The sequence below is a fragment of the Ptychodera flava genome, chromosome 8 (genome assembly GCF_041260155.1).
Source record: "Ptychodera flava strain L36383 chromosome 8, AS_Pfla_20210202, whole genome shotgun sequence".
Lineage (NCBI taxonomy): Eukaryota > Metazoa > Hemichordata > Enteropneusta > Ptychoderidae > Ptychodera > Ptychodera flava.
The window spans coordinates 16,837,548-16,895,983 of record NC_091935.1 but is presented as its reverse complement, the minus strand read 5'-3'; the positions used below and the strand labels follow the sequence as shown (position 1 = coordinate 16,895,983).

Genomic DNA, 58,436 nt, shown 5'->3' with positions numbered 1-58,436 from the left:
TAACGAAGCAAAAACTAGGAAAAGACTTGTTCCGGACAAAATTGACGTCATAGGATTGACTCAGTCTCTCGATGACGTATTCATTGCCTCAAAAGGTTTGCCGGGGCAGCTGTCTAGCTATAGGTACAGAATCTAAGCTCAATAAGCAAAATTTCTTCGTGATTGTTAAATATCTAAAACTTTCCAAAACAAAACAAAATTCGAACAGTTTTCGTCATTCCATGATACTAATGCATATTTTTTATAACTGCCTTTAGTGCAGGATCTGACCCGTATCAATGACGATTACAAAGTCTGGCGAGAAAAGATCTATAACTACGGTACAACTGCAAAAAGTGTCAGGTTCTATGGTCTGCCCATATGCCTTTGTATGAGGTATGTGAGTATGCCGATGAACGCTTGTATATAACGATTATTTAAAAGAAATTTTAGTGACTAGAAATTATGTAATCGTATGGAATAAATAATCATGTGTCGAGACGTGGTTTTAACAATCCAAGTTTAAAATATTTATTTGTGACTTTCCATCATTCCTACACCAGTCAGATATCTCTCTGTAGACTGATAAACAGCAAAAACCAATAATACCAACAATGGAAGATGGGTTTACGAGACTAACGTGCACGTAATCCAGTAACATACGTTGGAATTGCATTTATCTCAAAATTGTACGGTTTGATTTCTTACTTAACAACCCACCTGATTAGGAAGGACAGTAAGTGATATATACGACTTGTTCGGTCAATTGCCCGTAGTGATAGACACCCTGAACCCGAGAGGTCGCTCTTTGGTTGTCATTTTATAATTGGTGATATTCAGCGAATGGAGTCGCATTGTGTCATTACATATCATTACAGGGAGAACATATCAGTTACAATGCTTCTGCTACAACTTATTGCATGATTGTACTTTGCTGCACTCCTATACACAACTACCATATTCCAAACTGCAATGGTGTTCGCGTCTGAGAAAAGTTATAACGCCTGAATCAATGACTTCACCTTACGGTGCAAGTGCAAAAACGCTACGTTCAATTTTTCAGGGCGTATCATCTCTGTTGAAATGACTGTCTATAGAGAGATAGTATTGGCACCGAAATACTGCATGACTGCTTTGTGCGCAATGGTGATTTAGACTTAAGGTAGGATGCGCCTCAGGGACAGATATTTGGACTCACAAATTTTTCCAACTCTCCTCTAATATACCACTTGTGAGGGTTCATTTTAAAGCTTTTGGTATAAGAAAAATTTTCATCGTCTTAGTTTTCCGAAAATCCAAAATTTTATTTTTGTCCATAGAGTTAGCACAAGGATGGCGGCCACTTTGAATTTCAAATATCGGTAAATCTTTAGTAATTTGTTTCTGTAGTACAAAACTTTGCACTGTGACTTCCGATCTTTATTTTTGATTTTGAAAGAGATTTACTGCAACATCCCTGAGAAAAGTTTGAGCAAAAGATTAAGTCTTTCACTTTCGAGGCGCATACTACCTTAAAAACATGATGCTGTTGTGCGCACGTGTAAAATCTGATGCACAAAGATAATTCCGATGATAGAATTCTGTGTCAGCCCACCCAGCCTCCGTTTAACATCGTTAGTTTGTCAATGTTTCACAGCAAATGACCTTTTTCCTTGCCCTTGCAAATAAACAAGTTACTGTTCAGCGGATTTTTCATTGTTCAATTATTAAACTAAATGGCTCATCCTCGTCGTAGTTATCTTGTCCGGTCGTTGTTTTGCAACTGCGACCTTCGTTCGGGGCAAATCACACTCATGGTTTTGACATAATTTACTGCGTCATATTTCGCTGTCGCTGGCGTCGCGGGTTTCTCACGGACAGGTTGGACGTCTTTTGTAACATATCACCGGAGGGAGTTACATAGATTTCACTGAAAATGTCGAAGGCGAAAGAGTACGAGGAGATAACAGGTAATACGAGAATGCCTATCAAATAACGCCGATCGAAAATGATGTCGAGGTCAGTGTGCGTTATCTCCCAGTGTCGCAAAGTACATGTATGGCCGGGCATAAACGTCATGTGGCAGTACTTGTCAATGTTCACCATCTTTGAACTTGAACTAGTCAGTTGACTGAGCCGAGGTGACGTCAGTGGCTGTAGTGCGACCTTAAATGTGTCTTATTATAAAGAGTGATCAAATAAACTGCATGTACTATGTCAGCTATGTTTGGCCTAGATAACATGTAAGTGCGTGGCCATATCATTGGTAAATCACTTATTGCTATATATTTGGTTGATTTTTAAATGTCGAGAATAAATTTGAGGGAGAAACATCCATTTCACTGTGCGGATCAAGTGAACAGTGACTGTAGAAAGAAACGCACAACATTTGCATAAAGTAAAACTCAAAATATGAATAATTCATCACAATTGTCTAAGACATTAGTTGCATATCATTTACAATGTTATGATGTCTATCATCAAAACTCAAATAGTTTTTTTTTCATGTGATTGGTGGATTAAGTGTGTTACGTACATTTGCTCAACCAATTTTCATTTCTATTTATGATAATCATCAGAAAAGGATTTCATGTGTTTTCAGTTAATTTCAGTACTTCGACTGCCAAATAACAATTGTCGTTACTATTGTTGTTTTTTTGTTTTTGTTAGCATTAGTATTATTCATAGGTATTATATCGTTCTTGCCATATTTTAGGTTCTTATTGATATTGCTAATGTTATAATGCCTATGTTATACCGTTTAGACGAATAACAATGTGTCTAAAAAGACGTGACGGATATCACTAATGTTTCTGAAAACATAGGTTTAAATCAAGCCCCATCATACGACGTAAACACATCCATGCCGGCGTCGTCGCACACTACCCTAGCCGCAACACCGACCCAGTCGTTGTCACCTTTGCTGCCACCTTACGAAGACCCAGAGAAGCTCAGCTATGATCAACAGCTACCAACGTCAAATGTCTCAACATCACAACAACCATACTATATTCCACCCCACTATCAACAGTACCCAGGAGAAAATTACCTGACAGAGGTATGGTGTGTAATACATTTTAAAACGTGCCCCTCTCTCTCTCTCTCTCTCTCTCTCTCTCTCTCTCTCTCTCTCTCTCTCTCTCTCTCTCTCTCTCTCTCTCTCTCTCTCTCTCTTCCCCCATTTCTGCCTCTTTTATACTCCTTATACTTTTTTTTGGGGGGGGGGCTACTGTAATTTTTTTCCTTCTTGCATCTCTCAATATCTCAGAACGACTCCCTGTTAATTATATTAAATTTCCCTCTGTTACCTGCATGTTTCTGTGTCGAAACGCTTATGCACGCGAAAGTCAACAGGATGGCCATATCTCGTTTGTGATAAGTCACACAAGGTCGTGTGAGGCTTGAATGTTTCTGAAGAGAAATTCTTACCATTCTTAACACTGTTAAGATCTACCTCTAGTTATGTTATATATGTATATATATATATATATATATATATATATATATATATATATATATATATATATATATATATATATATATATCAATGTCAGTTCTAAGTTTCACTTAATAATATGATTCCTTGAACTACCATTGTTCTGTGGTGTTTTCCGATCAAAAAATGAACTTGATGTGAACATCATTTTAATCGATATTGCGAGACATAATTGTTTCTGGTTCAGTGTGATATTTTGTCGAGAAGTCATTACACGACATAACTTTCCGAATACCTCCTTTCCGTTGTTGTTTTTTTGTCCTTTTTCACACAGATGGTCCAGGGAACAGGGCCCGAAAACATGCATATAACGGTGGTCGAGCGTGCCGACCTTGAAGTGAGCACATCACCTACCAACAAGGACATCGGCGGGATGGTTTTCGCTATTATTGCCTGTCTCATTTTCTTCTGGCCACTCGCAATCGCTTCAATCGTACTCTCTGGCTTGGTGAGTTGTCAGCAAAACTGATTTCTGTCGGATTGAAGTTTAGACACACCGTGGTTTATGAATGAGGAATGACTTTGATCAATACGATCAATACAGTTATTGAAGAAAAATGACAGTTACTGTTTTGTATGCGCAGAGACTCAGTCAGCTTGCAAATTAATGATGTGACAGGCAGAAAGAGAACGCCAGCTATAGTCCTGGTTGAGAAGAACACATCACGGCTAAATGGTTTATCAGTCAGATCGGAGAATGTTAGCTTGCCACCACACGAAAAAATCACAGCAATCATACAGACAGACAGACAGACGGGCAGACAGACAGGTAAACAGATAGACAGAAAGACAGACAGACAGACAGAAAGACAGACAGACAGACAGATAGATGTACACTTTAAACACTTTAAGACTGGCTCTGTCAAAAATAATGGTTGTAGTGGAAAGTTGATCAAAATTAAAAGTAATCCTATAGCTGGCTAGTGCCGTTGCTTTTTTGAACGTCATTTTCATTTATTTTATTTACGAAAACTTAGACATGTTCGCGACTTTTTATCTTACTGCATTTATTGATGACTTGACATGACTTATGAATCTATGCTAGTCATCTCGGAAACAGTGACTCTAAAGTCATAGCCTATACTTTTCATGTAGCTTGTATAGAACGTGACTTGTGTCGCAAACATGATCAATCAACAGCTGTGTGAGAAATATCGTGACGTTTTTGGGAAGTCAAGACATTTTTTCAAGGGCAGTGAATTTTTAGTTCATCTTGCATAACATTCTCCACATTAAGTTTGTTAGCCACAGGCTAGTTGAGTCCGTAATCATCCCATGATAGACAACGGTTACTTACACCAGGACGACTTTTTAAATAATGGCATTCTTTATTTGCTCTTGCAGGCTCTATCATACCGGAAGAGACCCGAGCTGAGACACAAAGCCAACACGTACACTTCTTACTCTATCAGAATTTCATTCTTGTCAACTATCATCGGGGCCATCATCTTAACAGTCTTTTTTATAGTAATATTATTGTAATAAACAAAAATTTAAATTTAAAATCTGTAAAACCATCATGAATCATATCGCAAATACAATCTACTGCATCGGAAATGAAAAAAATCCAAATTCTATATATAACTATTTCATTTGAGAGGTTTTACCTCACATGTCACAATTTACACTATGGTATTCTTCGAACATGGCAACAAACTTCTTTTAAACAAAGGTTATTCTATGGGTGCCATAATTTATCTCTTCTCGACGCGAAAAGTAATTTGCCTTGAATTCTAACTTCTTTGTTTTCAATTTGCCAGTCGAGCACCAAGATTTCTGTCTCTGTATAGTCGGTGCGATTTCAAGCGACAAACGGACACTCCACACGTTATAAGTCAAAATGTACAGTGTAGTCAATTTCAGAACTTGCATATATTAGTAGAGGGTTAGTGGGTCAATGATGGATTTACCTCTCTGAGAGATGTTAATTTCAAGATTCAGTAATCCATTTCCATTAGATAGTAAAGATTGTAACGATCACAGCATGTTGTATATAGTAAAACTTATATGTCAATTAATTTGTATGAAATATTTAATATATAACTAAAGTAGACCACTCTCAATAATGTTTACGAATAATTACCTATAATTATTGGATTCTCGATGGGTATGATTGTGATTATTTCACAATACACTGCGAGCATCTTCCAAGAAAAAAATCAGGAAAAGCTGACGGACATAACACTTTTCATAAATCCAGAAACGTCAACGATAAACGACATAAATACTGTATAGAACGTACACTTATCAATGATACAAAACATTTATCCAATCAATCATGGAGTGGTAAATTGATACAAGAAGTTAAAGTGTACAAGCATTGTAAATAGGGTCTTGACTTCTTATTCACCTCATATTTTGATAAAATAAATATCACATGATAAAACACACAATGACGCAGGGAGTCATGACGTATCACATACTGTGCACCGTTAATCAAACTTTTCTGACATCGCTGATGACTCTCCGGTAAACATTTTAACCGTCAGAGAGGGCCTGAGTTTATTTTGTACAAAAAATACCAGCAATGTTTTGTAAAGGAAGCATGGATCAGCTATCAAAGTCCATCTGGTGACCTAGTAGAGACACAGCCAAGCCTCTTCGATGGCCGACGGCCATACGTGCCAGCCAACATATTTCTACATTGCAGGGATATCTCTTCGCCCACCATGCTACTCACCTTTATGGGCGACTCCATTATGGACCACAGTAGAGGTGGGGCCGAGTGATAGCGGTCCAGATTCCAATTGGAAACTTCAATTGTAAATCAAAGATGTGTTCAAAATCATAACATGATTGTGTTAGATCTGAGACATTAAATCGCTAATCCATACCAAATATTCATCTGTTCTATGGGGTATTGTTTAACCTTCGCATAGACCCTACGATTTTTATCCCTGCTTTCGTAAAATGGCAGCAAGGCGAATAGGACAATGCTGGTAACTGTTTAAATACAATAATGTCGATCATTAATCAAGCACTACCATGACCTGATCTAACAAGGGTCGTGCAGGATTTTGAAGTCGATTTCGGGAAAAAAATAGTTGTAAATATGGCCGAGGGGCATCGAGGTAAGTGTGACTGCTGAGATAGTGGATGAAAACACAGGCAGTAGAGGGGAAATGCTGCCCATGTTGAAAATCATCTACGTTCTACACGAATTCTATTCAAACGGAAATCGTGTAGAATGGAACCCGCGTTGACACCTTTATGATAATTAGGTTACAACAACTTCATACTTGTTTCTTTTTTCAATATGAGTGAGGGGTGCTTTTGCGTCGTCACTTGGTGAAAATGCCAGTACATTCAAAGTAAAGTTTGGGTACCACTGCAATGGTGCACATGTAGTTAAGTGCAAATGTGTATCGGTAGTCGACAAAACTGTGGTAAGATTTACGACCCTTTACCTGTACTTTTTTACCGCCATAGTTCATCATTTCATATCGTAAAAACATGTTGCTATTCAGACACTGCTCTGATCTGAGTCGTTATGTACAAAAGGTGATCAAATTTTTAAATTGTTCAGACAGTGTGCTAAGAGGTAGATGATGTTCAGACAGCGTGCTATAAACTAAATTATGCTTTCAAGTTTCCTGTGGAAAATAAGTACAGTTAGCAAGATGTGTCAGAGTCGGCAAGCACGGGCTTGTGTTATCACTTTGGAGTAATCAACTCCGGTCGTGTAAAATTCCATGGTTGCTACATTCGAAATAGAAAGACTAACAATGATTCATTGACGTTACTGCCAGAAAATCATTAAATCGAACCATAAACCTTAGACTGCAAGGTCTGTAATATTTTTCTATCGGTCATATTTGCAACTATTCTTTTCGAAATCGTCTTCAAAGAGCATAGGCAAAAGTCAATAAATGTGGACAAAAATAGCGGTAGATATATAGGTGTATCTCCATCTGGAAGAAAGTATTCATTTCCATAGATACGTACGACACCCAATGGTCAATCTTCAAATTGATTTAGATGTTTTCGCAAAGATCCTGTATTCGTAGATGCTGAAACTTAGTGTACATCTGTATTCAGTGGTTCTTGTAACTATCGAGGAACTATCAGAACTACTGCTGTACACGCCTATATTCGGTTCCGCAATATTTGGAAGAGACTGTTTGCCAGGTACTGTTTGTAAGGGAAATTGAATAAAATGACCATTTTGGAAAACTGTCGTTCACATTTTTCACTCCCTTTGGTGCCCTATTACATTATGTTATGCCATGCGTCCATTTGTTGTGACATTATTGTTCGATATTTTGTCGATGACATCATAGTCATACATCGATGTGAAAACACATCAGAGGTAAACGCACTGTACTGTCACGTGACTTGCGCACATTAGATACCATGGTAGAGCTCTACGTCATCGGTTTACAGTCTCTATATTAAGGCTGTAAATGCTACAACGGCATAGCCGCTAAGAATTAAACTGCCACCCACCGTGACGTGTTCACCGTATTATAACGAACTGGAAATTACAAGGGTGAATTAACAGGGAATCAACACATCTTAGCAAAACCTGATCGTTTGATTTTACCATTTGATGACCATCCTTCGACGAACTGAATCTGACTGTCGTCACTTAATGTCTGTCATGTTAAATATGTACCAATTAAACCATTATCTCGTTAGCTATTGCTCACTGTATCAATCCATTCACAAAAGATTCATATAATTGCATAACTGAACTACATTATTTCAACAAAGTAGATGATTCGTAGTTAAGTAAACAACTACATAATAATTTTCTTACAAATATTTCAAAAACAAACTTTGGGATTGCAATTTATGCAACAAGCGAAACCGATAAATGCTAGGCGAATATACACGAACTGCGTGAGTAAAATATCTATCTGGTCGACGAAAATATCAAAATCTATAACAGTTCGTGAAAAATCAAAGAAACGAATTTGCTTCACCTACCAATACCAGACAAAACAAGTCAGAACATTGATAGATAAACCTTGCTTTCGTTTCCAGAACTTCACTACGCATCCTCCACGATTGCAAGGTCGACCTCGGTGGCAGAAGACACACCATCCACACATGAATACCACGAATTAGAACGCGATGATGACTCGGAAAATTTGTCGTCTGGAGAGCAGGAAAATGTTCGCTCGGATCTCGAATACTTCGAGCCGATACCTGATACGCTACCACGCACGGACTCTAAACACCAGGTGACAGGGCTAGAAAGTCGACATTCCGTACCATCAGACGAACATACGTCAACAAAAGTTCCAGATGAAAGCACAGAGAATGCCAAGCTTGACGAGAGGTCGCCCGAAGACGAAAGAGCCGAGGATGAGGATGAGGATACATACAGCCTCCTCGAACCCGAGGAAGGAGCACACAAAACCGAAGACCGGTCACCAACGGGGGTAGTGTATAGTGAACCTTTCGACGGGGACGAGGCTGAAAACCACGACCAAGAAGTCGACAACGACGAGACCGAGATGAAAAAGCTGCTAGGAGAGAGCGAACAACAGCCCGCCTCAGGACACACAGACATTCCCGCCAATGGAAACGACCCGAAACAGAAGCGCGAACCTCCAAAGAAGCCACCTCGCAGCTCCACCATCGACCTGCAGGATGAACCAGTCGACGAGAAGGTAAAGTATGGCAAACTGTGGCTGTGATGTTTCGAAATCTGAATAGCCAAATCACTAGACCACATTGTACATATAGCTGAACAAGACCGCGGAATTATCACAAGTGCGGGGAGGGGGGGGGGGGCAAACTACCTGATATTGGAATGCATTAAATAGTTGACGTCTCACCACAGCAAGAGTTTGAGATTGTGATATCATAAATATTTTTAACACAAAAACACGATTTGGACTAATTTTGGATAATTGGATAGTGTGGTAGTGATGGTTTAATCTGTAAATGTCGTGACATCTGCTTTTCTGTTTCTGCAATACATTTGCTTTTATGGGTAATTTGTAATATTGCAATTTTCAGCTATAGGACACCTAAATTTGATAAATTTGAACATATCCAATTCTCCCAAACTAGTTCCTATCGTGTTCAAATGTAATCACTGTCACAGCAAAAAGCTCTGTTTATTCGTGAAACTAAATTCATTCATCTTTTCATCATTTTAGGCAGTTCTGGCATTAAATTCCTGTATACCCTAAAACTTCACTTTTGCTTCTGTAACCTTATGTATTTTACCTGTAGATATCCACCATATTGAAAATATAGTCCACCGCGTAAGACTTTCAAGGTGGCAAATTATCCGTATTCAAGTTATATATCCAGAATTGAACTTTCAACATTTTGCGCAATAAAAGTTCATCCAGTCTTCTCCATTATACAACATGTGCATGGTGGATGAAATCACAAAGAGTAAATATATTTCATTTTTGTAAGCTGTATGGTAAATTGTTGCAGTACCTTGACTGTGTAGACAGTGGGCTATTTCACATTGAATCGAGTAGTTTAAATCTGAAATCACTGCAACAACAAGATATGGCGTAGTGATGATACAATTCTATCTGATAATTTTTTTACAGATTCCAAGGAGACCGATAAAGAGAGAATTGTCAAATTTGACTCGAAAGCCCCCAACCAGGACGAATAAAGACATCGTTGTGTTAGTATTAGCAATATTGTCAACTATATTTTGCTTTATACCGTTTGGAGTCGTCGCCATTGTACTCTCAAGCTTGGTAAGTATAACATTGTTTATTTCTACTAATATGGCCGTCGATCATCAAAGTTGACGTACTAGAAACGTAATTCCTTAGTTATTGAGGAAGGGTAAGACCCAAAATCGTTTTGTAGGCCTCAAAATTGCAATAATGATTCTGCTGTAACAAAAGAAAACCAAATCAGACTATAAAACAATGGCAGAGGAGAAAGAATGACAATACAGACAAAGAACACGTATTTGTGTGCGACAATAAATGTATGGACTCAAGTATATGCGATGATACGGCCCCGTCTAAGTAGCAGCTTCACGTTCATCGGGAAAAAATGGGAAACAGTAAAAAATGATTTGAACTCTGGTAGAAGAGTACTAACTAATTGGAACGTTGAAAAAGTGTAAACTTAAAGTTTGTTTACTGTGTACATGTGCTGATGTTGCACGACGTGTCCGTGAAAGACAGGTATTCTTCATACACAATGAAAAACACAGTTTTCCTGAAACCAATTTCAAGGAGTTTTCGTTTGAGAGGGGGGGGGGGTGTTGACACCAAAAATAAGGAATTGTGTTTCTAGTGCATCAGCTTTTATGATCAACAACCCCTTACCACCGTGTGTGAAATGTGTACGACATTGAGTATGCATCTTCGTCATAACAGTATGCAGGTGTTTATGCCATCGACAACCAGTGTTGTCCCAATCCCAAAAGTTAACACGACAACTAATCAGGTCATCTCTGACTACTAGAAGGATAGAATTGGTCTCATGACAAGCAGGGATATTTGACCAACACTTAGGAAAGCATACATCACTACATTACGCTAACTCTAATGAAAGCTCATTCGAAGATGAAACTGATTATATTATGTTGGCCGATTAAAAGTTCGAAATCCGAAAATCAGAATCAACAAATGAATAGCTATGTCCCAAAATTGTTTCAATCAGTAGAAATCTCAAGCATATTTCATGAGCGTCTGGCATCACTTCTATAAGAATGACGTATTAGTTCTCGCGTGATTCGCGCGATTTGTCATAGTTCTCGCGTGATTTCATGCGTTTCACGTTTTTTCATATCGTTATTTTACTTCCGGGTTTACGAGGCTCTAAAAAGTCTAGGGTCGGGGGGTTAAAATTGGGGTAGGTTGGGTAATCGGAACAGCACATTTTTTTTTTTTGCCCTAATGGACGTTGCTGTTTCTTCCAGGCACTATCAAATCATAACAAGTACGGAGGCGAGGATAAAGGGAAGAGATACACCAAGTACTCCTGTATCTTTTCCGTTGCATCGTTGGTCGCTGGTGCCGTGGTCCTGACAGTGGTGATTGTCATGCTTGTCATCGATACATAATGTCGCAAAGGCGTCCGTATTGTGTAAATGTCAATTGGAACCACGTACGAAGATCGGGACCAGAAAATGCTCTAGGGGGATGCAACTGAAATATTACTCAGAGAATGTATTTCAAAGTGAAACACTTCGTCATTGTCCTCTTTCTAAGCAGAAAGTACTCTCTAACTGGGCCACGAAGACCTCCTCCCTAAATAAACATGCGCTGTTACAAAAAGTTAACTCCTCAGAGACACAGAGAACTTTAGCAAATAAAATAGTGTAGTATAATTAGCGAAGAGGATATTCTCATTGAGCAATTTCAGCGAAGTTGTAAGATATCTTTAGCTTCTCACATATGCAAAGTCTTGTGATGGCTTGTATTAATCTCTCATTTGTCAGTTGAATTTTGACTTTGACACTATCAAAAATTGTAATATAAGCATTGCTACGGCGACAAAGAGTGCCTCGTAAATAGAAGGCCTTAAATTTGTGTAAAGTCACTGTTTTATACATGATATATATCACTTGGAAAATTTCAATGCCGACTTCATACACTATGCTTCTATTTTTATATATTTTTTTCAAAGCGAAAGGAAGTTGCACTTTTTATTTTTCTTATGCGTGCTCTCAAAAGACAGATTACGTACCTTTTCCAGGTTTTTCAGTAATCTACCGAATGATGTTAAGACTAACGTTCGTAACTGAGCTGCGTGTAGGTATGTTCTTGCAATTTAAACTTTTTACATTTTATTATAAAACTAACACTCTTCGTCTATCTCCAAGAATTGGAAATTCAAATCTTTTTTTAAAGTATAAGACTACAACGGCGATGCTTTTACGTTTATTTTGTATTAACACGATTGGAACTAATTTGGGATTCATTAAGGAGTGAATGTCAATGTCACATTTTTCTTGAAATATCAAACAAGCACAAACGCAATATTCTATACAAACGTAAACCACATTATCACTCATGTTTCCGATGATATCAATCCTTATGTCTTTATCGTTATTGTGTCATTATCTCAGCGTGATTAACTAACAACATAGGTTAACAAGACCACAGGCCAACTATCAACCGTTATTTATCCTCGTTTACTGTGCCCTTACACTCGGGGGCTTCCGGGTTCCTATAACAATTAATGATGACATTTGGATCTTTGTGGGAATTACAAAATACCAGTTTATATATTCCCGTACTAGATTCTCACCAGTGACGCTTATAAAAAAATATTCTGTTTTCAATATCCCGCATTTCTGTACTCAAATGGCATACTCAATGTGTGTAAAACCCCGAATGGTACCATTGTGAACTTTATTCAGAAGGAAAAATAAATGTCTTTTTTACAAAAATAGAAATAACCCCTAGCTAGTTTTCATCTGTCCGTGTGTTCGTGATTTGGGTCCTGTAAAATACTAGATTCCTGTGACATAACGTAATTCATTAAAATGTATTTATTTATTTATTTATTTATTTATTTATTTATTTATTTATTTATTTATTTATTTATAGTTTTTCTTATTTAAGAATAATTACACCAACAACACTGAAGCCCTTAAAATATTGCAAGATATTTAAGCTCATTGAGGTCGAATCTCTCCTCTCTAAAGCGATTGAAGAAGCCAAAAGTTTCTTCATTTCAATTTAGAAAAGCTATCTCCTATATTACGGTGTCGAACAGCACAATGCGTACTGTGCAGCATACTGCGGCTGTTACCGTTACCGGTTCATCTCCAGCCCGGGTTTGTCCAGTATTGGTGAAGGTCAAAGGTGATGTCTCAAAATGTTAAACATTTATCAGGCAATTTCAATTTTTCTTCTCCTGTTTATTTGTCAGTGCTTCACAGTAACTAGTGAACTCTATCCTGCAACTTTGCTAGCAGTATTATTTAATTGAATGGAAATGTTGAATGTCTTAACTCTGTCGTTGTATATATATTTTGTTGACTCACAGTCTCTGCATTGGGTGTTCTGCGGTTGACAGTAGACGGTAGATCGGAAGGGTTTACTTAGCACAGTCATTATCAATGAAGCATCACGATTAACGGCTGATAGTGCAAACAGACTGATGAGTCTCGTGTCAAATCCGTCTGTTTGTGACACGATTTGGTGATAGCAGTAGATAATGTGATAGATAATGACGGGGCGGTAAAAAGTCTCCGAAAGACAACATCCGGGTATCGGTAGAACGTCGGTTTGTATACTACTTTATACACACGTGATTGTCGAGGAGCAGTAAATAATATTGTAAATCTTTATCAGGGATAACGTGCGAAATACATAAGTTCTGATATATGTGTTATTGATTGAATCTTGTCAGCTTGGCAATCTTGACTGGCTCAGATAGACCTTTGAAGGACGACTTATTAAGGATCCGGTTTCCTATATTTGTATACGCACTCGGGTAAACTTGCTGGTGTTTCCCCTTGCAAACCCACTTTGCATCGAGATCGATGGTGACATTGGCCCGACAAAGGTCACATTGCATTGTATTGCCCAACAGTGTCAGCAGCTATTTCATTATTTATCAAAACAAAGATGTTTGCCGACAAAACTAGTAATGTGGATATTGAGAACTATCGGCGAACCTCCTGTCTTGCCAATGATTCCATGAACCAATTGCATCCCCTCTTCCGCTGAGGGAGAGAAAGGCCCTTTGCATGTTATACATTTTCAGAAGAATCGAAGTTCTGAAAATCTTACATTTCTTTCTTACAAAGACATTCAATTGTTACATAGACATTCAATTTCTCGTAGAGTTAACACGAGGAAGCGTCGCCATTTTATTTAAATCGAACTATTGGATTGCTGTTGGTGTTTGGTTTTACATTACTAAAATAGTGAATAATAATACCGAATACTAATTTTGCAATGAGAAAGATATTGCTGTGATGCGAAGTTTGCTCGAGCTCAGGGAAGAAGAAGTATACGAGCACATGACAAACTCAATGGCAGTAAGTAGATCTCATCATACCAATAGGGGAAATATAACAAAAAGTACGCCGTCTTTAACTAATCAGTCGAGAGTATCGAGTTAAGAACGTCATCATAGCGATACGTTTTCCTCTACTTGGATGTCACTTTTAGTAATTACAGTTTTGTTCAGTAATCACTTGACATAAAGCTTGTGTTCAGAGTATAAACAGAAACTGACTCATCGAAAAAATTATCCTATGTTTTCGGACGTTTTGCATACCTGCATGAATCCTTTATTCAGTTGAACATTCTTACGCAATTTCTACTGAAGTGTTTGTTTTAACATACTTTGCTGTCGCTGGTTACTCTTGGTCAGCGCAAATAATGTTCTCCTAGATCCCGGAAACTTTTTCTATTGGCATCCTTGATTGTAATCATCAACGTTCAAAGTCATATCAATCTAACAGATCCATTGTCTAAGCATTCCCGACAATCATGAACTTTGATTTTATTCAGTTCCTCTTCTCGCGAATCGGGCCAAACCATTATCCTTTGTGGGTTTGTGGGCATCGAGAACACAGATACTGCATTGTTTCTACAACGGATGAACGAAACTCTAAACCCCGGTGCGAGCTGCTTAACCCACCCTCAATTCAATTGAACTGTTCCAAAACAGGTCTAATTTAAGCAACTGCGATTAACTCACAGAGCTAGATCTCTTGAAAGCTCACTGATCAGGTATCCTGCTTCATTGGAGCATCGGCAGCCGGGCCGATTCAGTAACTTATCGTGTATGCCAATACATTGAAGAAGCAAATTGAAGCCATGGCTGAGGGCAGGACAAACAACGGTAAGTCAAAGAACATTAATTTTTCAGTCAAATAAACAGGGGGCTGGTGGTGTTAGTGAGAGCAAATCTAAGTCATCTGTCTGTATCAGGGAAATTTCTCTCAGAGTTGTTACCATTCGATGGAACGTGCTTCACTTTAGCTGGAATAGCAACAATTATCTCCAAACGAGCTACGTGTTGCCTACGTTGGATTCCTAGGCCTAACCATCGGAGTCTCCGTCCTATCCGTTGATACGAAACGAACGCACGAAATCATTGCGGATTATTTAAGGAAATGATACCTCATACGATGTGACCGTTTACAATTTACACTAAAGACCCTGCTTGCCTTCACACTTGCACGAAAGAACAAAAATTGACCTGCTCAACTGCTCTTTGAAATTATATTGGACGTGGCACAAACATCGATTTCCTCAACCTGAAGTGATATTCAACATTATAAATAATCGAGGCATAATGCTCTCACTAACTCAGCCAGCCCCCTTTGCATATTCATTTGATTGACAACTTTATCTACAATTAACTATGTAAATTTGATAAGAACAAGAGGTAAATCCGGCTGCTCTAGGATGTGCTTTTCTAGATCCGTGATGGTGAAATATTAACTCTATAGTTGAATGACAGGGGAACACCTGTTATGATCAACGACAAAACTACAAACTTCAAATTCAAATTACGGGCCTATGCTATGGAACAGCGTCTTGTTGAGCAAGAGTAACCAGGGCCACAAGATGCTCTGTGTTCGAAGATGAAGGATTATGAGTCAGTAAACTGGCAAATTTACTGGGCAAAATGGCTCAGTACATCCAAAACCTTGTCACATAAATGTGATATAGGGGTCTTACCAACACGTTGTTCTATTTTTGTCGTAGTAAAAAAATCGTGATTTTTTGTTTTTATGCTAGTTTAGCCAAACATAAAATAGACCAAGGGATACACATCGCATATTTATGTAATTCTAGCAGCTGGAACGATGCCAATAGAAGTCGAAAACAGTCCGGAGTATCGCATATTAAATTTGTCATTCGATGAATGATTTATGGGCATGTTGAATGTAATCATTGTGTTTGTGTTTTGATATTTTAAGCCAAGCGCTCCGACTTATTCGACTTTTTCGCGTCGTCTTGATATGTGTAGGGCCCAACAATGGTACGTGAATAGTCATTGGGGAATATATTTCCTGCCTTGGCTGTGCGGAGTGATCCCTATATAAGACTGTCTACTTCGTTAAAATAGTGCTGTCGTCATATATTTAAAATGTTCGGTGGAAGAAATGATATGTCAAAGATATCTTTTTAATTTGTTTGACAGCCTATATACTTGACGATGGGGACCAGCAAGAGGCTTACCCTCCCCCGCCATCATACCCGGGAACTCCCAAGAATTTCACCCGTAAAGTCCAACCACAGGACGAACGAACGGGACACCAGCAGCAGGATCTACAGGCGGCGACGGTGAACGAGAAGACTGGTCCTCCGCCGACATACGTCGAAGTTCCCGTATCCGGTTCCCAAGGGTCTGTGCCTTACAATGTAGGTTGTTAGAACGAAATCTCACTGTTGTCTGTTTGACGACGTGACGTTATTGAGTTCGAGACATTGTCAAGAACCTGTGGTATTCGCTTACACTGTCAAGGCAAAAAACTTGGAACAGCTTGCTCGCACGTGCGATAGTCCCTGTGTCAGTATTTACTTGGGCCTCGTAGACAAATATATTGCCGCTACCATATTAAACATAAGATCAACTGCCTTTCAGGTACAGCCAGAATGACGCATGATCAAGAGCTATCATTTCTGTACTCACATTTCAGTGGAATCTTTTAATTAACACTGCCCCTTCTGTAAGAAACAGAAGAAAATAGGAGCAGTGAACTTATTCCGACATGACATGCAAACTATATATACCGTAATGAATATGGCACATATTTTTAAATACCGTAACCGTACTATCACTAACTTTCCTTGGTCAAGCTTGACCAACGATTTAAATGACAACAATATAATGGTCACTCCTAACAAAACAGACTTTAGTTTGCCTTAGTGCGTTTTACCTACAAGGTAATTTCTGGTTTCATAAAAGACTATTTTGAACACTCGCTGAGTTTTTTGACGACAATTTACTGATGTCTTTTCAGTTTTAATTGGTTTCATAATTAAATGGTTTCCTTGTTTCAAACCCTAACAGAATCAGTTGCCTTCCGACCAACAGTTCACGATCATCGAAAACGGTTATAAACAACCGTCAGCTCCGCCTAAGAAGGGTAAAGTAACATGCCGTGACGTCACTGGTATCTTACTGGCAATCCTCACCTGCGTTTTGTTCTTTCCTCTCGGAATCCCAGCCTTCGTTTTGTCATGTCTGGTAAGAATTCCTTGTCTTTACGTATGTCTGTATACGTCTGTCTGTTTGTTTGTTAGTCGGTCTGTCTGTCTGACATGCCTGTCTGCTTGTCTTCCTGCCCGTAAGTGTATTTGTCTGTCTTGTGTATGTATGTATGTATGTATGTATGTATGTATGTATGTATGTATGTATGTATGTATGTATGTATGTATGTATGTATGTATGTATGTATGTATGTCTGCCTTCTGTATCCCACTTAGTATGTGTATGGTCGTACTTAAGTACATCTATGTGTTACCGTGCAATGCATTTGTTGCTTATTGAAAATCGAAGTATAACTTTATTCTTAGAGTGAGGATTTGTCCTGGCGGTTTCGTCTGTTGCTTCTCCGCAAGGTGACTTGGTGTCGTACGTTGTGAGATCGAACCCGATCGAAAATTTACCGTATTTTCTTTACATTTTTTAATTCACAAGGCTATCCATCACAGGAGAAATCAAAAAGCTCTGAAGGCCGGAAAGTACACCAAGATTTCTATCATCCTGTCGATCATTGGAATCTGTCTATTTGTGGCTGTCTTCGCTACCTGTGCTATCATAGATGACGACGACGACGACGATGAAAATGGCGAGCCTTACAAAGGCGTCACGGAAGAACCGGGATCTAACAGTGGCAGCTTGGAGGCGACGACGGACGGTAGCGACTCCAGACCGTTTGAAGACCCTGTGGATCCTGTAGACCCCGAAGACAGCCACGGCGACCGAACGACGCCGACGTCTTCATCCGATCCCGAAGAAGGCGGGAAGTCCAAACCCTTCAACAGGACAAGGAAGCCAAGCAGCAGTGAAAGTGACGGTGACAGATCGGGTGACAGAGACAGAGATAAATTTAGAGACAGGGTTAGTGGCGACGATGCTCACGAAATCAACGATGGCGATGACGAAGGCGGGATATAGAAATAATTAGAAATACGCAAGTAATTTGTAAAACAGACATTTTCAAAATGAAAGTTGATATCCGAGATATGAAATGAAGATACGAAGATCAATGGAAGCAATCGATTTCAAAATCGGTCTTTGCTTTCCGAGCAAAGCATAAGCACTGATCAGTTTGATTCACAAAACGTGACATCTACAAAGGGTTAGAGTATTTCAATGGTTATAAAACAACAACTCTCATCATGTTGTATGAAACCACTTTTGATTTAGACTGTCATTGTATTTTGTCAGCAAGTGTATACGTATTTGGTATGAATTGATTGCTACATTCTGCTCATGTTAATCGACATTGTTTTCAACATATATCACAATATTCATGTTGTATTAATCAGATGTACAATCCGTTGAAGGGAAAACGTTGATTTCGTCATATTTTGATCAAGACAGAGCATCAAAGAAAAATATCGCTTAAGTCGTTTTATCCCTTTATTACTGTCGACTTCGAACATTTCCTTGTTAAATATAAAAATCAGCGGACATATCGTGACGTTCACAAAGTCATCGATCATCAATCTGAGATGTAAGGATGTATACGATAGCTTACGCTCCCATATTATTCCGACAATTTTGCTTTCTTAACCACTCTTCAATTAAAATGCATGCTCCCAAAAGTAATAGCGCTAGGCATGTATTGCTTTAAGGTCATATAGAAAAGGCTTGAAATTAAGAAGACATGATACATTTCACGAAACTCGATGATGACATCATTTTACTATATGCTGCAGGTCATTGACCGAAATGAACACGGAACCTCTCTAAATTCAAAGACAGTTTCGACTTACATTATGTGTTAACTATACCTTGTTTTACAAAGTTGTAAAAAGTCTTCCAGCGTCTACTGAATAAAAGATGCACTTCAATAAATATTTGTCTGAAACAGCGCCACCATCCCCGTGGTAATTCACATGAAGGAACACATAATTTATACACTCTTGACTACATTTCCCAATTTGCATCTGATATAGCATTTAAGTAAGATCCAAGTTCTTAACCCCAATAGGTGATAGACCAAAGGTTTGCCAACCTGGGGTCGATCTCCAAAGTTTATACATATATTCATATGATGTGCAATGTTACAATGCAAGACTGACACAAATCTAACCCCGGCTAATAAGTACAACGACAAGAATGACATGTAATGCTGTTCATATCCGAGTTACATTACTCGTGCAGAACCATGTGTTTAAGTCATCTGAAGTTCCTAGGTACTTCGCTTTGTACAGTTAAAAGGCAATATGGATCCATTATCAATTTGTAAACACGCAGACACTTCAAGTTATGGTCTTGAGTTCCCCATTTTATCTTTTCGCTATCAGAGTTTATGAGATTACGATTAGTTTTGACTTACTAAGGAGGATATTTTTATCGATCGCTCACTGTTCACTTCTCGTGTGATATCACAACAATGTCAAATTACAATAAAAACTTTACACAGTCTCGTATAATATTGTTATTAAAAAAACGTTTGTATTATTCGGTTTTCAGCGTGTGTCCATTTAACCAAATAAATACAATCCAATAACATTTAAAATTTCCAAAAATACTTGGCTAATCAAATTGAGTAGTGGTTTGTTCTTACTGTATAGAAATTAGGAATTCACATAAAGCTAATCCACTTTAAATGAACACTTTGAGTATACTGTACACAAACACTCGATTACAGAGATTGGGTTCCCTCAACAGTCTAGTCTCCCTCGAGGGTTCTCTTTCGGTCGTGCAGTTATTCGTAATCAACTGTCACTCGTTGCCAACGATGAATTGTGGAAAATATCATTGCATTAGCTAGTATTTCTGTGTCCCGCCACTTCAATGAATGTAAAGTTACCAATGAAATTAACACTTGTGTGCTTCTTACATCAGAAAGATTAATTAAAGAGCTGCAAATATCAGTACATCCTGCATTGGCAGGTGAGCAGAAGTATTTGCCCCATAGTATTCAGGAGGTTATATTTGTAGTGCTAGACCTGTACATCGGCCATCTCAAAAACATGACGAACGAATGGCCAATATACCCGTACACCTGCAGAACACTCGGTCAATGTTCTTTGTGGAAATAATTCGGTTTTCTTAGGAAGCCCTCCCATACATACTAAATAAAAGGGCCCCTAGGATTGTGTTGATTTGAAAAATTTGGCAGCATCTACGAGAAATACCGTTTGAGAATGACATGCCGAAAACTACGAAAACTTTGAAATACCGCCGAAATTGATTCATCCTAGACGTTTCAATTCATGGTGCAATGCTTGTTAAGAAAGAAGCTATAAATTGGCATTGACAAATCCTTTGACGACTAAAATTTTCAATCCAATTTATGTTTATTAATAGTAAGCAAAGTTTAATAGTCTGAACATTTTACTTCCATAGTCTGAGAGACCTATTGACCTGTGACCTGACACGAATGGTTGAATCACACCCTATCTTTCCGTGACTCATTTACTCGTGGTATAATTGAATGACGTCTGTGTGAGATTTTGTCTGTCCAGCTGATGTGAAGAACGTGACAGCTTGACTGAAATTGGAAATAGGAATATATTCGAGTCTTACGAAAAAGAGAGAAGACAATTTTGCTCTAGGATTTTAAGACTTCAAGACTACAGCGGGTATCCTAGGAAGAGTTTGCCCACGTCATGGGAAGTTATGCTGGACAAATTATGTCGATATGTCATTTACCATGTTCTCTGACTTCAAACATGATCTTTTGTATTTTAACTTTCTTTCGTTTCCAATTTTAAGTCATAACTAATAAACAATATAATGGTAAACGACCACTACATGCCTATGAAAACACGAGAGGCTTTTAATGAAGAAAACACAAATCGAAAATTGTCTGACCGTTGTACTAAAATCGTGCTCATGATACCCTACGATCGTTTAAAACGACTACCGATAGCTACTGGTGTACAATCGACGACTACAAAATTGCAAACAAGGTTTTAATTTCTTTTCCCTTGCGATTGACTCTTAAATTCAGTATTCCAAGTCTACCAGAGCACAACTCATGTGTGTATACTAAATAATATGACACGTTACGCAGCTTCTTAAGATAAACAAAAGGTTGAAAACTCAAGGAATCCTTTTGTGCTCTGCGTTCAGCGCCACGTACTCCATGCGGACAAAAAAGGCTCCACAATTTTGCTTCTAAACTTTTCCTTTTCTCGCAAAAAAAAATACGAACAAAAGTTAATCATCTGATACTTATACTATGCGTGACAACAACGCCTGCAGTTAAACTTTAAGAGAACAAATCTTTAGTACATCGATGTCCAAAGTAAAATGACACTCTCAATAAGCTCGTGATGATGAACTATGTGATATCAATCTCCTCTGACACAAGACTGGACTGAATAAAACAAAATGAACAAGAACGCTATCCGAACGAGCATATTTCTTAATCGAAGTCCTTCAAACTTTTGCAAGCCTTATCCATTGCCTATTTTGAGTTTCGGTGTTTGTCGTCTGGGCGCGCTTATTAAATCGAATCTTCGCTTCAAAAATAAATTACTCGAATCAAAGGTGGGTAAAATTGGTAAATTGCCAAAGTTTGATCGTTGTAAATGCGTAAAGCGATGTATTTATTGCGCTGATAAAGTTTGTTGTGTGCGATGTGTGATAGCGAGTATGTGAGTGCGAGTGCTTCATGAACTCTACAGCGTGTGAAGGGGACGGCAGAAAAATTGTACCAGTAACAACTTAGTTCGGTTATTGAACCACTCTTTTTAGGGTAAGGATTTGGCCGAGCGGCTTTGACTGTAATGTCTTCGCTAGGTGACTGGTCGCCGTACATTGTGAGTTCGAATCCGATCGAAAATCTACTGAATTTTACACTTCAATATCAATATACATCATGCACACTAACTTCGTGGACAAAGCGATAACGCCCTTCTCAGCTAGTATGAGCTAAAATATATAGGAACTGACATATTCGTAACTTTGCAGTCATTCGCATAGCTAACGTACCAGACTCCTCTAAATGTTACATGTAAACGGGATAGTACAAGTAATTCGCGACAAGATCAGTCCGTCTGGTTATAGTGTTAATAACACTCATAATTATGATTTAATAAAAGAAAAGGAATAAAATATTTGATTTGAGAAATGTTACCTGTAAAATGTCATCAGCTGTTGTACCTGCCTGTCTAACTAGATGGACAATATTTTCCCCACGTGATCTCTAATGCGCGACATGACAATCGCTGATTTACTTTTATCAGTTAATTTTTCTCCACGATTGACGTCATCATGTCACCCATGGAGTTGTCCAAAGTGATTAAATGCCCAGGTATGTAAGAGCAGTTGTTCATAGGTGAGCAAGATCGCTTGAGGATAGACTTGTTGCATTAACAGTCAACGCTGTACGTAGAAAAGTCTTCTTTGGCCTGAAAGTTTATTACATATCGGCTGACAAGAGACGTTAAGACGTCAATAGTACAACCATGACGGAGCACGGTAGGGTTCACAATGGTAAGTTGGTAATTATTCAATGTCAAATATAAATCGCGATGAAAAGTATTTTTTGTGTGTTGTGTAGCTAAATTTTCTATCAGAAAACGGGACTCTCTCTCTCTCTCTCTCTCTCTCTCTCTCTCTCTCTCTCTTCTCTCCTCTCTCTCTCTCTCTCTCTCTCTCTCTCTCTCTCTCTCTCTCTCTCTCTCTCTCTCACACACGCACACACATTTATTAATCTTGTTGCCTCGTTTACTTTCCTTATATTACGTTGTTGTTGTTGTTTTTTTTTGGGGGGGGGGTGTTGGGTCCGGGTTCGGGTTGGGCTGCTGTCATTTTCCCTTCTTCTATATTAGTGCATCTTTCAATAGCTGAGAACGACTCCCTGTTCATTGAGTTAAATTTTCCTCTGTAATGTGTTTCTGTGCCGGAACGCTCATGCACCATACATACTTACGTCAACAGGCCGGCCATATCTGGTTAGTGATAACTCGCACAAGGTCACGGTTTGAGGCTTGAATGTTTCTGCAGAGAAATCCTGGCCATTCTGATTACTACTCTGATCTACCTTCATAAAAAGTGTTGACACAAGTCAAGGGGAGTGTGCAACCATAGAGCATCATTTTTCTCGTGGGTCTGTGGTGCAATCAACGAGATGTTTTAACATCAAACCGGATATTAAGGATAAAGAAACGAGAAGCAGCGCGATGTCGCTTTGTTCTTGGTGTCCTTATCCTCAACTATATCCGGTTCATTGCCCTCTTACACTAGGGCAGTGCTTTGACTCCTATCAAGGTGTTTTTATTCTGTGATGTTTTGATATCAGCCTGCGTCATACCGATAAAAATATCCATACCTTGTTTTCTTTTTCGCTATCTGAATGCAAAATGTCCTCTACCGATAGTTTATCAATTACACCAAGCTCTGTATTTGAAATAACTTTAAAGGGGCAATTCTCAATCCCTTGTTCTCGCATAAGTGGTTGTTGACATTGACTATTTATGTGGCTTTAGTCCTTTGTTCTCCTTTGAAAGTTGTGCACAGTTAATCAATGTGCTCAGAGACAAAGCTGATAAACAACCTGCCTCTTTAAACATCGTCACTCAAGCGTCATTTAATGTTGCACCACAGTGCACGTTTAAATCTACGCACACAGTCTTATCTAATTGATTTTGGCGCAACTTAAGTCGTCACCCCAGTGACGTTTAGCCAACAAATCAATATTTTGGGCAGTATCAAGAGTATTTTCCATTGAGCACAGCCAAGCGGATTTCTCGATTACCCTGTCAACAACATTCAGGTTAAAGGTATACTGTCACCTGTTCCAATTTTCCCCCAGTTACCATGGAAAGAGAAATCTAACCAATCACAGCGGGTGGCCGCTTTTTAAAAACAGCGCCCTCACATTGGCATTTTGAATACCAAGGAACGCCCCTTTGACCATATATGGTCAGATTTAGATTACAGGTGACTATATACCTTTAATAGGAACCATCTGTGCAAGAATAGAAAACGGAAGATGCTGATCGAAGGGAGGGTAGGGAAAAGCCCCCTAAAACATAAACTGCAACACACAAGTGACAGTAACAAAAAGGTACACATTCTAAATGAGGTGGGGAGAGGTCAAAGCTGATTGGTCGAAAGTAGTCTCACGTGATCATCTTAGAAAGAAGGATTTAATCACAGTTCGAAAAGATGTCGTTATGTTATTTCTTAAAATCGATCACCGAGACGTAGATGCGCTAGGCACACCCAATTTTTCATTGATTTTTTTTGCACAGTATATTTTTTAATATTCACCATTTTCGAATTCCACCACTTCTTACTTGATTATTATTCATAGTGTATCAATCAGACATCGGGGATCTGAACAATGTCTACGACAACATACCATCAGATCCGGAAACTCCTAAATTTCATCAAGAAAACCGAGAGACGGAAAAGCAACGTCAGCATTTACAGACAGCAGTGGTCTATGACAACGCAGGATTCGAACCACCACCACCATATACTGACGTTCTCAGTTCAGACATAAACCAAACGGTGATGTACGATGTACCTGGGGCGGTAGGGTTTGTTTTGTTATTTTATTATATTTTATCTATCTATCTATCTATCTATCTATCTATCTATCTATCTATCTATCTATCTATCTATCTATCTATCTATCTATCTATCTATCTATCTATCTATCTATCTATCTATCTATCTATCTATCTGTCTGTCTGTCTGTCTGTCTGTCTGTCTGTCTGTCTGTCTGTCTGTCTGTCTGTCTGTCTGTCTGTCTGTCTATCTATCTATCTATCTATCTATCTATCTATCTATCTATCTATCTATCTATCTATCATCTATCTATCTATCTATCTATCTATTGGTAGATATACCCTGAAAATGTGCAAGTACATGACCACGCTTTCAGTTCTAATTTTCACTTATCTGCACAGCAACATAGTGTTGCAAAGAAGGTTATACATTCACAGACTCCCAAATTTTTCCGAAACTTTTCTGATGTGCTGCTTGTTGTTCCTCAAATTGAATTTTTTAGAGTAATTTGATTTTTATACTTAACATGGGTATCATGGTGGCCGTTTGGAAGTCCAAATCGAGTAAATGATGGTTAATTTGCTTCTCTGGTTCCTAAATTTGCGCGGTCACACTCAGTCATCCCTGATTTTTTTATTTTTAATTTAAGCTTACTAAGAGAATGAGTTAAAGTTTCCTATGGAAAATTTTAGCAAAAGTTGAAGTATTTCAGTTTTGGGCGCGTACTACCTTGATTAGAACTGAACTCATTACCGTCACATGTGGTGTGGCATATTTCATCGGTGATGGCGCTGTCGTCTAGATATTAGGGTAGCCAACATCTACGACAAGCTTTTTATCGGTCAAATATTAAGAGTGGCAATATCCACGACTGACTGTATTATCGGTCGACATATCAGGGTCACCAATATCTACGACTCACTGTATTATAAGTCACGTGATGAAAGATAAATGAATGTCTTTCTGCATCTGGTATCAGATTAAAGCTGAATTCTACATTTGGTGAGCAACGTGGTCGGCAAATGAGATGGGAATGCAAATCCTGTACGTTTAATATTTTTCACTGTAAATTACTTAATTTGACCTGCTTTAAATGGTCGAAGATCTTTAAAAGGTTAATCATAAATAAACGAATCATTTTGTCAATTTTTTTGGTCATTATCTGTCATTCTTACAGCCTAAGCTACCTCCGGACCAACAGTTCACAATCGTCGAAACAAGTAATGAAACAGCCACTCCTTCTGCACCGCCAGCAAAGGGCAAGGCAACAAATGGTGACATCATTGGTTTGGTACTAGCAATACTAGCGTGTATTCTATTCTTTCCTCTCGGCATACCAGCCATAGTTTTGTCATGTCTGGTAAGTCTTATCATCAAGATAATTACCCGGGAAAGTGTTAAACGTTTTGGACTGTAATAACATACTCAAAAAGGGCAGATTTGCATCATAAATCTATAAAGCTTTTGCAGTGGATGACGATTAGACGTGAGTTTCTTTCTGTCTGAAAGTCGCTACTGTCAGCAATTATTCTGTTTCCCTTATGAACAACCGTCGTCATAGTCTCTCTCTGTCTGTCTGCCTGTCTGTCTTTCAGTATGTATGCCTTTGATTAGATTTCTTTCATTAAATAACAATTTTAGTAAACTGAACGTTACATTTTATCATATTGATTCCCTAGGCCATAAGACACAGAAGAAACCTAAGAAATGAGACAGCTGGAAGATACACCAATATTTCGATCATTCTATCGATTATCGCCATCTGCCTGTTTGTGACACTCGTGATCGCATTAGCTGCAACCAATCAGAGCGGCGGAGAGTATGGTGACGTCACAACGGAGCCGGGGTCCGACAGCGATAGCAACGAGAGCACGACGAAGGCTGATAACTCACGACCTTTCGATAGGTCAGATGACATCGATAACGGCGATTTGAATCACGTGACGGATGAGGATGGCAACAACGCGCATGAAATCGTTGACTACGACCTACGAGTTGATGACCAATCGTAATGTGTTGAATCAAGCGCAAAACTATCTAATCGTAAACAAATTGAACCTCAGACACTGGAAAAGCGGCACTACATTCGTGTTCAGTAAAAATACCATTTTACGTACGCGTTTTAATTTGCATCTATGTCAATCTTCAAGATATTTACAAAATTCTTACGTCATCTTGAAAGAATAAATGACATTTTCGACACCGTGTTACGTTTTATACGAGCAAAATTCAGTGCCCTCATAATCTATATTTTTGAACATCTTTTTTTTAAAATGAGGAGTTTATGCGAAAAAAAGCAGTCTGATCGTGTATATAAGTTCGAGCTCAGGTAATAACCTCCTACAGAAAAATATAATTATATATGTAATTTTAGGGGTACACACAGTATCCGAGAAATGCGAAATTAGGCAATGAAACACGTTCTTAAGTCCGCTGTACAGTCCTAAATGAAGCTATGCAGATGTGAATAATTTGTCAGGTTAGCCAGGAACTTTGTTGTCATTAATATTTACCTGGTGTATAATTCCAGAGCTGGATTATGCGCAGTCAAATACCCATGTCATCACAGTTATGATGCCGTAGCTGGTGAACTAGTTCAAAATTACAACATTACGCTTCATTTACTCAAATTTGCTTTGAATTTCAAGAAACATTGGTTTAATTATTACCCTCAATTTCAGGAAGGAAAATTTAACAAAATATCTTTCCTTTACACCTTTATTCTATGCAAAAATCACTTTCTATCACTTATCTGAACCATAGTATACATTTTGTGCAGTTTTCGTGGTTTTTTGTGCAGTACTTTATTGTTTTTGTGCTTTTTACCATAAACTTGTACAGTTAAATTCTTTTAAGTTAGTATACTCCTCAGGGACAGAGGTTCGGAATCTCAAATGTTTAGAATTCTTCACAAATTCCACCGCTTCTGTTGATTTATTTTGACTCTTTTATTTGGAGTGAACTAAGTTTCACCGTCTTCATTTTGTAAGAAAAAATAGTCTAAGAGTTACTAGTAACACGGGGAAAGCGGCCATTACGAATTTTGGTAAATTTTACGTGTAGTTAATTTGTTTCTCTGGTACCAAAATTGCACGGCAGCTCCAATGCTCATGAGACTCGTTAAAATGTTCTTGCGGAAAGTTTGGGTTTGAAAGTTCCAAAAATTTACTTTCAAGGTGTCTGGTACCTTGATACCCTAACTCTTGTGATATCGTCAAGGTTGTTTCGACCTTGTATCTCGATATATATGTGTATGAGATGAAAACGATAATTTTTCTGTATAAATTGTTTAGTGTATTTGCACATTTTGTCACCACTGATTTATTAGTTTGTGTTTGTTTGTGTTCTCTATATATCTGTGTGATGATGACCTCGTTTGTACAAGTTTTATAGAAATATTAATCAATTTCACCAAGACAATTATCATTGCGGTTTTAAAGCAATAAACGGCAGACGGAAATCCTTGATTTTTACCGTAGAAATAAAAAATACCCGGTAAATCTGTTCTTGGTTTATGCCAAATGTCAGTGGAGTGATACAAATTGTGAAATTAATGTAAACTTGTATTTGATATGGTTATATGAAAGAGTTGTTGGTTGCAGGTGACAGTAGAATTCGAAAAAAACAGAGTCTGTAATAGAACACCACATGTAAAACTCAGGTTTGCAATTTTGATATCAAATTTTGGCACTCCAATATCTGAAGTTTACTATTTGCTAACATTTATAACTTTTGCACGACATGTGACAGCACCCTAAAACCTCCATTACAATACAAATAATTTTACCTTACACCGTCAAGTCAATCAAAATTTTAAAGCCATTCTGCTAAAGGATAAGCACTTATACCGAATGGTAGTCACGGTGTCCTGTGCTATGATGGATTCTCATTCCATCTTACAGAGCTTGACTGCGTGTCCACAGACTTTTGTATTTAACAACCTCTCAAGATCACCCGATTGTGGTTTAATGAAAGTTTCGTGGTCAAATGAAGTCTTACGAAGACAAAAAGAGAATCTGAAGTTAATTCAGACCGCAGAAATCGTATGTTACTGTCCTTTTTACAACTACTGAGTAGGGTAGGCTGCCTGCTTAGACTACAAGTCAAGAAATGATTCAAATTTAAGACACGCGGCAATGCCTTCAAGAAAAACTATTGAGTTTAAGAGAGTTAAGCAATTTAATTCAAAGCATATAAGCTGAGTAAATTAAAATCATAGGGACATGACGATTCCTCTTGTCTTACACAATCTCAAATTGAGAAAGTTTGCATTAAAGACGATGAGGGCGCTGTGATGTACGTTTCCTATCGTCCGCAAGGATTAAACCGAAGTATTCAAGCAGGATCATGCAAATCAGCGACGATTCGAATTTCAAGTTTGGAAGAAGCAACACTTTCCGTACCCTCCTATTATTAAGATGCTGGGGACTCTTTGGTTTTGAATTCAATTTCCAGTCTCCTGGTTTCAAGATAAATTATTTCCTGCTTTCATGTACCTTGGAGCGTCACCAGGACGGACATGAATTATACATTATATCTGTGATGACGGGGATCGTGTTTCTAATAAACCCAGGTGCAAGGACGACTACTAAATAATAATAGTATCAAGCGGCAGAAATTAAAGTACACGATGGATGGCTCAGTCAACAAAATATTCCCACTGAAATCATGGAAAAGAATATTAAACAAAGGAATTACTTAAGAATTAGGAGTCCTTGAATGCTGATTCGACGTTAAAGTAGTCGAGGCTTTTAAAAACTTCAAAATTGAAGTAAAGGAATCTTTACAATAAACATGCAAGAAATTGATCTTATACCATATTTCCTTTTCAAAAATGTTTGTATCCTAATCGTCTTCATCAAGTCTGCTTCCGAATCGTCTTATATCTCTTTGGTACATCTTGTACAAGTTGTGGCAAAGTCACCGTGACTATAGCGCCCCTAAGAGGAAAGATCGTCATTACTCTCGTTTTGATATCTCGCAACTACACAATTATTGGCAACTAAAGCGTTTTACACAAAGCAGTTCTAGATCGCAGTCTGTTCTAAAATTTCATTTGATGTGTATATCCTCTTGTGATGGCAAATTTTGCTGTTTCCAAAATGTTTTATTAAAGAAAATAACTCTCCTAAAATCGCACTACAGAGACGAACAACTTCCTTTTTCAAGGGTGATCGACTGCCACACGTAATGTGACACCAGTTCCTCTGTCGATGGTCGACATCCTGTGAACATCGGTCATTGCCAATGCCAAACGGAAGGGCATTAGACACTTGGCCAGGAATTGGTAGGCTATGGGCGATAAAACAAGAAGTCGTGACCTTTACAAGTTCTCTAGCGCCGTCAATCATTTTCAATGACAATTATGAGTTCGCTTATTAAGTTTAAATCGTCTTAGCCATAAGTGACATGATTTCTTGCTATTATGCAAATTTATCAAAATGAAATTGATTATATAGCACGGCTAGACAAGCACACTGTTGAAACGACACAAAATATATCAAATTTTACAAGGTCAAAAACAACAGGTTTATTTCTCATCGACCAAGACTATCTGTTTCAGCTCTTTTCTATGGGGAAAATGTATCGTGTTTACAATAGCCGAATGATCCCATGAACGCTCCATACAGTTCATTCCAGGTTCTTTTGTTGTTTTCACTTCAGAAGTTGCTTCTTGTGAACTTACAAACACAAACAAACAAACAAACATAAAACAAACAAACAAACAAACAAACAAACAAACAAACAAAAACAAGTGAGATAAATACCGAGTCGCCTCAGCATTTTGTAAGATACCGAGTATGAGACAAAAACCAATAGTGTTTTATTTCCAATGTATAGCATACTAGACGTCTCATTTGTGATTTGTAGTGACTCTTTTGCAGTGGCCAGTCGTCCAACACAATTCTAAAAATGTCAATTATGTGTTTAAGGTAAATCACTTAGACGAGTGGTACGCATGTATACCTTTACGGAGTCCAGCCCTGCAAACCGTACCAGAAATAGAACAAGCTTTGGTCTTTAGGAACGTGAAAACTATTTCGATTTTCAGCACGAAAACCATGAAATCTTCTTGAGATCTAGGCAGCTTATTAAGATATATTCTTCACAGTGTGTTGATTATAAAATGTTAAAGTAATTTGTTGACTAGTTGTTAGAACACATTTCAGAATTCATAAACACTGACCAGTTGTTCATATGCCGGAGACATTGTAAGACTGGTAGAAGATATTTATTATTATGCGCTGATAGATAAAACATTCCCATGTCCGGTTATATACGATGTGAAAAACTATTTCGATCAGTCTGAACGAATACTTAAGTCTCGTCAATCATAACCCTTGTACCATGTCTTGAATTTCGAACCCAACGATGACGTCAAAAGAGAAAATGGTGACGTTCCAAGCAAACGATAATGTGATTTTCACATCAACACCATCATGTCCTTAAAAAATGCAGTCGTATCAACAAAAGCGACATCGTCATATAACCACGCCGTTCTATGCGAATCAATAAGCTTATGGAATGCAAATAAAGCTCAGACTCGAACATCTCCCAAATATTTTTGTTATGATAGGCCAAGAAAAATAAAAAGTTTGTTTCTCATCCTCGCGCGCGTCAATTCAGACCCGCCGCGTCAATCTTTTTTTCTGGTCATATAATGAAAAAATAAACGCAAAAATACACGACAATAGTGCATAACTCACTGCTGTTACAGAACTGTAAACAAAATAATACACACTAACATTCCATTCAGAACTGTACACATATGTCACTGTTATATTTAAGCTGTCAAAACTGTGCATTGCTGCACTAAAAGTCAAACCTCAGAACTGTTGCTATACGAAAATATTAAAGCAACACTACTGTTCATCTATCTCTTCGTGCATTCTCTTGTTGTTTTCATGTCTTTGCGCGTTCTTGTTTGTTTAAGATTAAAAATTGAGAGAAGAAAAAACCGCGTCACCGCATCATTTTTGCAATATGTTGAGGATGAGAAACAAATTTTTATTTTTTTCCTTGGCCTTACCAGAGTATACATACTACTTCTGGCTTGTGATGTTTAAACAATTTTCATCAATCAACACCTCAAAAAAACAAATTCAGGACCTCGAGTAAAATCACAGCTTTGTTTATTTTATCAATAAATACAGACTCCAATAGGATAAGCCATTAGCAGAGACGGAATTGAAATAACATCTGAAGAGATTAAAATACTGCTGATTTATCGAATGACTCCTCCGTATGGTTAAACTCGCACAGTACTTACAGTAAAGATATGTATTTCATTTATTTAACATTATGCATTGAAAACTAATGTACATTGGTTTGGTATTTCTATCAAATAGCATGATCTAATTTGCAAATATCATCTCGGGCATTTGAAATTATACCATCTCATATAGATCGCCTAGTCCCCGTAATGCGATCGCCAAATGATAATGGAAAATCGAGACTTTTGTCGCATGCAGAAAATAACTTTTTTGTTTCCTGAAATCGGCGTTGACGAATCAGCATCAAGGAAAAAAGAGAAAGAGAATGAATAATTTCTTTTTTTGTGAAGATACAAACTTTTATGAAGAAATACACGGAGAACCTGGCAAAATAAAGAATTGAAAAGTTCCGTAATTAAGCGCCAGATAATAAGTCAATCGGTCTGAAACCGCAGCGGAGCTTTCACAGACAGCTTTTGTAGATGAAGATACATATACATAATTATGGAAACACACCATGTTTCATGAGTTCATTATATCATTTGTAAATTAATTACAGCGCTGCATGTAATTGACTTAGCTTACCACTAAAATAGACCAACTTGTTGCTATGTCTTTAGCTGTATATGATTTCATCGTGTTGAGGACTACAATCCTTTTATATGTCACGTGTAAAATATCCTTGTTTCATTTTAGAACACAGGGTCACGTGTCATATCCCGATGACAATATCAAGATCGGTGTTATGGATGACCAGTCAGATAAGGTAAGATATTAAAGTTATAAATGTTTGTAGTCAACTTGAATCGCTCCCGGACCACACATGCTGAATTATTACACGCGAAGGTCATTGTGTCGGCGGGGACTCGTGAATTTGAACTTCAGGATCTATCTGGTTTTGACGACAGCAACTTTTGGGCAGACCACACACCAGGAAGTAGACCGCAACGCACAGCATTATGCATATACCTATGATGAGGATCCTGTTGGAGATGAGATATCAGATGATATTGTATGACGACCGTTACCATGGTAATTGCGCTATTTTCAGACAAAATTACAAAGTTGGGTAATTTCTATCGCTTCTTGTCGACCTTATTGTTATTGTCAACCATTAAAGTCTCGGTTAGCAACAGGTTTTGATTTGATTTTAATAAGAAAAACGGTCATTCAGTCTCAAACAACAGAAAATATTACTATGAAAACCCTTATTGACAAAGAATTTTAAATTCTTTACCGAAGAGGAAATAAAAAAATATCAATCATAACTTATCAATATGATATCCCATTAAACATTCGCATTTTCCTTCCAATATTTGAGGCTACTGTATAAGTGAGAAATTATTGACAACCCCACTCCTCTGAGATTAATGAAAAGTAGATACAATGAGACGTTTATGAGTACGATGATAGATGACCATGGCTTCAAACGCTAACACGATTAATTACCGTCTTTGTCACTTTGCATGTAAAGTCAACTATTCCATGAACATAGTACATATAAAGTCTATTACACCATACGCTTAAGCTTATTGCTTAATCATAGATGGTCGTTGACTTTTCCGGATTTCGGGAAGTACATATTTTCTACTAAGACGTGCCCTGTGTATAGGCATCGCAAAATACTATTAAAAGTCAACAGAGGTAAATTAATTTAGAATATTTCTTACCAAAGCCACCATATTCTGGATGTATCATGTCGTATTAGACAGCAACCCTCTAGACAGCAATAATAACGAGACGTACATCTGTGAAAAATAAACAATTAGGTTGACTGTATATCAATGCGACGGTATTTGTCTTGAGATATTATCACGCAGAGTTGAGTTATAACCTCGCATAGGGCAGCACTATGACTCGTCGTATCCTATTTTGTATTCCTAGCTAGTTTGTGCCCGGTGGCGAAATCACCTTCAAACTCTTCAGAGAGCGCGGACACGCAGGCAAATCATGGAAATGTTGGGTATTAAGCGATCTCTTCTTCCACTGTTTTATGACGGACTGTTACCGTGATATTCCGCATGTGTCCATTCGTTTAATGCCGAATTCTTTTGAGTGTAGCATCACCCTAGCTACTGCAGGGATGATTTCCCAATGGCGGGATATTTATCTCAGTGTCAGTAAAATGCCCTGACGGCAGTGTTGAAACTGTTCATAAAAATTGTACAAGCACTGCTTATAACTAACGTTTCATCGCATTATTTTTTTACATATTGTTGTGTGTGTATATGTATATATATATATATATATATATATATATATATATATATATATATATTATATATAATATATATACATTATATATATACCTTTAGGTCTGGCTTTTTGTACTCTGCATACTGAAACACGCATGTAGAACAAAGAGGTAGAAAACAAAACACACGCCTAACATCGTCTCTGTTTATCGACAATAAGCCCCGTAAATTATTCAACATTTTTGCTCATTATATGTATTTTCTCAAAGTAATGTAATTTCTGCTCAACTAGTAATCTTTACCTATGTCACGAGGCAGGGGTACTCTTTCTTGACAATGGGGGCACCTCCTTCACACCCGTGTATTCATGTATTGTTAAATCTGTAGTCACGGCACGGGTCAAAGAAGGAGCCAATAATACTGAACAAGTGTATGTTTAACTATGTTGACCTTGGCCTTTAAAGAATTCTCCAAAAGACTACATAATGGTTGGAATAAATGGCTCACTGCAGCAAGAGATGGTGGTCATGCAATGATGTAGTTATAGAAGATAGATACATATCGTTTTTACTGTCTATGATGACAAACTATGAAATAAAAGGGGGCGTAAGTAATTTACTTTCCGCAAAAAAACAACAACAAGAATCTCAACATATGTCTTTTTACTGTTTTAGTCTGAGAGAATCATGACCTTCTTCTATATGAAATGACAATGGATTTGGCCAGTTTCTATCTCGAAATCGGTCGGTTTCTGTCTCGAAATATATCCGTCAACCCACTACAAATTCTTTGAGTACGGCATCTTTTCCTCGGGGTTTTTCAGTACATCCGGGTAACTTCGACTTGTTGCCCGATCGTCTCCCGCGTGTGTTCGCACAAGAGGTTAATAACCGCCTTTATGGATAGGAGCTTGGTTGAAAGTTTTATCCAACACATGGGATGTTTATGGGATATGTTTTATATACTGGTGGTGACATGGCATCGCACTGACATTTACAAACAAACTGCAGTTTCAGCTTCCTGTTTTCAAAATTGAACTCGTGTGAGGTCACACCAACCTTTCGCTGCAGCTGGTGGAGCATTAACGCGCGAGTTGGAAACGGTAGGCAACTTGTATCGAAGTGCGCGGCCAGCCGGTCATTGCCAACGTCACGAGGAAGGTCATTAGACAGTCTGTCGGGTGGTATGGTCAAATGGGGAACAGAACAAGAGAGGTCGTAACCTTTTGCGCTAACCGCATTCATTGATCATCTTTGTCACTCAGTTACACAAAAATCAAGGTTTTTACAGACGAAAAAAATACTACAAGGTAGTGATAGACATGAAATAACAGACGGGAATAAAAACCACGAAAACAGATTGATGATCTTTATAAAATTTGCTTCGTAGGTAAACCTTTGAGCTTTATGGGACTGTAAGCATTTTGGAAAGTTGTAATTTTCCGTGGAAAGAATTTCAAATATGCAGAATCGGTAAATCGATTAGACGACATACTTTTAGGGTAAAACTTACCCGCACTTTGTCCAGCCTTGAACCTGAACAAGAACAAAGTATTTTTAATTAGCAGTTTAAGTTATGAACCATTCTATAAACGCCATAAGTAAGAAAAAGTGTAGGTCTTTGATGACCGAGATTAACACTTGTGGCGTACAACATGTATGTATGTATGTATGTATGTATGTATGTATGTATGTATGTATGTATGTATGTATGTATGTATGTATGTATGTATGTATGTATGTATGTATGTATGTATGTTTGTGCGTATGTGTTTGTCTCTGTTTGTGTATGTATGCATGTTTGAATCTCCCCTCTCTCTCTCTCTCTCTCTCTCTCTCTCTCTCTCTCTCTCTCTCTCTCTCTCTCTCTCTCTCTCTCTCTCTCTCTCTCTCTCTCTCTCTCTCATAATATAACCAAGCTACAAGACAAGGGTTTCCTTTCGTTTAAGAGGCATTAACAGGTCAAAAAAGCAGACGTCAATATGCGCAAGAGTAAAACTCTCGGGGAATGAACTGTGATGGTATGTCCTAAATGTTTGTATTACCATTAATGTTGTGTTAACAGGATGATGATGGTTTAAATAATAAAAGTATGCAATAATTCTTTGTGGATGGCTTACTAATTCATTGTCACTGATTTTTGAGACTAATACAAACAAACAGACAGGAAGTGTATCCTGCAAGAAGAAATAAACACGGACAAAGTTAAACTCACGTATTTATTTCTACAGTAAATCCCCATACGTTAAGTTCTACTCACAACATGCTAAAGCCTTCGATACAAATCGTAAAATACACGAACAGTCACCACGATTTTGTCTGCCATTTTCGAAGTTATCGGAATATGATTTAGCCTGACCTACCTTGCCTGTCATGAGTAAAGTGAAAAATGCGATCAACCGGACACATCTTGAAATAAGGTCAGTTGTCTCTCTCATGCTTTCGAGCGAGAAGTTAGTGCAAATAATGACGACGATTTTTAAGAGCTCTTCACTCAAAGCGTTCACACATGATTGATGTAGCAACTGCGGCTGTGCATGGAAAAAAATCTACCACGCAACCTCTTGGGAATCGGACATCTCTCTGAATGTTGCATAGCTTTTCAGTGCATCATATAGAGGTCACTGAAACTGAGGGCAGGAGGTCAACTCAGTACTGTACTGTAATGTAGTGTGCATTTTGGACCAGTTATCCGTTATTTGGAAGAAAGTATGTTCTTTGAGTTCATCTCGGTATGAGGGATGAACCTCGAGGCAGTTTGGCGTACAGGCAAGCTGTGAAAGACGAACCACAAACATGTGAGAAGAGGTCATAAAGAGTGCATTCCTACATTCGATAAAATTTGAACGAGATTCAATATGACCACTGCCGAATAGCGGATACAGGTATTAACATGACGTGGATGAGTTTGCCTGTGTTCGGTTTCTAACACTGATGGCGCACAAGTCAAATAACCAGGTTGATCTTGTATCACTAAAATCTAATTTGACAAGCCCTACGCTATAGGTCATGTCAATTTCCGTCACTTGGACAACTGTATTGTGTTGTTTTCTTATAGGTAGATCTTAATTAGCGTTTTATGCAATAGTTTAATATTATTCATTAAACATACTCTTTGACGATCAGAGAATCAATCAGACGGATGAAGTTAAACAGAAAAAGTCGAACAAGAGAATCGCCATGTTTCATGAACGAAAATAAACATAAAACCAGAACAATGCATCATATTAATTAATCAAAGGTGTACAGTCACCTGTAATCTAAATATGCCTATATATGGTCAAAGGGGCGTTCCTTAGTATTCAAAATGCCCATGTGAGGACGCTGTTTTTAAAAAGTGGCCACCCGCTTAAAAATTGTGATTGGTTAGATTTTCTCTTTCCATGGTAACTGTGACAAAATTGGAAAAGCTGACAGTATACCTTTATTGACAATTTCTGTTATTAACATCTAATGATTTGTGATCCCTCCTTTCATTTGACGATCACAGTTGCGTCTCACAAAACGTCTTCAGGTTTCAGTCCTCATGATCATATCACGATTAATATTCCCGATAAAGCCATTCCATTGAATTGCTTCACGAAGCCCAGAGAATTGTGGAACAACGCTTTTTGTAACGGATTATATGTTATATTAGCGATAATATACTATACGGCACGCAAAATTCTCTAAGCTATTTTGAAAGTGTCTCTGAGTTCTATTCTGAAATAAAATGTATGATGCTATGTGTCGCAAATTACCACAGGGGACCTCTCAAAAAATATTCTTGCATAATCCTTAATTAATTCGGAAACTTTCTCAACGCTCACAATTGCTGTGTTAAAATTTCCGAATAAAAGCTCTAAATTGGGTTTTTATCATTATATTTGTTCTCGACAGGTATTGAATGGTATTGTGCTTGTGCTAGTTTATATGTCTAAAATGTACACTTTTATGTTTCTTCTTTTCGCTATTTTCACCTTGTTGTAACCCTACTCGACAGCAGCGTAGTAAACTGAGTATGAGAAGAGTATTGACAATTTATTTTCAAGGACCTTGCCTTAAAGAGGTGAAATGCAACGACAAGCCTGGATTTTCTCTGGTCACTGATTGCCTTTTCATTAGAAAAGCTGTAGCTTCAGCTCCCCTTGTTGTTTATTTTGTTTTTGGTTTTTGAATTGAAGTAGTCATGTTCCGGACTGATAGGGGAGATGTTGACGTCATCAATGAGAAGAGTTTGGCTGGAATTTCATCATTAACACAGGTAGAGTAAAAAAAAGATTTTGCTAAAATTTCGGTCACGTTTAGTCACAAAGGTCAGCAAAACAACTACGAGATGCCACACAAAGTACACGTACTGCTGATATTCCCCCTTGGGAAGAAGTGCAGTGTATGTCCACAAATGAAGTGCCCTGAGTGCGAAAATATAGTATTTAAGGGCGCCCTCTGCCGACGGGACTGGAAGAACAAAAGTCATTTTGAGTTTAGGTAGTATGCGCCTCGAAAGAGAAAGACTTAAAAAGACTTAGACATTTCCTCAAACTTCCCTAAATGAATCTTTCAGGCATACTCTTAGCAAATCAAGAATATAATCAGGGGTCACCATGCCAGTTTTGGTACTAGATAGACAAGTTACATATAACGTTTACCGATATTTGAAATTCAAAATGGCCGCCATCACTGTGTTAAGTCTCTGGAGAAAATAAAATTTTCGATAAACTATTAAAGACGGTGAGATTATTTCTTACTTCAAGCGCCTAAAAATGAGGCCCCATGCACAAATGGTAGATCAGAAAAGAATTGTACAATTTGGGGGGTCCGAATAGCTGTTACCCGAGGCGCGTTCAACCTTGCCAAATTGCGTTGCTCTCGATTTAAAGGCTTGCGAATTGCCAAGGCAATTTCACGCAAGTGACCAAAGCACGAAATGGAATCATCTGCGGCGGAAAATCATTTAGGTCTAGTATGGAAAGAATTAAATCTTTACTTGAATGTATTATGTTAAAGATTTGGTGATAATCTCAGGGCTGAACATTGGCAAGGTCAAGAAGTGGGCTTGTTGTAGAATAACTCGTGGCGTACGTAATGCTTAGGCACTGAACGACTCACTATTCAAAGGTATACTTGGCTCAAGACTCCAGTATGGCCAAGTGTTCCGAATTCATCATTGACCTTGAGCGAGGACCATTCGCCATATTGCTTCAGTGGATAATGGGAACACCAAACTGTAATGATGCTTGCGCTTCTTTGATGATGGATTTGAAGCTAAATGGAATAAAATATAAAAATTAGAAATGTTACAAAGAATTTCATTCCTGGTTAAACCTATGTACTTTTGTATCTGCTGAAACGAGAAGATGAAATAGAATCCCTTCGTTGGTTTTGCGATGACCAGTAGGAAATCGATGATGAACTCAGAGACCGGTTATTCGCACAATATGCAAAATGGAAGGAAATCACGGTAACAATATATACATTTTACCACGCAATAAACAATGCATATTTGTTAGATTACTCTCTAGTTCTTGCTAGTCAGCCAGTCAGTCGTTGGATTAAAAAATCGAAATTTGGCACATTTTCAAAATTTTCAAAATGTGAAAACGTGCAAGATTTGAATGCTAGTCGAGAGACAGAGGAATGCTTCCGTCAAAGTAATATTAATATTTTGATTTACTGCCTGCAAGCTGCCATTATTTACTGTATGGTCAGAGCTGAGGGCAAGACTTGAGTGCGAGTAAAGAAATAACACGCATACGGTAGCACGGTGAACTGATAAGCTCACACTGTGATAAAAGGGGGGGATTTTACACACTTCCCCCTTTTTATGTGTTCTTTTATAATATATGTCGATTGTAACTGTTACAAGTAACTTATCGTTTCGCCTTATCCAATTATCCCAAGGCCGAAACAGATGAATTTATGTTCCCTGCGACCTTACGTCGGCGCATACTAGAGCCGGTCGTGAACAGTGTATCGATCAAACGATCATGATTTCAAGCGGGTAGAACGTGCCTCGGGGACAGATATTCGGACTCTCAAACTTTGCAATTCTTTTCTGATCTACCACTTGTGGGGTTTCATTATGAAGGTCTTTGTGTAAGAAACGCTTTACAGCTTAATTTTCCGAAAATCGAAAATTTGATTTTTCTCCCTAGAGTTAACGCAGGACCGGGATGGCGGCCATTTTGAATTTCAAATATCGGTTAATCTTAGCTGATTTGTTTCTCTAGTACCAAAGTTTGCGCGGTGACCCCGATTCTTGTTCTTGATTTTTAAATAGTATGGTTGATTGAATACTTGAGGAAAGTTTGAGCAAAGTTTAAGTCTTTCACTTTCGAGGCGCATACTACCTTAAGAGCTCCATAACGAACACCGAGGGTCAGCGTACCGCAACTAGTGACAGAAAGCCATTGTTCTGTATGCATATATTGCGAAAGAGGGGCGGTTGTGTTCGACAACCTTTGCCAACTACTGTTATTTCACGGTATATCTAACTTACTGCTTCATTTTTCCAACACAAAATGAAAGTACAGCACAAATTAGATACAAGGATTCCACTCTGTTGAACTAAATCTTCGTTAAACATGATAAATCACGAAATAGGAATGGTAAATAGTGACGTCTTGTGTCATAAGATACAGTGATAGGAGTAGTTGGCGAAAATAAGGAAGTTTTTGAGAAAGTGGTGACAGTGGTTTTGAAAAAGACCTATTTTACGTGACGAGATCTGGTAGACAGTGCACAGCATGGAAATTACGCTATTGTGCAGACTATATAGACTGAAGGACAGGCCCCACACCAATTAAACCCAGTTTGACAGGTGACAAGCAGATTACACAGTTTAAGGTGGAACACACTTCGGGGATAGACATTCGGACTCTCAAACTTTTACAATTCTCTTCTGATATACCACATGTGGGGGTTCATTTTAAAGCTCTTGGTGAAAGAAAACTTTTTACCGGCTTAGTTTTTCGTAATTCGAATATTTTTATTTTTCTACATAGAGTTAACACAGGGATGGCGGCCATTTTGAATTTCTAATATCGGTAAATCTTGGTTAATTTGTATGTCTAGTACCAAAATTTGCACGGTGACCCCTTATTTTTATTCTTGATTTTGAAAGAGAATGATTGAAAGATTTATTGAGAAAAGTTAGAGCAAAAGTTTAAGTCTTTCACTTTCGAGGTCATACTACCTTAATGCTCCTCTGTCTGTTACTCACACTGCTTACGGCACGGTGACCGTGCTTATAGCTATACTTTTTTCAGTATTTTCTGTTCTGTGTGTCAGCTCCAGTTTCGTGTTCAACTCCCAACAGTATAGAGAGGATAAAATGCCAAGTATTTTAGCTTTTCAACAAAGGCAATACATGTGAAAGTGGCATTGTTATTGTCCAATTTTGCGTTCAGGTCCGGACTAGTTTGTCAACAATATCAATGGCCATGCCAGATATGGAGGCTATGTTATACACTGAATATAGATTCTGTTGGAAGTAGAACAAGAAAAAATTGGAGTATACTACACTCATGACCAAAACCTGAAAATATTTCAACAGTTACAGATAGTATCCATGGTGCTAAATTATGTGGTTACGTTGATAAATTCTAGCGCCACATCTTGTTTGCACATCGTGGTTAAATAATATTTTTTATTAATCTAATGACACCAATAATTTTGACCGAGGGTCACATTTTACCATTGATTAATTTTGAAGGGGGTGTCATACTTTAGGATGAATTTTGTTACGGGTAAACTTTTATATTTCTTTTGCAATTCCACCTCCCCCCTTTATAATGAAGGCTCCCTAACCGAGAAGCATGAACTGTGACAAAGTAGACTTTACTCCTTATTGCTCAAACTCATAACTCAAACCTGTAATCGTGCTTTCGCCAGTATGATAGATTTAAAAATAATAAAATACGAATGTCACTAAGAGTAAAAAACCACGAAGGAATCTTTGCTCTACGAGTTAAATAATTGACGATTAAAATTCCTTGATGGACTCCAAAACCGGAAAGCCCCACATCTGCAAAATAAACAGAAACTGACGGAAGAATATGTATCTTAATATGCAACAGATGAATATAGAAAAGTCATTAAAGTCAACACTTGCCATTCGATAAAAGGATAAATCTGGCATACGTTCAAAACTTGCTTTGGGGATAATAAAATTCGTGGAATGCGGAAACTTGTTGGATTCCAATTTCTAGCCAAGAGACAGATGCATACTTCTGTCAGAGTCGAGAGAAAGATTTTGATTTAACACCTGTAAGCTGGCATTGAACATATAGTGAAAGCTTAGGCCTACACTCGAGTCTGTGAAATGAAATAAACAGCAGACATATGTTCGCAAAAATGCCATGTCTAAGAGGAAATTTACGTGGTACCTCTTTCACTGTGTTCATACCCTAACGTGTATATGTTCAGAAAATGATAATTAGATGTATCAAAACAATTTGTGTCAGTGTGGACGCCTTTACGTTGATCTCAACTACTTACAGGGGCAGCGGAGAAAGCCGTTCGAACAGATAAGTGTTCGCAAGCGGTGTCTCAGCAGGCGGACATAATGCTTCCTCTCATCATCAAGCAGGGAAGGGCGGACAGGCAAGTTTTAGTCTTTTGAGGGCGGGAATATGTTTTCCTGCAGGAAGAAAGCCATGAAGGCAGGGACTATAGGATTCTCTTGAGCAAAAAAAACCCGCAATAATGAATATTAGACGAAACAATGTAAGAAAAGTCATTAAATTAAAGTTCTGCTAGTTACTCTCCTTACAGATAAATATTAATTCTGAAACAGGTTCAAATGTGTTCTATGACAAAAAATCATGGAATGCGGAAACGAGCTAGAATCGAATTATAATTGAAGATTGAGGCATACTTCTGTCGAAGTTATGTTAAATATATTGACTCAACGCCTTTGAGCTGGCATTATTTATGACAGAACGATTAAGAACTGACGACTTACAACAGAGGAAAACACACAATAACGAATATTAGACAAAAATGCAAGAAAGCTATTAAATTAAAAATCCTTCAGATAGTCTCCCTTCGGATAAAATATTAATTCAGGAACATGTTCAAACTGTGTTCTCGACAAAAATCGTGGAATGCGGAAACGAGCTAGATTTGAATTCTAATGACAGAGGCATACTTCTGTCGAAGTTATGTGAAAGATATTGATTCAACGCTTTCTAGCTGGCAATATTTATGACATAAAGATTAAGAACATGGCAACTTACTACAAAGGAACTTTGTACAGCAATTTAGGAAGGAGGGTCGGTCAGTGTTGCGGTACGACGCTGTTCATGAGGCACGTGTTATGTATAGTGTTCAACCCCGAGGATCACTGCTCAATCACCATGGAGCGACGGGGTTAACTGTTGACATAAAATGAAAATACCACAAAAACTACATGCAAAAGTGAGGACTTCGCATTATTCACCTGTATTGTCGATGAACATCATAAATTCTTTGAACAATCATCAAACGATCACGACATAAAGTGAGAACTGCACAAAACTGAACCGCTGTTTGCAAATGTTCGCCTGAAATGTACCTCTACCTTGTGTCAATTTCCTTCATATTGTCCGGGGGGAGGTGTTCCTAAGCAGTTTCTCGGTAGGCGACTTGATACATCGTTTTCATAAAATCGAACAGAAAATTGAAGGGCAGACAATTCTTATCATCTGCGGGTGGGGAAATATGTTTCTTTGTCAGGCCCTTACAAGGAAAAAGGCATAAAGTTTGCATTGAATAGGGTTATTTGTTTGCCGGTGAGAAGGTCAAAATCTCATGTCGGGACGATATGGGGACATTCCGTATGGGGGGACGCCAATGAGCTAGTTTTCCTAGAAGAGACGTAATATGAGGAAAAACTAGTAAGTGGGAGAGTAATGTTTTCTATATTAGCGTATTGTAAGTGCGGATGTATATGATTTTAAGCTGTATTATATCTGTGTTGGAATTATATATATTTAGAGGTTATAACCAAATATCGCCTGTTCCTGTGTCGTATCAGTATGAGTGTGTCTGACGCAGCACAAATGACACGAATGCTGATACGACACAAGGAACAGGCGATATTGGGTAATAACCGAATTATCATATATACCCATGCCCATAAGTTTACTAATAGAACGAAAAACCTTAAATTTTGAGGCTTTACTTTATTACGCCTTGCGCATAAATATCAGAATGTTTATGTGAACAGGCTTCATTCATAAAGTATACGACGAAGCTGTCAACATCACGCGCGACATCGCTGCAAGTCGTCCATATCTCAATGAAACCCAAGAAGAAAGACACCGGGATACAAAAATCGTCATACAGAAGGAACTTTTTAAGGTGCAATATGCTATTACAATTGTAACCGGTCAAAAACTGTGCTCAGCTTTAAACCTATCCTGATTTCGATCGTCGTACGGCACGGAGCTCGCGCGGAGAGGGGACACCATTGTGTTAGTTTACCCTGAGTTGCCATGTCAACAGTCGTCGCGCGCGCGACATCGCTGTCACGCCACGCGCTCACTACTTGTTCGGGGGAGACCGTGCACAATAGTGCCGGCGCCGTGCGAACGGCAGAATGTTTGCTTGAACTTGACCAAAAAAAATACCATGGGAAAACGTTTCAAGACTCAACATGTTACTTCCGTATTTTGCAACCAGAAATATCCGTGTTCCTCGAAGCCCTTCAAGTTTTTATGTCGGCGACATCGCTTCGCAGGCGGGGAGCGGCAGCCATTTTGTTGTTTACGTTGTTTAACAACAAACTGCTAATGTAGTTCGGGAAAACTCTAAAACTGATGACGTTCATCCTGCATATCTCGACGTTTACCGTGAAATATCACGGCTGATATTTTACGGTGAACGTCACTAGGATGTAGCAATATGGGCATGGGTATATGATAAATATATTTATATCTTCATGCACATCGGACTACTTTTTGTGCAATAAGAACGATTAATAGTTTCAGAAAAATGCCATTCTTTTATGTTTTTATGCACATTCTTTGATTTTGGTTTTCAGTGCGAATACAGACCGTGAAAGCGCGACCTATCGATCCTTTTAATGTTGAGGGTTTTAAGCCTTTACCAACTGTTTTACCCTTTGAATAGTTGAGCTGAATGATGTGCTTTCTGACTTACAAATGACAAAACAATTTATTAATTTTATCGGGTTAGTTTCAATGGTCGTGTATTTCTAACGATCTTCAAATACAAGTTGACATAAAATTTCTCTTTAACTTTTTCATTATTCCTTTGAAAAATATACACCAAGATGAACTGATAGCTGAAAGCTAGACCATATACAGAATAAAAGATGAACTGTTTAAAAATATTATTGCCATAGACAGCAGCTCAAGAGTCCACTGAAGCCATACTCTACCAATTAGAGAGGATTGTGTTCATTGCAGCTATTATTTTTGTCAACCCTCCGAAAAAAATCAAGTTTTTACTATTTTAACATTTTTTTCTACATTTACAGCCAACTTTTTTTTTCGAAAATCTTGCCACCCCCTCCACCGCCGCTGAATTTTAACTGTGTACCCCCTGATCAAAAAGAGGTTTATGAACCTGCAGGCTACCATCGAGCTACCACCAGGTCGACCGCAGTTTATACATACCACCAGTAGCTATCATGCACTATCAATGATAGTGATTTCATCCTGCCCCAAGTATCCGTCAATTGCTCAAGTTTGTGTCTGGATGGTTACGATTGCTTTAATAAGAACAACTCAGCGGAATCATGAGTGAGGTTTAATTGGGAAATTTCCATCATCTATTGAATTTATTGATTTATAACTTTATCTCACCAGGAAATAAAATACTATTGTTTCAACTGCCGCCTCTGTGAGTTGATTGTACTAAATAATAAATAACTGCAAAGCTTAGATACACAGTAATAAATAATATCATAAAGTCGTGGCATATGCGCAGACATAATCATATAAGTAGAAACATGCATCGGCGTTTATAACAGTCGAAGGCCAGACATCAGTCAAACCAGACTCCTGCCTTGATCGGACGACGAGAAAATTGATGACGATGTACTTTGCTTCAATCATGAAGATTTCATCAGTCTTTGTTCTGCTGAGCGCACTAATCGTGCCTGCGTTGATGAACGATGATTCCCATCCTGCAATGATGGTGAAGTTTGATTCTTATCCTGTGATGAGTGTGAAAAGTGAGGTAGGACTTGGAGGATTTAGAAATATGCCAATCTTTTGCCCACCGTGACCGATATTTCTCAAGAAGCAATCAAATTCGAACGATACATGTCACACTTTCGTCATACAGATGGAGAGAGAGAGAGAGAGAGAGAGAGAGAGAGAGAGAGAGAGAGAGAGAGAGAGAGAGAGAGAGAGAGAGAGAGAGAGAGAGAGAGAGATGGTGTACGGTTATAGGTGGCTATAAAACAATCATCTGAACAACTTACAATGTTAACGCGCGGTAAAAAGGTAATTTAAAGAAGCTCATGCTTTTCATTTGAAACATTTGTCATTCATTCATTCTATTCGGAACCGTTTTACCTAAACAAAGATACACACCGGACTCCAAGACTGTTATCGAAGGGAGAAAGGAGCAAGGAATGGCGTCGAGTGTCTACGTGCAGTTGATAAGGATGTTTGTTTGTTTTTATGTGTTTCCTTCTTTCTGTCTTTCTTGTGTCCTTGTTACTATACAAACTTTAACTGAAGCATAGGGGTCGTAGAAATGGCCGTCTCCAGGGGTAGGGGTAGGTTTCTTCTTGTTTTAGTTTATTTTATTTTAATACATTTGACTGTGATATGTATTGCCAATAAACATTTATACTGCTAATCTTTGGTGTCTTGGTCTTATGTTTCACTGATTTTGTTAAACGATTTCTTTTTCTCCGTCCGCGTCGCTATGTCACGTATTTGTCCTTTGACAATCTTTCGCGAAGTACCCCCGCCCCTACCCCTGGAAACGGACATTTCTGCGACCCCCTATGACTTGAGTGCTTCAAAGACACAGTGGAACAGAAAGGAAACAAAATATAAAACATGCTGAGCAAAAGAACTGACTGTCCTTGGGAAGAACAAAAATATCGACGAATTTTGATAGAGTTGCTCTTCCTTTTAATTCGTTAATGATTTTTTCACGATGTCTTCAACTGAACATTTTCGACAAACATAAACCGCTTCACAAATCTGTGTACACAAAGTAAACAGTGGCCTTCTTGTTTTCATCCTTCTTTTAGGTCCTCGAAAGCGTCCGTGTTTCGGAGAGCAATAGTTCAGTCGATGTAGAGTAAGTACACATAATCCATATCTTTAAAGGTAGAACACACCTCGGGGACACAAATTTAGACTCTCAAACTTTTACAATTCTTTTCTGATATACCACTTGTGGGGGCTCAGTTTAAAGCTCTTGGTGTAAGAAAACTTTTCACCGGCTTAGTTTTTCGAGATTCGAAAATTTTATGTTTTCCCCATGCAGTTAACACAGGGATGGCGGCCATTTTGAATTTTAAATATCGGTAAATCTTGGGTTATTTGTTTCACCAGTACCAAAACTTGCTCGGTGATCCCCAAGTTTTATTCTTGATTTTGAAAGAGAATGGTTGAAAGATTCCTTAAGGAAGGTTTGATCTAGACGTGAACTACCTTAATAGTGAAGCATTTGGTTTGGCTATCTTCCGAACTGAAGAAAAATTGTCGACCATTATGTGTATGAACGGTTTGATGTTATCTAAAGTGTTAGAGCTTTGGCTGACATACAATGAACACAAAATGCCACAGATTGAATGATTGCCATTCTTCATCCTGAAACAGTGTCCCCGATTTACGACTGGCTGACCGAATAAACTGTGTACGATGATTGTGTGCTCCAGAATTGTCAAAAGTTTCTTAAAAGAAGCTTTTTCTGGGATTCCACTCGTCATAAATAACATTGTATAACATTGTACATTTCTACGACCCCATAAATATCATTGTTGGTCGTTCAGACAAACAATGATATTTTTGCACCGCTCATTACTTTCTTTGACAAAATGTGATGTTTCATTTGATTGCACTTTATACTGATTCTGATTATGTAATCTCTTCGTTAGTCTCTTTATTTATGTACGTTATCCAAGTGCATAAATCCCTGATTCGGTTCATAGTTTTTTTCTTCTGAAAGAAATAGCAGAAGTGTTTGTGTTATCTATGGTTGGTTGTGATAATGATTCTTCTGTTTTACCCTATACATAGGGTACTAGTTTCTAGTACTAGTACTATTTTTCCATATTAATCACTTCTGTCCGCGCGCAACAATTTCTGCTTTGATCAGTTTGGCTTAAATTGTTCCATCTTTAAAATTTTCATCCTATTAACAAGCGCTCGGGGCCATTTAGAAAAAAATATGCATTTTTCAATGACTGGTTTATAAAATGCGTCACAACATATTATGCGTACTCAGTATAATAACAAGCGCTAGACGTTCCTCTAGAAAAGTTTGCTGCTTCCATTTTTTCTCGTTGTCTCCGTATAAAATAAAGTCCAACGTCTTGCAATTGGCTTAGGACCTTCGCCGTACCCATTAGTATTTATTGCTCGATAAAAGTAATCTCCGGAAGTAAATCTCTAATGATCAGATATTTGACGGCCCGGGTGGCATGCTTTTGGCTGCTGCATTTAATTACGTCGAGGATCAACTTATATGTAACTTCGTGAAGCAATTTTAATTAGCATATACTACTTTATAAATAGTGACTTGTAATTCTGATTCTTCCTGCTGTCTTTGCGCTTTGCCTATTGTACGTCGACTTGCGCTAAGCGGATGTGAGCACAGTGCACTATGTAAACACAATAAGACATGGTTCATTGTTTACAATATGTCACGGCGTGCCTTGTCCTCCCTGCATTCATATGTATTGAAAATATGATCGGACCACTCACACATGTCTTCTTCTATTTATTTCAGCTGCGATCCACTGGTGTTCACGTGCTGCAGAGGTGGATTCTGCTGCGAGACGTTCTCTTGCTGTTCGAACACCACATGTTGTTGTTCCGACACCTACTGTTGTCCTGATGGCTGTTGTTTTTACGACAGATCTGGTAGCTATAGTATTAGTTACATGAGAACGAACCTTCCGTACGTACATGTGTCATATGTTAATTATTTTATTGCAATGTTCATGCCTGTCCGACTAAGATTTGAAGTCGGGGATGTACAATGCATGTAGGAGAACATATTGTGAGACAAGTAATACTCCTTAATATTTAAGGTAGTATGAGCCTCTTCTTGGGGACAGATACTTTGACTCTCTAACTTTTACAATTCTGTCAATTGTAGGGAGTCATTTTAAAGCTCTTAGAGTAAGAAGACTTTTCACTGTCTTAGTTTTTCGAAAGTCGAAAATATTATTATTCTCCATAGAGTTAACACGGAGACGGCGGCCAAGTTGAATTTCAAATTTTCAAATTTCGGGTAATTTGTTTCTCTGGTACCGAAATTTGCACGGTGACCCCTGACTTTCATTCTTGACTTTGAAGGAGAATGGTTGAAAGATTCCTTTAGAAAAGTTTGAGCAAAAGTTGAAGTCCCTCATTTTCAAGGCGCGAACTACCTCAATGTGGGTGACTACCACGTTGAGTATCTCATGACAAGCCGACTGGCAATATGCTGAATGGATTTTTTCGCCCATTTTGATGTATGACTGTGTGAGTTGACGTTCAAAATACTTATCAGGGACTCTTGGGAATGCAGAGTACTTGCAACACATTACTAGAACAAATGAAATAGTATCCCGCACACCTGATGAGTGGCGAATTTTTCAATAAATTTATGGCTCTCTGATATTTTAAAGGACCATAAGAGTTATCTTCGGAAAAAGACATTTAGAAAATTACCCCGTAAACGTTATAGCGTAATAAACATTTTTTGAAGATTGTGCTGTGATTGCCTTTCTATTCTCACTCCACACTGTACTGTAGAATCCGTTGCTGGATCGGCAGTACAAATTTCCTAATCTCTGGGTTTATAAATGTCTATAACTTCGCAAATTTGTACAACACTTTTCTGATCTACCCTTCATTTCTAAGCTCTTAGAGCAAATAAAGTTTTCACTGTCTTTATTTTGTAAAAATCGAAATTTATAATTTCCGCGTAGAGGGATGTCACCCATTTTGAATTTAGAGTGGAAGTGCCTTGGGACGGATGTTCGATCTCTAACATTTTTACACAGAACTATTTTTGCCAACCACTTGTACTGGCTCAATTTGAAGCTTATGTACAAAAAGATTTTCACACAATATTTTTGTGAACATCGCAAATATCAATTTTTCACCATGGAGATAACACAGGAAAGGTAGCCATAGTGAATTTCAAGGGTCGGTAACTTAGATCATTTGTTTTGTTTTTTATCTCGTACAAAGTAATTAACATCATGCAATCTGTTATTTCGTTTGACCAGGGTATTATTATCGGGTGTTGTTGCTGTATTGTTTGTTGCCATGGATGCTCATTAATCCAAGGACCACCACAGGCTGAACTTAAAGAAGGTGATTAATGATATGGAATTATATCAGCTTTAATATAAATATATATATATATATGCAAAGTTTTATAGTCAACTTAATATATATATATATATATATATATATATATATATATATATATATATATATATATATATATATATATATATATATATATTCAGTTGACTATAACACTTTGCATGTCTGTTTGCTGTTTGCTTTTGTTAGAACGATTGACGTGAAATGCGGATCAACCATTTTAACAATGGTTTCATCATTCAGAAAGAAGTTTATGTGTTTTCTGTCAGCTGTTTGGTATTCCTTTTTAATTAATGCTGTCATTTAGAGGAAAATAATGTCACAATCAATGTATAGAGAAGCGTTTCATGGATTAGCGATCATATCTTGAGACAGCTATTTTCTTTTTCTTTCATTTCAGAGCATGAGGATTCCAATGGAAATGATTCAGCTCTCGACTTGACACTTATGCGAGATACTTTAACCCAGACAAAACATCACTAACTTTGCGTGTTTTTTGATTAAAGAATTAAATAGTCCAATACTAACACTCCTGATTATGTAGATTAGTGTACCGAGTGAGTTTTCATGTTTTACAAATTTTCTTTGTTGTGAGCAGTTTTAAATACTTAAGTCGGTAGCTCGAAGTGTGTGGGCATGCAAATATCAAAACAGAGTAAATGGAAGAGATCAGGGTCAGCAGACTGTCCCTTCAGTGGTACGCTGTTACGCAAATCGTGGGGTGGCCAACCAGAATGAAAGCGCTGCCGAGGAAAGCCAAGCTGCTCTGCCAGAGCCGGACTTTTTTTCGTGCCCATGCGCAAAACACCTAACTGCCACGGATGTTTACGTTCTCCGTCCATCTCCAATCAGTGAATTATTCAACTAACATATTTCAAGTCGTCCATCTGATGTGACAGTGTGCTATCGTTTACTGAATCGTGTTTCTATCGACAGATTTACTTTCATATGTGCAAAACAATTTGGAAAATGGCCTAGTTTCGGGACACTAGCCAGCTTTTTCATTATAAATAATGGCGTAAATTTGTTTCAAAGAACACGATTGGAACTAATTTGGGATAATTGGATGGTTGAGTAATGCAAATGTAACCTCATCTACTTTTCTTTTTCAGTTACACACTTGTTTTTATGAGTAATTTGTAACATTGCAACTTTCAGCTATAGATGACCTAACACGTTTGAGAAATTTGAAAAATCCAATTATCCCAAATTAATTCTAATCGTGTTAAAGAATCTTTGAACAGCGTGACAGAGGATGTCCATGATTCGATTTGAAATTACAAAATTATATGTCATTTTATCGAGTATTACGATTTTGTGTACTTTAAAGCTCTCGATTGGGTTTGCTTTTGATTGACACATTTCGTGTGACAAGATCGACCAATAATTAAATAATTATTGTCGTAAATCTTGCTTTGTAATAAAATGGTTGTTGTTACGAAATCACATGAAAAGTTGATGCAGAAGACATCGAAATTTTAACATCAGCATGTCAGGAAAGATCGGTAGATTTCAAATCGGAGTGTATTTTTGACTCTACCTTCGATTATATGAAAACTGATGTTACATCAGTTTTGCCCAAGCGTGTGCGATTTTTGCAAACCCTTATTCATATTTGTATTTCTAGTAATTGCAACAGCAGCTTTCTAGATATTTGTCTGTAGGTAACTATTCTGTACACTAAAATAACATGGTGCGTGATAATAATATCACAGAACTGTAACATAACGTCTTCACATGCTAGCCACTCGAACTTTACTTTCTCCAAACAGTTTTCCCCCGGAATCCGTTAACAATGCATTTTAGCACAGATAAACTGGACATTAACAAATGAACATATCATACAAAATTGTGTATGCCTTGGAGCAACTTGCTCTAGTCGCTTCTCCACTCGATGCTAAGTCTCGCTCCTCAACGCTTGCGGCGCACTTTTCTATGATTATGATGCAAGAGCGAAGCGACTGAGGTCTGGAAGTCGAGACGAGAATGAAACTGCCTCCTCGATCAAAACAAACAACAACTTGAAGGAGAGCATTGATTGCTTATGCTGCCATCATCCGTAGGGCCGGACCGTGAACAGATGGCAAGAAGTCTTACAGTTTTCTTATCTGTCCCTGCCTTCTTTCAAAGTGACCATGGCAAAGTTGGTCCGATTCAAAGATTGTTTAACAAATGATTAAGCAGTGAGATTCTGTATGTATACAGTATAGCTGAAATAGCTATCCTAAAAGAAACAAATTTGAAAGTTCTCCTTTTTTCTTACTCGTGGAGCTACATGTTGCTGCGATGTTGCCAACAGTTTCTCAGGTCATCAAAGATGACAAGGAAACCACCTCATACAAGATATGTTCAAAAAGCAGAGACTCTAAAGTTTAGTATGGCAGCAATAGTTTACTCGAAGGATGAAGTGGGTGTATATTTGGGGTATGTATGTATGTATGTATGTATGTATGTATGTATGTATGTATGTATGTATGTATGTATTGTGTGTATGTATGTATGTATGTATGTATGTATGTGTGTGTATGTATGTATGTATGTGTGTGTGGTGTATGTATGTATGTATGTATGTATGTATGTATGTATGTATGTATGTATGTATGTATTGTGTGTATGTATGTATGTATGTATGTATGTGTGTGTGTATGTCGTAACCCGAGAGGAGCATAGTAAACTGAGTATGAGGAGAATATTATTGACAGATTTTTTCAAGGAGTAGAGGTTAAAAGTAACGATAAGCCTAGACTTTCCCTGGTCAGTGATTGCATCTTCATGAAAAAATGAGTGAGGTTTCAACTACCCTTGTTGTTGTATATTTTGTTTTTTTGTTTTTGAAACAGTTATGTTGCGGACTGATAGAGGAGATGTTGACGTCATCAAAGAGAAGAGTCTGGCTAGAATTTCATCATTTAACACAGGTAGAGTAAGAGGAAAGATTCTACTAAAATTTCGGTCATGTTTAATCACAAAGGTCTGCAAAACAACTACGAGATGCCGTACAAAGTATACGTACTGCTGATATTCCTCCTGGGGAAGAAGTGCGGTGTATGAACAAATGAACTTCGTCGGAAGTGCCCCGATTACCAGAGTGCGACAGTATCGTGCTCAAGAGCGCCCTCTGCCGACGGGACTGGAAGAACAAAAGTCATTAAAGCCAAATTGTATTACGTGTTGTGGCTCATGATTGAAAGGCTTGCTAATCGCCAAGACAATTTCACGCAAGTGACCAAAGCACGAAATGAAATCATCTGCGGCGGAAAGTCATTTGTGTTAAAAATTTGGTGATAGTGTCAGCGCTGAGCGTAGGGACTTAAGCATGTAGCTTGTTGAGTGATACATACTCGTGGCATACGTAGTTAAAAGTTACTATGGTCCGGTGCAGTGCCTATAGGCACTGCACCGGACCATAGTAACTTTTTCTCGAGGGTCTATGACCGGACTCACCATTCGAAGGTGCTGGGCCATACCACGGGTATGGCCAAGTGTTCCGGACTAAAACTGCCCTAGAGCAAGGACATTTCGCCATATTGCTTCAGTGGATAATGGGAACCTCAAACTGTCATGCTATCGCTTCTTTGATGGTGGATTTTAAACTAAATGGATTAAGATACGAAAGTTCGGAAATGTCACAAAGGATTTCATTCATGGTAAAGTATGTACTTTTGTATCTGCTGATGAAAGGAGGGGATAAAATAGAATTCTTTCATTGGTTTGATGATTAGAAATTCGATGATGAACTCAGAGACCGGTTATTTACCCGATTTGCAAAATGAAAGAAAAATTAACAATATCTATCTTCTATCTTACAACACAACAAGCATACAATGTATTTGTTAAAATAACCTCCAGTTCTTGCTAGTCTGTCATTGGATTAAAAATCGAAATTTGGCACATTTTCAAAAATTTGTTGGCTGATAAAAGTCATCAAAATGTGAAAACGTGCAAGATTTGAGTACTAGTCGAGAGACAGAGGCATGCTTCCGTCAAAGTAATATTAAGATTTTGATTTAGTGCTTGCAAGCTGCCATTATTTACTGTAGTTAGAGCTGAGACCAACACTTGAGTGCGAGCGAAGAAATAAAAAGCATACGTGACAATCTTAAACCGTGATAAAAGGGGGAAGGAAATTTACATACTTCCCTTTTCACTGTGTTCTTTAGTGTTTTATTGGAATGTAATGAGATGCCGCCAATTGTAGGTGTTAAAGTAAGTTGTCTCTTCGCCTCGTCCAAATATCCCAGCGCCGAAACAGATAAATTCGCGATTCGCATGGAGATAATGAGCAAGCTGAATTGTACTTTGAAGAATATCCTTAATTACATGTTAGCTATTCTTTAAAATCAACTGTACGACTTTACGCTTAAATACGTCAATAACGATCAAAGTACTGCAGCAAAAACTGTCTCATTATATCACACCGGGAGGACACTAGCGACATACTTTGTCAACATAAGGAAGAAAAACTTTTCAGTTATTATTAAACTTTGATGAGATTCTTGAGAAACTCTCTCTCTCTCTCTCTCTCTCTCTCTCTCTCTCTCTCTCTCTCTCTCTCTCTCTCTCTCTCTCTCTCTCTCTCTCTCTCTCGTTTCGTTCATGCATAATATTCATCTTAAAATGCACCGATGGCGACGGAATTGAACGGACTAGCCATCTCTATCCCTACAGCAAGCGCCTTGATTGCTACGCGACGAGCGCTTGATCCTACGGGATAGATATAACAGGGGATCGCCTGTGTTCTTTTACGGCTGAATCGCAATTATTCGAGCGCAGGCGGCAGAAGTTGAAACTGAAAAATGACCTGAGGGGTATAGCGCTGCCCTCAGGCCTGCTCAGAGCAGACTCACATTCCATGACGACACAAGTTATTTTCAAATATTCCCAGTTTGCATACCAATCTGCCCTGGGGGCATCAATATATCAGAGTTGCCCTCAGGGCAGACCAACATTTTCCTAACCTATCTGCCAATCTGCCCTGAGGACAGCAAAATATCGGAGCTGCCCTCAGGGCAGACATACATTTCCTATTCTTACAGCATTACACAGTGTATACCAGAGCTGACCTCAAGGCAGACATAAATTTCTTATCCTATCTACCAATCTGCCCTGAAGGCAGCAATATATCAGAGCTGCACTTAGGGGAGACATACATTTCCTATCCTTACATCATTGCATAAGTATATATCTACCAATCTGCCCCGAGGGCAGCAATATGAGAGCTGCCCTCAGGGCAGACATACATTTCCTATCCTATCTATTAGTCTGCCCTGAGGTCAGCAATATATATAAGAGCTGCCCTCAGGGCAGACGTACATTCCTAATTTTTACAGCATTCAGCCATAGGGTATATCAGAGCTAGCTGCCCTTAGGGCAGCATAGTAGACAGACATAGGGAACTTGCCCGCGTTTACGCGGACTATGGCTATTTCCAAATAATTTGTGACGTCATTGAATTTTGTGCACATGTTTACTCCGCTCTGAGCGCTGCCCTCAGGTCATTTTTCAGTTGCAACGTCTGCCGCCTGTTTATCCGAGCTGGCATTTTTAAGGGTCATGAAATTTCATGCATACATTTTAGTGGGTGGTAACCATATTTTGCGCGAATATTAAAAGCTAAGATGTGGCCTATATAGTGCTTCGTCCAAAAATATCAAATCATTACACATGAGAGTCTATTTGGAAACTATTAAGAATTTCCCGCTACAAACAAGCTATATTTGTTATTATACATATTTTTCATAATTTATGTACATTTACTTTGCTGGATGTGGTGAAAGGTGCATGTATGTACAAGAAATTTGATTTTTGGATTTCATCCAAAAATCTTCATTCACTGTACATGGTCTGTGAGAAAATTCAGTATATTCTCGATGGATTCGATCTCACAACGTACAGTTTTGTATTGAAAAAAAAATTCATTATTTTCGTATAGACAACCATGTACAACGAAATTAAAAAATCACACATTGTGGTCTTTCGTACGTAAACTGGTAATAACTGTGCATTCAAGTGTCTTTGAAAACTTATATGCATGGCTAAGAATATAGTAATTGAGAGGCCAATTGTGCACAAGAAGTTTGATTTTGGTGTTTCTCATTGCCACACTCTTACAGTGATCACAAGAACATTGGCAAACAGCGGTTTCATCGGAAAACGGCTTTATAAAAGATTTGTCTTTTGTGTTGTTCAAAGTGATTTATCGTTATGATTTGCATCGAGTGACAAGTTGGAGCCCTCTTATAGAACTCTTGAATTTTCAAGACCCTCCTTGAACACCTTGTTTGTTTTTATGCCCTCCCCCAATTTTCTCTTCCACTCCCCCTTTGCAGTTAATATGCTGGTTCCCCTAGTATATTACTTTAGGTCCTAACTTGGTTTCCAAGATCGCAGAATAGGAATCATGCTTCGTCAACCCAGATACGGTCAGGACGCCAAACAGTACAAAAACTTCTGCAATTTTCATGGCGTGGACGACATTGACATCGATTAAAAGATGTCTTCTTCCTGGCCGTCAACTTTTATATGTATCGATGGATTTTCGTACTTGAGACTAGCCGGGCTAGACCAATTCCTAATGATAATTTGGAAGGTCAAACAGTTAACTGTTACAATAATCAAGTCTCGATGTAAAAAACACATGAACTTATTTTTCTGCAGAAATTTTATCGAGAGGACTACGGATTTTTCCAATTTTCCATTAAGGAAATGATGTACATGCATATGTACATGTATATACTGACAAAGACAAGTGTTTGGGCTAAGTCAGAGTATGGGTATTCATTTGGAATGCAGCTTCTTTGCCCAAAATTTGTGACGGTATTCATTACTGCGAAAAATTGTTACTGCAATAAATGCATCAACACATAGATGAGGCGTCGCTTGAATCAATGATACTTTATTTTCCCGGTGAAATAAATTTATCAATCATTTAATTCAATAGACGGTGGGAATTTCCTATCGCAGTATATGTCCTGGTTTCCATCGAGTTGTTTCGGGACAATAGTAACGGTTCCAGAATAAACTTTAGCAAATTAAGGTTGAAAATATTTTCTCTTACAGGAAAGTCAACTTCAATTGGTTTAAAATGTTCGATGAAAACACATTTTATAAACACAAAACAGAGACAGTTATTTAAAAATATTTTTATTACGTAATAAATTTAAAACAAGAACAAACTGCAGAAAATACAAGGCTATAATTAGCAACAATATAGCATTGCATTTGGAATACGGACTGTGCATGATATTTTGTCTGATTATTCCCGGCAGTTACCGCCGAGGAACAGGAATGAGTGATCCGTCCCTCCTTTACATACGAAAGACCGCAATGAGACAGATGAGAGCAGGGCAGGGTTCTGTGACAGATCGAGTCAAACAGAAGTCAGACCAGTCACGGTTAAATATCAGAGAACCGTTATCTATTAAAATCAGATGCGGGCATTCATACTCTTGGGTTTTAATTTTGTAAGTTAGTAGAGAGGCGAGGGAGCAGAACGCGGA

At 38.1% G+C, this 58,436-nt stretch overlaps 6 protein-coding genes across 9 annotated transcripts; 5 read left to right on the top strand and 1 right to left on the bottom strand.

Annotated features, from left to right (window-relative positions):
• The first annotated feature begins 1,733 nt into the window (after positions 1–1,733).
• Positions 1,734–5,847, top strand: LOC139138662 (uncharacterized). The gene is made up of 4 exons (XM_070707146.1): positions 1,734–1,928; positions 2,784–3,016; positions 3,729–3,902; positions 4,799–5,847. Exons 1-4 carry the CDS (start codon positions 1,895–1,897, stop codon positions 4,934–4,936), a joined length of 579 nt encoding a protein of 192 aa, XP_070563247.1. The 5' UTR covers positions 1,734–1,894; the 3' UTR covers positions 4,937–5,847.
• Positions 5,848–6,383: 536 nt separating this feature from the next.
• LOC139138657 (cyclic nucleotide-gated channel beta-1-like) lies at positions 6,384–12,800 on the top strand. Of its 3 annotated transcripts, none has more exons than XM_070707142.1 (4): positions 6,384–6,525; positions 8,441–9,072; positions 9,979–10,134; positions 11,316–12,800. In XM_070707142.1, exons 1-4 carry the CDS (start codon positions 6,507–6,509, stop codon positions 11,457–11,459), a joined length of 951 nt encoding a protein of 316 aa, XP_070563243.1. In that variant the 5' UTR covers positions 6,384–6,506; the 3' UTR covers positions 11,460–12,800. The 3 variants fall into 3 exon arrangements, with proteins under 3 accessions (XP_070563243.1, XP_070563241.1, XP_070563242.1); XM_070707140.1 differs by having other exon boundaries at positions 6,404–7,582; XM_070707141.1 differs by lacking the exon at positions 6,384–6,525 and adding an exon at positions 6,750–6,840.
• A 2,071-nt stretch (positions 12,801–14,871) lies between these two features.
• LOC139138658 (uncharacterized) lies at positions 14,872–19,405 on the top strand. The gene is made up of 4 exons (XM_070707143.1): positions 14,872–15,205; positions 16,517–16,737; positions 17,390–17,566; positions 18,020–19,405. The coding sequence occupies exons 1-4, from the start codon at positions 15,181–15,183 to the stop codon at positions 18,497–18,499; spliced, it is 903 nt and encodes a 300-aa protein (XP_070563244.1). The 5' UTR covers positions 14,872–15,180; the 3' UTR covers positions 18,500–19,405.
• A 2,710-nt stretch (positions 19,406–22,115) lies between these two features.
• Positions 22,116–28,327, top strand: LOC139138659 (uncharacterized). Of its 2 annotated transcripts, XM_070707145.1 has the most exons (5): positions 22,195–22,262; positions 22,753–23,002; positions 24,828–25,051; positions 26,205–26,387; positions 26,707–28,327. In XM_070707145.1, exons 2-5 carry the CDS (start codon positions 22,975–22,977, stop codon positions 27,037–27,039), a joined length of 768 nt encoding a protein of 255 aa, XP_070563246.1. In that variant the 5' UTR covers positions 22,195–22,262; positions 22,753–22,974; the 3' UTR covers positions 27,040–28,327. The 2 variants fall into 2 exon arrangements, with proteins under 2 accessions (XP_070563245.1, XP_070563246.1); XM_070707144.1 differs by having other exon boundaries at positions 22,116–23,002.
• Positions 28,328–32,143: 3,816 nt separating this feature from the next.
• Positions 32,144–37,136, bottom strand: LOC139138663 (uncharacterized). The gene is made up of 4 exons (XM_070707147.1): positions 36,799–37,136; positions 35,949–35,971; positions 33,912–33,989; positions 32,144–33,224 (listed from the first exon to the last, which is right to left on the bottom strand). Exons 1-4 carry the CDS (start codon positions 36,871–36,873, stop codon positions 33,089–33,091), a joined length of 312 nt encoding a protein of 103 aa, XP_070563248.1. The 5' UTR covers positions 36,874–37,136; the 3' UTR covers positions 32,144–33,088.
• Positions 37,137–46,399: 9,263 nt separating this feature from the next.
• Positions 46,400–52,391, top strand: LOC139137899 (uncharacterized). Its single transcript, XM_070706157.1, has 5 exons — positions 46,400–46,603; positions 47,637–47,686; positions 49,343–49,513; positions 50,835–50,922; positions 51,338–52,391. The coding sequence occupies exons 1-4, from the start codon at positions 46,454–46,456 to the stop codon at positions 50,887–50,889; spliced, it is 426 nt and encodes a 141-aa protein (XP_070562258.1). The 5' UTR covers positions 46,400–46,453; the 3' UTR covers positions 50,890–50,922; positions 51,338–52,391.
• Positions 52,392–58,436: the final 6,045 nt, after the last annotated feature.

What these genes read in the sequence shown, in the direction of transcription:
- LOC139138659 (XM_070707144.1), top strand. Translation starts at nt 22,975, where the DNA reads ATGACGGAGCACGGTAGGGTTCACAATG. An exon ending in GCACGGTAGGGTTCACAATG is followed by an intron (nt 23,003 to 24,827) that starts GTAAGTTGGTAA and finishes TATTATTCATAG; the next exon opens with TGTATCAATCAGACATCGGG. An exon ending in TGTACGATGTACCTGGGGCG is followed by an intron (nt 25,052 to 26,204) that starts GTAGGGTTTGTT and finishes TCATTCTTACAG; the next exon opens with CCTAAGCTACCTCCGGACCA.
- LOC139138657 (XM_070707140.1), top strand. Translation starts at nt 7,462, where the DNA reads ATGCTGAAACTTAGTGTACATCTGTATTCAGTGGTTCTTGTAACTATC. An exon ending in TGGAAGAGACTGTTTGCCAG is followed by an intron (nt 7,583 to 8,440) that starts GTACTGTTTGTA and finishes TTTCGTTTCCAG; the next exon opens with AACTTCACTACGCATCCTCC. An exon ending in ATGAACCAGTCGACGAGAAG is followed by an intron (nt 9,073 to 9,978) that starts GTAAAGTATGGC and finishes ATTTTTTTACAG; the next exon opens with ATTCCAAGGAGACCGATAAA.
- LOC139138658 (XM_070707143.1), top strand. Translation starts at nt 15,181, where the DNA reads ATGGCTGAGGGCAGGACAAACAACG. An exon ending in TGAGGGCAGGACAAACAACG is followed by an intron (nt 15,206 to 16,516) that starts GTAAGTCAAAGA and finishes TTTGTTTGACAG; the next exon opens with CCTATATACTTGACGATGGG. An exon ending in CCTTCGTTTTGTCATGTCTG is followed by an intron (nt 17,567 to 18,019) that starts GTAAGAATTCCT and finishes TTAATTCACAAG; the next exon opens with GCTATCCATCACAGGAGAAA.
- LOC139137899 (XM_070706157.1), top strand. Translation starts at nt 46,454, where the DNA reads ATGACGATGTACTTTGCTTCAATCATGAAGATTTCATCAGTCTTTGTT. An exon ending in AATAGTTCAGTCGATGTAGA is followed by an intron (nt 47,687 to 49,342) that starts GTAAGTACACAT and finishes TATTTATTTCAG; the next exon opens with CTGCGATCCACTGGTGTTCA. An exon ending in TACATGAGAACGAACCTTCC is followed by an intron (nt 49,514 to 50,834) that starts GTACGTACATGT and finishes TCGTTTGACCAG; the next exon opens with GGTATTATTATCGGGTGTTG.
- LOC139138663 (XM_070707147.1), bottom strand. Translation starts at nt 36,873, where the DNA reads ATGAGAGAGACAACTGACCTTATTTCAAGATGTGTCCGGTTGATCGCA. An exon ending in CAAGGCTGGACAAAGTGCGG is followed by an intron (nt 33,990 to 35,948) that starts GTAAGTTTTACC and finishes TATTTTTCACAG; the next exon opens with ATGTACGTCTCGTTATTATT. An exon ending in TCCAGAATATGGTGGCTTTG is followed by an intron (nt 33,225 to 33,911) that starts GTAAGAAATATT and finishes CATCTCCAACAG; the next exon opens with GATCCTCATCATAGGTATAT.
- LOC139138662 (XM_070707146.1), top strand. Translation starts at nt 1,895, where the DNA reads ATGTCGAAGGCGAAAGAGTACGAGGAGATAACAG. An exon ending in AGAGTACGAGGAGATAACAG is followed by an intron (nt 1,929 to 2,783) that starts GTAATACGAGAA and finishes CTGAAAACATAG; the next exon opens with GTTTAAATCAAGCCCCATCA. An exon ending in GAGAAAATTACCTGACAGAG is followed by an intron (nt 3,017 to 3,728) that starts GTATGGTGTGTA and finishes TTTTTCACACAG; the next exon opens with ATGGTCCAGGGAACAGGGCC.